The 72089-nt window shown below is 36.3% G+C and overlaps 4 protein-coding genes, 1 long non-coding RNA gene and 1 pseudogene across 6 annotated transcripts; 4 read left to right on the top strand and 2 right to left on the bottom strand.

Annotated features, from left to right (window-relative positions):
• Nucleotides 1-5133: 5133 nt before the first annotated feature.
• LOC146905572 (uncharacterized) lies at nt 5134-5828 on the bottom strand. The gene is made up of 2 exons (XR_015019423.1): nt 5561-5828; nt 5134-5461 (listed from the first exon to the last, which is right to left on the bottom strand). It is a non-coding gene; the product is annotated as an uncharacterized LOC146905572 (long non-coding RNA).
• Nucleotides 5829-34236: 28408 nt separating this feature from the next.
• LOC146905571 (putative membrane protein At3g27390) lies at nt 34237-43002 on the top strand (annotated as a pseudogene). The gene is made up of 10 exons (XR_015020551.1): nt 34237-34662; nt 35512-35620; nt 35715-35910; nt 36000-36136; nt 37609-37897; nt 40450-40556; nt 40641-40782; nt 40881-41076; nt 41498-41738; nt 42441-43002. The product of XR_015020551.1 is annotated as a putative membrane protein At3g27390 (transcript).
• A 3927-nt stretch (nt 43003-46929) lies between these two features.
• Nucleotides 46930-48135, top strand: LOC146905570 (uncharacterized). The gene has a single exon (XM_085728576.1). The coding sequence runs from the start codon at nt 46930-46932 to the stop codon at nt 48133-48135; it is 1206 nt and encodes a 401-aa protein (XP_085584702.1).
• Nucleotides 48136-50796: 2661 nt separating this feature from the next.
• Nucleotides 50797-53512, bottom strand: LOC146905569 (uncharacterized). Its single transcript, XM_085724238.1, has one exon. The coding sequence runs from the start codon at nt 53405-53407 to the stop codon at nt 51296-51298; it is 2112 nt and encodes a 703-aa protein (XP_085580364.1). The 5' UTR covers nt 53408-53512; the 3' UTR covers nt 50797-51295.
• Nucleotides 53513-57160: 3648 nt separating this feature from the next.
• LOC146905568 (uncharacterized) lies at nt 57161-61498 on the top strand. Its single transcript, XM_085728575.1, has 5 exons — nt 57161-58888; nt 58979-59117; nt 59358-59519; nt 59970-60774; nt 60892-61498. Exons 1-5 carry the CDS (start codon nt 57161-57163, stop codon nt 61496-61498), a joined length of 3441 nt encoding a protein of 1146 aa, XP_085584701.1.
• A 1114-nt stretch (nt 61499-62612) lies between these two features.
• LOC146905567 (uncharacterized) lies at nt 62613-65117 on the top strand. The gene has a single exon (XM_085728574.1). The coding sequence runs from the start codon at nt 62613-62615 to the stop codon at nt 65115-65117; it is 2505 nt and encodes an 834-aa protein (XP_085584700.1).
• The last annotated feature ends 6972 nt before the right edge of the window (nt 65118-72089 follow it).

Below are 72089 nucleotides of genomic sequence, written 5' to 3'. Positions count from 1 at the left end.
GCTTATTGTTTGATTATTCTACCTAATCCGGACATAACTAATCCGGAGGTGGTGGAAAATTTGCTTTATGTTGGTACTAACCCACAGGTACATAATGATCGTGATGATGGTGGTAATGAAGAGGAGGTAGGTGCAAACTTGCACCATGAACAAGAAGCCGGTGGAAGCTATAATGATGAACGGCGGGCATAGATGCAAACCAAAGTTCAAAGAATAAGCACCGAGAAACAAGGACAAGGTGTTGAAAGGAACAATGTCCAAAGGAGCAATTGAATAAATGAAGAAAATAATCACATGCTCCGAAACATGACGCAACACCTTCACCCTCCAAAGTCCACCTTATGGACCTCAATGTACAATTGTGAGCTTTCCTCTTCCTATCTTCCCTTATCTCTTCTCTCCTTCTCCTACTCTCTCTCTTCTACTCTTCTTTCCTCTTCTTCTACTTCTTCTCTTTTAATTTCTTTTTCTTTGAATCATTGAGGACAATGCTTCCCCTAAGTGTGGGGGGGCCTAATAAAGTGTCTAGAGTCGTAGTGTTCCCAAACTCCCTTGAACTTTATTCTTTTGTTTTGTTTTTATAGCAAGAGGCATGATTAGTAGCTTGTTTTTAATGTAAAATATGGCATAAAAATTTTTGTTTTGTCTCTTCTTTAAAGGTTGTTTCTTGTACATAAAAGTAGTTTCTTGTGTTTCTTATGTTCTTGCTATACCCATATCTTGTTTTAATGTGAAAATTCTCCAATGAGAAAAGCACCCGGTTGCAATCCTTGAGTAAATGTATGAATAGGTATTTTAAGGAACACGTTCTATCTTTAGTGTTAACTTAGACCCTTTAAAGTCTTAAGAGTAAAAGTAGTATAAGTTTGTGTGGGAAAATTGATCAAATTGTTCTTAATTGTTATATTCTTATTAATTTGTTAAATGTTAAATGGGGCGGGAGAATGGCACCAACATGTGGGGGAAAGGACAATTACATCCTAACTTCCTAATTGTGGTGGTGACTCCTTAATTTGAACTTAAATGAAACAAAATTCATCAATGCTAGGGGAAAGGACAATTACATCCAAAAAGACTTCCTACGCGGAGATGAAACAAATAAATAATTTTGCAGCACTGCTTAGGGTGATTTTGAATCTAGGGGGAAAGGACAATTACATCCGAGAAGACTTCCTACGAGGATAGATAGCCCCTAAGCTTCTGCAGCCCCTTGTGCTTAATTGTTAAATTAATTTAATCTTAACTTTAATTCCCATCACTCTTATATGAAATGAAGAAAGGACTTTTCTCGGTTACTTTAGCACTAAGGATAGAACCTATTCCTCATAATATCTGTCTTATACAGGAGCAAGAAAAGGGTTGGACTGCACACACACACACTCACTTGAAACTTGATGTTGGGTAGAATAGGTTCATGAGAAGTATTTGAAATTGTAATTAGTGTACTTGAAGCAAAGCCTTTCTTTTGAGACATTTGTTCTTAATATTGCCATAATCAAATCTTTTGTTGCTGCTATGTTTGCTGCCTTTTGCTTGAGGACAAGCAAAGATTCAAGTGTGGGGGAGTTTGATGAGTCATAGAGTAGTCTATTTTATTGCATTATTTAGTATCGTTTTATTTAGATTTGGTTTTATTTTATTTTAATATTATTTCCTTTTTGAATCTTTTACTTCAAATTGCATTTTATTATATTTTAGGAACGAATATATGGTGGAAGGTGTCTTGGAGCAAAAGAAAGAGGACTGGAGCAAATACAATACAAGAATACGAAGATACGAGACAAAAATATGTCTCTACCAAGTCAGAAGCTTGGCACGGCCCGTGCCAACTTGTGGCACGGCCGTGCCACCCTCCAGGACCACTTTTGCTGCTTTTCTTCAAGCCCAAGTTACTCCGTTGCAGCTTTACTGTTTTGCCCTTATAGTAGCTTAGTTTCTAAGTCAATTGTAAAGCTATAAATAGAGTAGCACTCCATCATAAACATTCATCTTTTGTTCTTGGAATAAAAGTTCACTTTTATATTACTGTTCTTTTACTGCTTTCTCTCTTCTTCCCCTATGTCTACAATGAACGTTAGTGAGTAGACACTTCTTTGTCTTGGGATTGTTGGTAAGTCTAATGACATAATCCTAAACAAACCAAGCTTAAACCCTAATTTCTATGTAACCCTAATTTCTAATCTAGATTCACCGTCTTAACGTGGATTAACAATTATCAAACTGTGGAGCGAAAGCGGAGGGTTTGATAATCGTTAATCCATCATCCCAAACATCAATTCATAAAGCGAGAGCAGAGCTTTGATGTTGGAACAAGTGAATCTAGACAATAATTGCAAAACAGTGAAATAGTCTTTGCAATTATTGAGACAAAGAGTAGTTTCAATCCTCTATGCATCTTCTAGTAATCATGTCAGCGAAATAGGCTTGGTTGCTAGAAGTAAACTCTCACCGGACCTTCATCGGAAAGGTGAGGGGCTAAGGGAAACAGGTCTTTAGAAATTAGTGTGTAAACCATGAAATTAGATGTTTAGGTCTTGTCTAGTGAAGGATTTGTTATTATGGCAAACCAATAATCCCAAGGCATCTTTATTATTATTGTTATTTACTTTCAGCAATCAACCCCCTATTTTATAATCTTTCTTCTCTTCTAATCATTCTCTAAAGGTTAATTGAATTCACAACTCCCTAGCGGAACGATACTCTTCTTACTACTATTACTTCGATAGGCCGTGCACTTGCGGTTTGACTCTATCACCTGGACCATATATGTGTTATTTTGTGTATGTGTAAATATGATATGTTGAGTGAATGTGTTTGTTTATTGGGGATTTATATGTTATCTGTTGATGTGCTTTGTTTTCATATGATTTATGAGTAAATATATGATATGTCTGCGGAATTGTGAAATGCTGCTCATATCGTTGTTAAAAATATATGTATGATGAAGCATGTTGTGTTGTTTGCATATGTTGGATTGATATGTAAGTTATTGGAAATTTATAAGAAATATGCATTATGCATTCACATATATTGAAGATTCAATAGTATGCCATTGCATATCATAGTTACGTGGTAGACTCGAATAGGAGGCACGAGGTACAGTAGCCTCAAATAGGGATCGACCTTATTCCTACGGAAATTTTGAGTCAGTGATATCCTCGAATAAGGATCACTAGTGATGGCCTCGTATAGGGATCATAGTGTTGCTTCCATGATGAACATTATTTTCGTACGCGTTGACCTACGACCCTCTGTGGAGTGGATTATATTCCTGAATCATTTGCATGTGTCAGCCTTGGAAAGGGGTCACAATGAGGCCTCATATAGTAGTCACACTCATGTAGAGTTTGCATTTCTAGGTTAATTGTTCATCATTTTATTTTGTATGCAGGATGTTTATCTTGATTCCACTTTCCATGCTAGTATGATATGTCTGCTGTATTTTTGTAATTATGTTATTTTTAGATCGTGACCCTCTACTTTAATTCGTGGATCAGACTTTGCCCCGCATCCAAATAGGAAGTTTGTTAAGCGGGTATGGCTAAAGAATTGGAGGAGTAACAGTGTCGCAGTCAGACTCAATGTCTTTGGTAGGTTGTGTACCTGCATCCCAATTTAAGTTCATGATCAGCTTAGAGTTTTGGATAGAGTTGTATATGTTTTATTTCTTTACTTTATAATTGTACCGTTGTAAATGTTATTGACACAAAAAATAAATACTCATACACTATTTTAATTTATCCTATGGTAACTAGAACAACACTACAAAAATATAATAATCTATTACAATAATTGTGTAAATCATTATTTTTGTTTGCCTCCTTACATTTAGAAGATGTATCAATGACTCTATGAACTAAACTTCGTTTTCCTTGTGGTATAGAGTCATGTATGTTTAATATATTTTTCAATTTCGAATAAAAAAAAAGTAGCTCTTCCAGTCAAAGAGACGACAAAAAGCCTTAACTTGTTATGATCTTCAATGATTCCATCGATACAGGAAAACTAATTAGGGTGAATTATTGTGAATTATTAAAGACTCTATGATCTATGAAAAATATTTACCCTAATTTTATATTAAAGACGATTGTGAATTATTTTAGTGTAAGACTTATTAGTTGTGTTTTTTTTTATTTTAAAAAGTGCACCTTCACTATTTACAAATTGGGCCATTAAAATAGTAGCTACTTAGCATAGTTTCCACATTGTTTGGCTCCATAAAACAAAATAATCTTTTTTACAAAGGATTTTGTGAGTCTACACATTGGTTGATTAATTTATCCTTGTTGTAATTGTATCGTTTCCAATGGTCATGCGTACTTGTCATAAAGTTTTTCAAAACCACGTTTTCTCACAAAGTTTCTTGAGAGAACCTATTCACCCCCTATTGATTTGCAACGTTATCGTCATATAGACCACCATAATAACCACGGGTATATAACTAATGGGTTCCAGCCAATGTAGTCCCTAGAGAATTTCGAGAGATTCGATATGATGGAGGTGTATGAGACTTGTTAGTTTTCCTGTATCGATGGAATCATTGAAGATCATAACAAGTTAAGGCTTTTTGTCGTCTCTTTGACCGGAAGAGCTACTTTTTTTTTCTTCGAAATTAAAAAATATATTAACACACATTAATCTATACCACAAGGAAAACGAATCTTAGTTCATAGAGTCGTAGATACATCTTCTAAATGTAAGGAGGCAAACAAAAATAATGACCTACACAATTATTGTAGTAGATTATTATATTTTTGTAGTGTTGTTCTAGTTATCATATATTTTTAAAGACAACAAAGCATTTTTGTTTGTTGAATAAATTAAAATGAAAGAGAAATATATATTGAAGTGTAATAAAAAAAACATATAAATTATATGATATCATATAAGTCTAACAATATTATGATTTAACTATTGAGGTGGTAATATATAAGTGTAATAAAGTTGTTGTTGAACAAAACATTTATAGTGAAGTGTAATGAAAAACATATAAGTGTGACAATATTATGACTTAAATATAAAATTATACACGTATAAGTAAAATAAAACTATTTTCTAACTTAACTATTCAAGATATTTTGAAGGCCACGAATTGAAGGACATAGCGATTTATCCAAAATTAAAAGAGAAAAATACAATCTAAACAATATTCTTTGCTTGCTTATTTTAATTCGTTACAATCATCTTGGAGTATATAGCCACAAGGATAAGGTCGTGAAAATGGAATAAAAATAATATCTTGTACCAAAAAAAATATCAAATTATTGGGTACCAACATAATTACTTAACAATTGCTCATAAAATTTTGCAGCACAATCTTATGGTCACATCTCTCAAATGCACTCACATACGCCTACCTTTCTTGCAATATTTAATATTTCAAATGTCGAACACCATGACTTCTTAGGTGGATAGCACATATCTTCTCGACAATCAGAGTCGTGAATACATGTAGTAACGGCTGCAATAATAAAGTAATAGAAGGATGTTACTAAAAGGAAATAAAATATTATATATAAATTAATTGAGAAAATTGAGAATGATAAAAAAAATGGAGTACTTTCATTGTGCATTGAAAAAACACATAGGGAAAGAAAGATAATCATAACACAAACAAACTTGACAATAGCAGTCATATTTTCTCTCTTTTGCATGTAAGAAATAGAATATGGTGTTATCGCTTTATAATTTATAGTGCTCTTCATCTTCTTAAATACATTAAAAACTTTTTAGCACTGACAGATATATAAAAAGAAACTTCATTAAATTATAATCATTATTCAATGTCTCTTAAGTACATCAAAGTGTTTTGTTTGTCTTTTTAGCCTATTTAGTAATGTTGTGTTTGTCTTTTTAACCTACTTAGTAAAGATCTTGCATAAAAAAAATTATTATTTAATGTGTTTTAAGTTCAACAAAGTATTGTGTTTGTCTTTTTAACACACTTAATAAATAGGTCACATAAATTACTTATTAATAATAATAATTCATTTTTTATTTATCATGTTTCCATTACTCTATAACCTTTTATGACATAACAGAAAAATGATAAAAGAGGAATAATTTTCAGATTTCATGTGAGCTATAGACTATAGCATAAAATAAACAAAATATGTTGATTATTTTTAAAGAATTTGTTTTAAATTTCTTTTATGAAATTAAAACTACGTAGAGAAATGGTTTTTCGCTAGAAGCAGATATGTTCGCAAGAAGCAGATAGACAGTAAAAAGGGTTTTATAAGCAAGCTCTATGATCGTACCTAATCAGCTACTATAGCCTTTGATATGTTCGCAAGAAGCAGATATACAGTAAAAAGGTTTCGTGCTCGCAAGGAACGTTAGATGGTCGTAGAGGTACTAGCTCGTTTGTGGGTGTCTTTGTCTGTTTAGAAAGACACTGGAGATGAGCCTAATGATAAATGCTCATATTACTTTTACCTTTGCTCATTGATTTGGTTCGCTAGTAATGTGATTGTTTAATTCCCTCTCGTCACAGTTATTAGTGTCGGTCCTTTCAACATTTAAAGCGAGTGTCTCGAGGATGAGATCGAGGGAACATGACCCTTGGTTTCTGAATGCTGCATGTAAATGCTAGTAAAATGATTGAGTATTTAAACCCTTGAGGGTTTATTTCAGCGTTGCTTTTCGAGGTTCTATCGTAGCCATTAATCTGATCATAACATTTGAGTGTTTGTTGGATCATTTCCAAAACCGTTGGATGGTTCAAGAATTTAATTAGGACCATCGCTTTGCGTAGTTCGAATTAGGTTCCTTGTTGAACATTGTATGGGATGGAAATATATTAGGCTCTGAAACATTTTGAGGAGAGTATAAAAAGGTTGAGAGTGACTTTTTACTCCCCTTCAAACTTTTCCCTCTCTGCATTCAAGTATAAGAGTTCATATGTTTCTCAAGCTTCACCGGAGTTTACCAACTTTCTCCTTTCAAGCTTTTTGTAAAGTGCATTTTCTTCATTTTCTTGTTTTTACTTTTACAAAGTTGGTGTTTTTCCTCTTTCATTACTTCATTTTTTATGTTTCCAATATTTGTACTGAAATGCATGAAGTTTTAGGATAGAAGGCAGAAGTAGGGTAATATGTAGCTGATAGAGGTGGTGGTTTGTGGTGGTTTTTTAGCATTTCTTGCGTAGAACGACAGTATGGCCACCACGAAACTTCCTTTTGGTTTGTCAACTGATGTTTAATAGACTATATACCACTAGGGTTTTAACTAATAACCACCGTGAGTTGCGTGGCGCCTCCATGAGTGGTGGTACCTTTTTTAGAAATGCAAACTTTTGATTTTATTTTTATATTGATTTGTGAGGACAATCTGACTCTTACTCACTGAAATCGAACTAATTGGAGAAGGAAGGGTTGATTCAAATGTCGAATCCACTTTTTTGCCTCTCCCTTTCAGGTTTGATATGGCTAACAAACATAATTAGATACTCCCCATGGAATTGGATGGCTCCTAGATAGGGGATGAACCCTTAGATACTACGAGTGTATACACTTATCAGGAGAACGTCGAGCTGCGCTTCGCCGATGTCGAATCCAACAGTGGGGAGAATTGGAAGATGTACCTGCCCATGAGGAATATTAGGATCTGTTCTCACTACCTGGAGAACATGATCTCCATGTATGCGGTCGTCTTTAAGGAATGGGCCCTCGTCATCCCTTTTAGGATTTTCAGAGGTATTCAAATGGCTCAAATTATCCCCTTCCCAATTGCATCCTAACTCATTTTCCTTCATTCACGCCTTTAAGCTGATGTACAAGTATCTAGAGATAACTCCGATCGTCACTTTCTTTTTCTCCATCTTTGTGCTGCAACGAGTGATAGAGAAAGGTGGGGGAAAAAGTTAGGTATCCCTAAGGTAATGGAAAAATTTATTCAGCATTTTCGTGATTCCATTTGGAGCATCAAGGACAGATACCACCTTGTTAGGCCAAAGAACGAGGGCACCTCGAACAACATTTTGAAGGCGGAGAGTCACATTCAGGAGGATGGCACTCTAGTCCCTAAACAAGTTCTCTCTTGCCCTCTGTACTGGTGCAAAGACCACTTTAGACTACTGTTGACAAGAATGGGAATGTGATGCAGAAGGTAACTTCTGTACCCAAGAGCGTCACATTAATACCCATGTTCTTGTGAAGTTATCAGATTTAAAGGGTCAGTTAGGTTATTTTTTTTGTACTTTTATGTCTTCACTTGACTGTTAGTGGCTTACTAATTCCTTTCGAATTTTTTGCTCTCAGGTTCCATGGTAGATTTACAAGAAACTATCAGGAGGTTGAGCAAGAATGGATCCCAAGATCGTGCTAGGATCAAGAAGAGGGACCCTTAAAGTCTCAACACCCTGCTCTCAGGTGCTATGGGTTCGTCTTCCCCTATGGTATCCCTGACCAACACATCAATGTTATACCCTAATTTTGGACCTAAAAATACTTGTTCAAATTTTTCTTTCATCTTTGATACATGTCTATTATTCTTGAACATTTACCAATTTGCTATTGTTTACACTGACATTTTACTCTGCTTTATCTCTCAATTTGGCTTTAAAAAATCTTTTCAATTGTGTATTTGTCCATGTTTTCTTGCATTTCAAGTCATCCAAAAATACTTTTCTTGCATTTTTAAGTCATTTGAATTTGTCTCTGATCAATTGCATCTTTCTCTGCATGTTATTTCAATATTGTTTGCAAAATTCATGAAAAAGGGCATTTTAGTCATTTCCTATGTTAAAATTTCTTTCAATCTTTGAAAAATTGTTTGAGTCTTTTCAACTGGTTTGAATAAGTCCTTATTTCAATTCTATGTAAAAATCCATTTCAAAAATTGCATTTGAAGTCATTTTGAGTCAGTTTAGCTCTTAGGGGCATTTTAGTCTTTTCATGTGTTAAAATTCTGTTTAAATTCTAAAATTTGCTTTTAATTTGCTGATATAAAGCTCTTGCTTTAATTCCCTGTTGAGAATCCATTTTAAAATTGCATCTGAATCATTTTTGAGTCGTTTTAGTCCCTAGGGGCATTTTGGTCATTTCACACGAAATTTTGGCAGAGAGAGGTTACTTTAAAGTACCTCATTTAAGTAATTGGTTCGTTTTAGTCTGTTTTATCATTTTTTAACCGTTTCACTTTACGTCATTTTCCGTTTACCAATTTTAATTCATTTTATTTTAATTTTTATTTTAAGTCCTAAAAATTCCTAAAATTGCATTTTAGTCCTTTTAGTCTTGTCATTTGCATTTGGGTCCTTTTGTTTGTTCATTTTGCAGATTTTTTGTCCAAGAGTTAGTTATGCCACGTGGCAGTGTCTTATTGGTCCAGATTGCACAAGTGGCAGCCTATAAAAGGCCACTTCATCAGTCAAAGTCACTACCACTATTCACTTTCTTACAACTCAGCAGAAACAAGTCCCTTTTTCTCTCTCCACATTTTTTCAGATCAAAGAACCAAGAAGCTCAAGAACAAGATGAATATCGCATGAATCTGCATGAATATTCATCTTCAACCGCAATAAAATTCCAGAAATCACAATCACCAAAACCAATTCCAACCCTGTTCCTCATTGATTCATCATCACCAGTTCAGATTCACCGCTGAACCGATTCAAAATTCATCACAATTCCTTCGAAAACCTAATATTCCAGGTCCGAATCCAGCTCAACGAACAACAACACTCAATCACAAATTCGTAACCGAATTCGTGAACAAGAGAAAGAAGGCGTTGCAAACTCAACTAGATCGAGACCGATTCAAAAACGTGGAAAAGGAACAATCATCAAGTGTTCAAGGTCTGTAACAACAACAACAAAGCAAGCGCGTCTGAGTTTAGATCCGAAGCAACGGAAGAAGAAGGAAAATCAAAGAGGTAACACTTTATCTCCCCCTTCTTTTCCGATCTGTTCATATGTGTTCATGATAGAGTTAGTTTAGATGTAGATCTGGTGTGTTTGGAGTGTTTTCGACGAAAAATATTGGTGGATCCGAGAAGAGGAGAAGAAGAAGAGTGATTTACGTAAAAAAAAATTTAAAAAAATTAGGTTAAGCCTTCCGACGCGGTGGCGCCGCCGCCGGAAACCGGCCGGCCGCCGCGTCGGAAACTTCTGTCTTCTTCTTCTCCGTCCAAGTAGTCCTAGAGAGAGGGGAGAGAGTTTGCAGACTTTTAGAGAGAGAAAGAGAGGTTTGGAATGAGGGTTGAACCGGTTTTCTTGCTTATATACACTCTTGAACCGGTTCAACCCATGGATCAACCCATGCCTACCCCACCAACCCGATCCAGTGGCCACCTGAGGCCCAACTGCCTTGCCTGCATGGCTTTCTGCTGTGCACACCCCCTTTTCCTTGTGTATTCTTTATTTTTTTGCTGTTTACACCCCCTGTTTGGTCAATTTTTGTACAAAAATGTTCTAAAAATTTGCAAGGCTTTTCTTGTTAATTCTAATTGTTTTTTGTATTAGTGCATGATTAATTTGGATTCTAAAAATATGTGAAAAAATATTTGTTTGTTGTTAATTCATTTCTTTCCAATTCTTGATAAAATCTTGTTAAAAACTTGTGAAAATTTTAGTGAGTCCTTATTGTGATTGTATTGATGATTTAGTTTTGTCTAATGTGAATTTTGTATGCTAAAAAATGGATAGAGAAATGCATGAATAATTGTTTGTGATTTGTGTTGTTTTGGTGCAATTTTGAAGAACTTTTGGTGTATGGTTTGTTTCCAATTCTTTTACTTATGATAGTGGTTAGTTGTTGAGTATTTTGGAGACCTTGTTTAGTGTTTAAATTGAAGTATGTGGTGCTGTTTTTGGATGTGTGATAATTGGTTGCTTAGTTAGCAAGTTACTTGTTATGTTAATGTGTGATTTAGTGCAAAATTGGCTTAGTAGTATACTATGATTCCTTGACACATAATTTCCTTGTAACACTCACATTGGGGCTGAACCTAAAAATCCTTGAAAAGTGTCAAAATGTGAGAGTTATAGGACTTGCATTTGCCTTGGAATTTTGGTGTTTTATTAAGTGCATTTTTGCCACTTTTTGTTTTTTTACCATGTTGATATGCTTTATTTTCTTGCCACTTTTTTCTACTATTCAATGCCTATTATTACTAACCCTTTGTTCATTGTTTCGTAAGCATCTCACATCATATTTTCATCTTTTATTTCTTGCACTTCAATTTCTTGCATATTAATTTTTCCCAAGGCTTAGGATGTAAAGACTTAGGAATTTTGTACTATTTTTCTTATGCTTTTACTTTCTTGCAAGACCATAGAATGTATCTAGGCCAATGATGTAATATGGACTATGGACTCTAATGATGTACACCGACACAAGCACCGACACATGCACACACATCACATAGATAGCTTTAGATGTATGCTTAGGATATGCATGTTAGATGTATGTTTAGAATTGCATGTTTAGATGAATGCTTAGGATTTATACTTAGAAAAATTCTTTTTTTCAAAAAAACTTAAACAATATCACTCAAATCATTTTTCACAATAAACCTTGGGATCAAAATCCCATTGTATTTTTCCTTTCATTTTCTTAATCAAAATTTCAATGAATCTTAATCATACTTTGACTTTCTTTTGCAAAATAACTAATTCAACCTCACAATTTCACAATCTTATGCCCTTGAGGCCTCTCCCTCTCATTCTTAAAATTCCAATTTTCAAACTTAAAATCAACCAACAAAAACAAAAACATTTTTGGAAGAGAACTACGGTGGATTTGATCCCTTAAATGGGTACGTAGGCAAGGAACAAAATTCCTTCAATTCAAGTAAAATAAAAATTCAAACACATTCTTCTCCCTCCAATTCTTCACTTAGAAACTCTTAGGTTTAAATAAACACTTTCAAATAACATTTAAAAATAAAGCGCGCACGTAGAAATTAAAGACAGTTCCTATAGGATACTATAGTCGTTATGGGTGCCTAACACCTTCCCGTAGCGAAAACAACTCCTGGACCTCGATTCTCAAGGGTTTTGCTTATTTTTTCCCTTCCCAAGAAAAAATGAGATATCACCGGTTAAATAGGTTCAAACGTAATCAATGTTTGACACCTGAAAACCAAGATAAAACAGCTGGCGACTCCGCTGGGGGCATTCGAGAGTTACGCCTAGTCTTTATTTCCACGCTTGCGCTTCGTTTTTACTTGCTTCTTTTACTTGCTTCCTTATGTGAATAAATGTTTAATTTCTTGCAAACGTGTGGGGTGAGAATATCAAAAGTCCTTCACCCGGGCTGAGTAAACTTAGGATTTAGGGGGGATATAATCGACAATTCATTCCGAGGGTTGCCTCGTGTATTGGATTATGCGATCAATCCCACATAGCTGAGGCATTTTGGGGGTGATGTTGTCGACGCGTGTTGTCGCGTTTAGGCACTTTACTTCTAATTGTTCTATGACGCTATGAACCGTATATAACCAAACCCATCCATGGCCATTTTCTAGGACGTAGTGCGGAGGCTAAACCGAGTGTTGTCTCGAGTCTTAGTCGTCACGTGATACTACACTCAAGTTAGACCTTCTTACGCATAATCATGGAGCGAGTGTTGTCTCGTGACACCGTGATATACGTCGGAGAGGTTGCAACTTGGGAACCTTTTTAGAACCCGGTTACTATTATCCTAAAGCCTTAGTTTCACCGGACACCGTGTCCACCCACGACTTCTCAACTTTGAACTTCAACCCACCATGTTTTCTCCGAACTTGAACATAATCATGCATTCATGCATACATGCATACATGCATAAACTTTTTCCATGCATTGTTATCGAAGGGCTTAGACAAATTGAATTTGTAAACGTTGTAGGAATGGGGAAGACTAAATCCTACAAGTTCAAGGAAGTGGATTTGGCTAGTTTGAGAGATTTGGCACTCAAGATTGAGGATCCGACTGGTTTCCGACATCGTTACGGGGCTTTAATTACTATTCTCCAGAGTAATGTGGATGAGAAGCTTGTGCACACTCTAGTGCAATTCTATGATCGGGAGTATCGGTGCTTTACTTTTCCCGACTTTCAGTTGGTGCCTACTCTAGAGGCTTATTCTTGCTTGATGGGTCTATCTATTGCTAAGGGGGTACCTTTCTCAGGACCTAAAAATCCTCCTACTCCATTGGTTATTGCTAAGGATCTCTATCTCAAGACCACCGATGTCTCCAAGAATCTTGTCACTAAGGCTCGTATCCGAGGGTTCACTTCGAAGTATCTACTTGAGAAAGCTAACCTCAAGACCACTTGTCAGGACACTCTTGAAGCTATTCTTGCACTCCTCATCTATGGGCTTATTCTCTTTCCAAATCTTGATGACTTCGTGGATATGAATGCTATTATGATCTTCCACTCCAAGAATCCGGTTCCTACTTTGCTAGCTGACACATACCATGCTATTCACGATCGTTCCGGCAAGGGTCGAGGATACATTCTTTGTTGTGTGCCTCTCCTCTATAGGTGGTTTATTTCGCACCTTCCGAAGTCTTTCCACGACAATCCGGAGAATTGGTCTATTTCACAGAGGATTATGGCCCTCACTCCTAATGAAGTGGTTTGGCTCACTCCAGCTTCTAAAGTCAAGGAAATCATCTTCGGTGGTGGGAAGTTTCTTAATGTACCTCTTCTTGGTACCCGAGGTGGAATCAACTATAACCCAGAGCTCGCCTTGCGACAATTTGGTTTCCCGATGAAAGAAAAGCCCATCAATCTTGCCACATCTCCCTACTTCTTCCACTATTCCAATGCTCCCACAGGAATAAGAGAAGATTTCATGGAAGCTTGGTCCAAGCTTCGGAAGAAAGAGGTGAAGCATATGGGTGCAAGGTCCGGTGTTGCTCATGAGGCCTATACACAGTGGGTGATAAACCAAGCTGAGGAGATTGGTATGCCCTGCCCCTCTATGAGATATGTGTCTGCATCTGTTCCTACCATGCCTTTGCCTCTACTACCACCTACTCAGGAGATGTATCAGGAGCATCTAGCTATGGAGAGTCGAGAGAAGCATCAGTGGAGGACTAGATACTATGAGGCTGAGAATTTGATCATGACTTTGGATGGAAAGGATGAGCAAAAGACTCATGAGGTCTTGACATTGAAGAAAGAGTTGGCTAAAGCTAGGAAGGAGATTGAAGAAAAAGATAGATTGCTTATGAGGGATTCCAAGAGGGCTAGGGGTGCCCGTAACTTCTATGCCCGATACTGCATTTATGAGTCTGAGTCTGAGGATGATGCTTCCACTTCTTATGCTTGAGGATTCCTTTTTCCTGTTGATTGTTTCCATTTGTTTATGTTGTTTTACATTTCAAAGTCTATCCCTTGGCTTAGCATTTCAGAGGGAATCGTCTTGTAAAACTATATGTTGGTTTCCTGTTTATGTTAGTTGTTGTTTAGTAATGTTTACAAGAGCTCCAATTTGTCTAAAACCCTTCGATAACATAAAAAGAATCTTTTTGCATATGCATTTACACATTTCATGCATCATATGCATTCATTGGTCACAAAAGACTTCTCTCGTGCTCATTGCCTCCTGGTTTTGTCCGCCGCAGTCTGAAAAGTGGCTCGTGCTCGCAAAGTTTACCAACCAGATAGAATTCATCAAACAAGATTTTACAAGAGAAGAATCATGGCTAACTTTGAAGAAGAAAATGCTCAGCTTCGTGCCGAATTGGCTGCTATGAAAGAAGACTTGGCTAAGGCTCATGACGCTATGTCCACTATGATGGCTGCACAAGAACAACCAGCCACATCTGTTCCAGTTTCTACTGAAGTGATTCCATCTATCCCACTGTCTACTGTGATGTCTGATGCTCGGTTTGTTATGCCCAATGGACGTCCCTATGGGCTCTCAGCTTTCTATTCTCCTAATACTGCTGCTGGTGTCTCTGGTTTTGCTGGTCAAGGACAGATTCCTATGACAACTTTTGCTGGTGCAAGTACTTCTATGCCTCAAGTGACTACTGTTGTTACCGACCCTGTTGTACACACTGTGCAACAGGTAATTGATGTTGATACTCCGCGTGGACAAGACCCTGTAATGGAGGCTATGAGACAACAGTTAAGAGAGTTAGCTGGAGAACTCCGTGAGGTGAAAGCTAACCGCGGGAACGGTGTTTCTGCTATGGCTCGTGATCTATGCCTGGTATCCCGATTTGAGGTTCCTAAGAAATTCAAAGTGCCAGATTTTGACAAATACAATGGGACTTCTTGTCCACATAGCCACGTCATTCGGTACGTTCGAAAGATGGCGAACTATGCAGATAATGACGCACTGATGATCCACTGCTTCCATGATAGCTTGATGGAAGATGCGGCAGATTGGTACACTGGCTTGAGCAAAGACAACATCCATACTTTTGAAGAACTTGCAGCTGCTTTTGAGAGTCATTATGAGTTTAATACCCGCTTGAAGCCGAATAGGGATTCTCTTAAGTCTTTGTCTCAGAAGTCAGATGAAACATTCCGTGAATATGCCCAGAGATGGAGAGGGGCAGCTGCCCGCGTTTCTCCTCGGCTTGATGAGGAAGAATTAACACAGACGTTCCTGAAGACTTTGAAGAAGGAATATGTTGAAAGAATGATAGTCTCTGCTCCAAATAATTTCTCCGACATGGTTACTATGGGAACTCGTCTAGAGGAAGCTGTCAGAGAGGGTATTATTGTTCTTGAGAAGGGTGAATCCTCAACTAGCGCACCTAAGAAGTATGGTAATGGCCACCATAAGAAGAAAGAATCCGAAGTAGGGATGGTATCTGGTAATCAGTCTACACCTGCTAATGCTACTCAATTACCTTTACCCTACCAATACATGCAGTACTCTCAACATCCCTTCTTTGCGCCATTCTACCAACAATATCCTCTGCCATCGGGTCAACCACCAGTGCCCGTTAATGCCATTGCTCAACAAGTACAACAACAGCCTCCCGCTCAACAGCAGCAGCAGCAACAGGGTCCTCGGCCCAGGACTTATTTTCCACCTATACCAATGCGGTATGATGATCTGCTCCCAACTCTACTTGCTAAGGGACATTGTGTCACCAGACCAGGCAGGCCTCCGCCTAATCCTTTGCCTCCTAGGTTCCGACAGGATCTTACATGTGAATTCCATCAGGGCGCTCAAGGCCATGATGTTGAAGGTTGTTATGCTTTGAAATATGTTGTGAAGGATCTGATAGACAGAGGAAGGCTGACCTTTGAGAATAGTGTTCCTCATGTTCTTGACAATCCACTTCCAAACCATGCTGCGGTTAACATGATCGAGGCTTTCGAAAGAATTCATGTTCCTCAAGAGGATCCCATGTTGGATGTCCGCAATGTTGCTACCCCCTTGGTGCCGCTACATGTCAAACTTTGTCAGGCTTCTTTGTTCAATCACGATCATACTTCTTGTTCAGAATGTCTTCAAAATCCTATGGGTTGTGGTGTGGTGCAAGATGATATCCAGAGCCTGATGGATGACAAGCACTTGATTGCCAGTGATGTATGTGTAATTGTGCCGGTATTTCATGATTCTCCGGCTGAAAGAACACCTCCGACAAAGAATGTTGGACCTTTGGTGATCAGGTTACCTGGTCCAGTATCTTATGCCTCTACAAAAGCAATCCCTTACAAGTACAATGCAACCATGATTGAGAATGGGGTGGAAATGCCTCTGGTATCTCCAGCTACGGTTGATAACGTTGCTGGTGAAATTACAGCTCTGAGAAGCGGAAAAGTCCGTCCACCCTTGTTCCAAAAGAAGGTGGTTACACCTATCGCTACGATAACTCCACCAGTTGCTCCTTCTGTTGACAAGAACCCCGGCCCATCAGGCCAATCTATTGAAGAGTCTAATCTGGACGAAATTCTGAGGCTTATTAAAAAGAGTGACTATAAGATTGTTGACCAGCTGCTGCAAACTCCGTCAAAGATATCCATCTTGTCTCTACTCTTGAGCTCAGAAGCTCACAAGAAAGTGTTAATGAAGGTACTTGAACAGGCCTATGTTGATCATGAAGTCTCTGTGGATCAGTTTGATGGAATAGTGGGTAACATTACTGCTTGCAATAACTTGGGGTTTGGTGACGATGAACTCCCCGAAGCAGGGAAACATCACAACTTGGCTCTGCATATCTCAGTGCACTGCAAGTCTGACATGATATCCAATGTGTTGGTGGACACTGGATCATCCTTAAATGTAATGCCTGAATCTACACTGAGACAGTTAAGTCATCATGGAATTTCTCTGAGGGGAAGCAGCTATTTGGTTAAAGCTTTCGACGGATCTCGCAAGGATGTTCTTGGGGAAGTAGACTTGCCAATTACCATTGGTCCTGAGACATTTCAGATTACTTTCCAGGTCATGGACATCAATGCTTCTTACAGTTGTCTCCTCAGAAGACCGTGGATTCACGACGCTGGAGCAGTAACTTCTACTTTGCATCAGAAACTCAAGTTTATGAGGAATGGTAAGCTTGTCACTGTGCATGGTGAAGAAGCATATCTGGTTAGCCAAGTGTCATCTTTCTCTTGTGTTGAAGCAGGCTCCGCTGAAGGGACGTCATTTCAAGGCTTGACTGTTGAAGGTGCAGAACCCCGGAGAGCTGGTACTGCTATGGCCTCATTGAAAGACGCCCAGAAAGTTGTTCAAGAAGGGCAAGCTGCCGGCTGGGGCAAAGTGATTCAGATTTTGGAGAACAAGCGTAAAGAGGGCCTTGGATTCTCCCCGACCTCAAGCGTTTCAACAGGAACTTTCTACAGTGCTGGGTTTACCAATGCTATTGCTGAAGATGTTACAGAGAGTAGTTATGTGCCTACATTTGTTGTACCAGGAGGTACTGTGAGAAATTGGGAGGATATTGATGTTCCTTTAGTCATGCATGCTTCCATGTAATGTGTCTTGTTGCTCATGTTTTTGTTTTCAAAAATAACAATCCTTTCGCTCTGCCCAAGGCGAAAGTGATATCATTGTAAGGGCATGTTTGTTTCGGCATTGCCGTTATCAATAAAAGTTGTCGTCTTTCTCACGACTCTTTGTTTTTACTTTTTAGTGCCTTTTTCTTGGAAATAATGGTAATGCCAGAAAAAACCAAAACATCTGTATTTTCTTATTAATTTCAAAAATCTGCATGAAAAACTTTTTCTAAAATCATCCCAACCATATTATGCAGACTGAACCATAACAAACCCATTGAACACAGTGACCCTATGGTTCCTCCAAATTTTGAATTCCCTGTATATGAAGCTGAAGATGAGGAGGATGATGAAGAGATACCGTATGAGATCACTCGACTGCTTGAACAAGAAAGAAAAGCCATTCTGCCTCACCAGGAAGAGATTGAGCTTATCAACCTAGGTACTGAAGAGAACAAGCGAGAGATCAAGATTGGTGCTGCACTCGAGCCAGAAGTAAAAAAGAAGATTACTCAGCTTCTCCATGATTATCCAGATGTCTTTGCATGGTCCTATGAAGATATGTCGGGTCTAGACCCCAAGATTGTTGAACATCGGATACCGACAAGACCTGAATGTCCTCCTGTCAAACAGAAATTGAGAAGCTCTCGTCCAGACATGCTCTTAAGATCAAGGCTGAAGTACAAAAGCAAATTGATGCGGGTTTCCTCATGACAGCTGAATATCCTGAGTGGATTGCCAACATTGTACCAGTACCAAAGAAAGATGGGAAAGTTCGAATGTGTGTTGATTACAGAGATTTGAATAAAGCCAGTCCAAAAGATAACTTCCCATTGCCTCATATTGATGTGCTTGTTGACAGTACTGCTCAATCTAAAGTGTTCTCTTTTATGGATGGTTTCTCTGGCTATAACCAGATACGAATGTCACCTGAAGATAGAGAAAAGACGTCCTTCATCACTCCGTGGGGAACATTCTGTTATAAAGTGATGTCGTTCGGCTTGATAAACGCTGGTGCAACCTATCAAAGAGGAATGACCACTCTGTTTCATGATATGATTCACAAAGAAATTGAAGTATATGTTGATGATATGATTGTGAAATCAAGTGATGAGGAGCAGCATGTCGTGTATTTGAAAAAAATGTTTGAAAGATTAAGAAAGTACAAGCTGCGTTTGAATCCTAATAAGTGTACATTTGGTGTAAGATCTGGAAAGTTGCTAGGCTTCATTGTCAGCCAAAGAGGCATTGAAGTTGATCCTGACAAAGTCCGAGCCATCAGAGAGATGCCGGCCCCTCAAATTGAAAAGCAAGTCAGAGGTTTCCTCGGACGCCTGAATTATATTTCAAGATTCATATCTCACATGACTACTACTTGCGGGCCAATTTTCAAATTACTCAGAAAGAATCAGCCTGTTGTATGGAATGATGAATGTCAGGAAGCTTTTGATAGCATTAAAGAATACTTGTTGGAACCACCTATCCTTGTCCCGCCAGTGGAAGGAAGGTCCTTGATTATGTATCTGTCAGTGTTAGATGATTCAGTGGGTTGTGTTCTCGGTCAACAAGACGAGACTGGAAAGAAAGAACATGCTATCTACTATCTGAGCAAGAAGTTCACCGACTGTGAGACTCGGTATACGGTGCTTGAAAAGACTTGTTGTGCTTTAGCTTGGGCTGCCAAACGCCTGCATCATTATATGGTGAATCATACAACTTGGCTGATATCCCGAATGGATCCAATCAAGTACATCTTTGAGAAGCCTGCTGTTACTGGAAAGATCGCACGTTGGCAAATGTTGTTGTCTGAATATGATATTGTGTACAAAGCTCAGAAAGCAATCAAAGGAAGTATCCTTGCTGAGCATCTTGCTTGTCAGCCTCTTGATGATTACCAGCCGATTAAGTTTGATTTCCCTGATGAAGAGATTATGTATCTGAAAGCAAAAGACTGTGAAGAACCATTGATTAATGAAGGGCCAGATCCCAATAGCAAATGGGGATTGGTAACGCTTATGGTAAAGGAATTGGCGCCATTATTGTAACTCCACAAGGGCACCACATTCCTTTCACTGCTCGAATAACTTTTGAATGCACGAACAACATAGCTGAATATGAAGCATGCATCTTGGGCATTGAAGAAGCCATTGACCTGAGAATTAAGCACCTTGACATCTATGGAGATTCTGCGCTTGTTATTAATCAGATAAAGGGTGAATGGGAGACTCATCATGAGAAGCTGATCCCTTACCGTGACTATGCAAGACGTCTGTTGACATACTTTACCAAGGTTGAGTTGCACCATATCCCTCGGGATGAAAATCAGATGGCTGACGCTCTTGCTACTCTGTCTTCCATGTTTCGTGTAAATCACTGGAATGACGTGCCCGTAATCAAGGTGCAGCGTCTTGATAGACCCGCTCATGTGTTTACTATTGAAAATATGCCAGATCAAGCTGATAAAGATGTGAATGATGGAAAGCCTTGGTATCATAACATCAAGCAATTTTTGCAGAATCATGAATATCCACCTGGTGCTTCCAACAGGGATAAAAAGACCTTGAGAAGATGGGCTAGCAGATTCCTTCTGGACGGAGAAATCCTATACAAGAGGAACTATGACATGGTCCTATTGAGGTGTGTTGACAAACAGGAAGAAGAGAAATTGATGCATGATGTACATGACGGTACTTTGGGACCCATGCTTCGGGCCACACCATGTCAAGGAAACTATTGAGAGCTGGCTATTACTGGATAACCATGGAGCATGACTGTCACAAACATGCTAAGAGATGCCACAAGTGTCAAATTTATGCTGACAAGATTCATGTGCCTCCACATGCCCTCAATGTTATCTCTTCCCCATGGCCTTTCTCCATGTGGGGCATTGACATGATCGGAAGAATCGAACCAAAAGCTTCCAACGGACATCGTTTCATTCTAGTGGCTATTGACTATTTCACCAAGTGGGTTGAAGCTGTTTCCTATGCAAATGTGACCAAGCAAGTGGTTGTCAAGTTTATCAAGAATAACATCATCTGTCGATACGGTGTTCCCAACAAGATCATCACTGATAATGGTTCCAATCTGAACAATAGCATGATGCAAGCTTTATGTGAAGAATTCAAGATTGAACATCACAACTCTTCTCCTTATAGACCCCAGATGAACGGTGCAGTTGAGGCCGCTAACAAGAACATCAAGAAGATTGTTCAGAAGATGGTCACTACTTACAAAGACTAGCATGAGATGCTACCTTTTGCCCTGCATGGTTACCGTACTACGGTACGCAGTTCAACCGGGGCAACTCCTTTCTCTCTGGTATATGGTATGGAAGCAGTTCTCCCTCTGGAAGTGGAGATTCCATCTCTTCGAGTGATCATGGAAGCAAAATTAACTGAGGCTGAATGGTGTCAAAGTCGGTACGATCAATTGAATCTGATTGAAGAGAAACGTATGGATGCTATGGCTCATGGACAGTTGTATCAAGTGCGAATGAAGAATGCTTTTGACAAGAAAGTCCGACCTCGAGAATTCAAGGAGGGCGAACTTGTATTGAAAATAAGGATAAGCCAACAACCCGACCCAAGGGGCAAGTGGACACCTAACTACGAAGGTCCTTATGTTGTCAAGAAAGCTTTCTCTGGTGGTGCTTTGATCCTTACACACATGGATGGTGTTGAACTTCCGAATCCTGTTAATGCCGATATAGTCAAGAAATACTTTGTCTAGAAAGAAAAGAACAGCGTGGTAGGTCGAAAACCCCAAAGGGCGGCCTAGGCAAAAATGCGCTTCCCGGTGGATCGAAAACCCGAAAGGGTGATCCAGGCAAAAGTTAGGGACAAAAAAAATGAATATGAAAGAGCTGGCTGAGATTGTACGCAACTCAGGCAAGAATGAGCGCCTCGATGAGCCGAAAACCCGAAAGGGCGGATCATGCAAAAATGAGGTTGATAATAAAAAACAAGTAACTATATCTGGCAAACCACCATCACTCTTTGGGGCATTTGCAGCTGTCAATGATCGTCTTCATCAGAGGCTTCCGTACTTGTGAATTCAAAATTTCTATGAAATGTAGCGGTCATCGTGTTCAATGTACCACCAACCAATAAAATTACCATTTTCCAAGCTTTGTAAATCCGTGGGGTTATGCCTTTGGCTAATTTTCACTCTTCTACATCAATTTGAGCATGTGCTGTTGTTTGAAACTCGACTTTTTCTTTCTACTTTCAATGCTATATACAAAATATTTCCTTTCTATTTGATAATGCCAATGTCTGAAACAAATATCTTTTAAAATTGAAAAATCTTTTCCTGTCTATTTTGAAAGCAAACCTGAGCAACAGGGTACATTTCAATGAAACATGCATGAATAAATAAGTGTCAATGTCTATTTCAATACATGTTACGAGCAGGTTACTCCTCAGGATGATCTGTGGTCAATGGCAAGAATGAAAAATGAAAAAATGAAAATAAAAAGCTCGTTAAGTTGAAAACCCGAAAGGGCGGCTTAGGCAAAAAAAAAAAAGAGCACCCCGCTGATTGACAACCTGTGAAGGCAATTCAGGCAAAAATGGGGCAATAAAAAGAATTTATACCCGGTGAATCGAAAACCCGAAAGGGTGGTTCAGGCGAAAAATGGGATTGAAAAATGAAGAATAAAAGAACGAAAGAATGAAAAGCATTGACCACAGATGCGAACATCCAATGTTTACCCAGCACTGACACGCCTAACAACGGCGACCTGTATCAAAGAATCTTCCAAGGTTCCCTCCTCTACAAGTTTATTGCCCTCAACCATGGTTTCGATACGTCTCTCAATGACGGTCTCTCCAAAGAGGATTCCTATGTGAATATGTTATAGCACGAGCCACTACGTGCCCAACCTTCCAATGTTTTGTCTGTCTCTGTGAAACTTCTCTGTCAAACTACAAACCAATCATGCATTTCAAGTATTCATACATGCATAATCACGCATTTTATGTGCTCATACATTCAATAATCTTGTTATACCATACATACATGTTGCATTCCCGATTTCAATTTCCAACTCAACTCAATCTTCACTTTCAAACTCAACTCAGTCTCCAATTTCGATCCAATCTCAATTTCAATTCAATTCAATTTCAAATGTCAAATTCAAACTCAATCTCAACTTTCAATCCAATTTCAATGTCAATTTAACTCAATTTAATTCCAATTTCCAATTCAATTCAATTTCAACTCTCCAATTCAATGTCTATGTCTATGTCTCTGATTAATTTCAATTTTCAATCTCTCTTTCAATCTCAAACTTTCAATTCAATGTCTTTATCAATGTCAATTCACTCTCAATTTGCTTTTGGGCCAACAATAATGGTCATGTCTATTTTCAAATCAGGTCAATGTCAATTTACCCTCAATTTGTATCTTGTTAAATCAAACTTCCAATTTGTATCTTGTTATGGGTCAAGTGGCTAGTTCGATCCAAAGAACAGCTTGTACCTGCTTATATTCCTATGTTTCCGCTCAAACGGCAAGTTCGATCCAATGAACAGTTTGTACCCTTGCTTATGTTTTGTTATCGGTCAAACGGCAAGTTCGATCCAAAGAACAGTTTGCACCTACTTATATGTCGTGGTATTGATCAAGCGGCAAGTTCGATCCAAAGAATAGCTTGAATCTACCCTTTGTCTATATCTCCGATCAAGTGGCAAGTTCGATCCAAAGAACAGCTTGTATCTGCCTATATGGCTATGTTTTTAATCAAGTGGCAAGTTCGATCCAAAGAACAGCTTGTACCCATCTCTTGTTTGTATTTTTTGGTCAAGTGGCAAGTTCGATCCAAAGAACAGCTTGTACCCATCTCTTATTTGTATCTCTCGGTCAAGTGGCAGGTTCGATCCAAAGAACAGCTTGTACCTCTCTTTTGTCCCCTGGTTTGTCTACCCTGTCAATGTCTACCTAAATCCCCAGTGATATGACATACTCTGTAGACTCCAGTTTGTTCGTCTTGCATTCATAATCAAAATGTTGCATGGCATTCATATTTTTGAAAATCTGAAAGCGTATTTTTATGTCCAAAAACAGTGCAAATATTAATATTTAAGTATCTTCGTCCCGTCAAATCAAAGACTTCGTCTCTTGACCCTCCGGACAAAGAAACTTAAATAGGGGCAGCTGTTATACCCTAATTTTGGACCTAAAAATACTTGTTTAAATTTTTCTTTCATCTTTGATATATGTCTATTATTCTTGAACATTTACCAATTTGCTATTGTTTACACTGACATTTTACTCTGCTTTATCTCTCAATTTGGCTTTAAAAAATCTTTTCAATTGTGTATTTGTCCATGTTTTCTTGCATTTCAAGTCATCCAAAAATACTTTTTTTGTATTTTTAAGTCATTTGAATTTGTCTCTGATCAATTGCATCTTTCTCTGCATGTTATTTCAATATTGTTTGCAAAATTCATGAAAAAGGGCATTTTAGTCATTTCCTATGTTAAAATTTCTTTCAATCTTTGAAAAATTGTTTGAGTCTTTTCAACTGGTTTGAATAAGTCCTTATTTCAATTCTATGTCAAAATCCATTTCAAAAATTGCATTTGAAGTCATTTTGAGTCAGTTTAGCTCTTAGGGGCATTTTAGTCTTTTCATGTGTTAAAATTCTGTTTAAATTCTAAAATTTGTCTCTGAGTCTTTTAATTTGCTTATATAAAGCTCTTGCTTTAATTCCCTGTTGAGAATCCATTTTAAAATTGCATCTGAATCATTTTTGAATCGTTTTAGTCCCTAGGGGCATTTTGGTCATTTCACACGAAATTTTGGCAGAGAGAGGTTACTTTAAAGTACCTCATTTAAGTAATTGGTTCGTTTTAGTCCGTTTTGTCATTTTTTAACCGTTTCACTTTACGTCATTTTCCGTTTACCAATTTTAATTCATTTTATTTTAATTTTCATTTTAAGTCCTAAAAATTCCTAAAATTGCATTTTAGTCCTTTTAGTCTTGTCATTTGCATTTGGGTCCTTTTGTTTGTTCATTTTGCAGATTTTTTGTCCAAGAGTTAGTTATGCCACGTGGCAGTGTCTTATTGGTCCAGATTGCACAAGTGGCAGCCTATAAAAGGCCACTTCATCAGTCAAAGTCACTACCACTATTCACTTTCTTACAACTCAGCAGAAACAAGTCCCTTTTTCTCTCTCCACATTTTTTCAGATCAAAGAACCAAGAAGCTCAAGAACAAGATGAATATCGCATGAATCTGCATGAATATTCATCTTCAACCGCAATAAAATTCCAGAAATCACAATCACCATAACCAATTCCAACCCTGTTCCTCATAGATTCATCATCACCAGTTCAGATTCACCACTGAACCGATTCAAAATTCATCACAATTCCTTCGAAAACCTAATATTCCAGGTCCGAATCCAGCTCAACGAACAACAACACTCAATCATAAATTCGTAACCGAATTCGTGAACAAGAGAAAGAAGGCGTTGCAAACTCAACTAGATCGAGACCGATTCAAAAACGTGGAAAAGGAACAATCATCAAGTGTTCAAGGTCTGTAACAACAACAACAAAGCAAGCGCGTCTGAGTTTAGATCCGAAGCAACGGAAGAAGAAGGAAAATCAAAGAGGTAACACTTTATCTCCCCCTTGTTTTCCGATCTGTTCATATGTGTTCATGATAGAGTTAGTTTAGATGTAGATCTGGTGTGTTTGGAGTGTTTTCGACGAAAAATATTGGTGGATCCGAGAAGAGGAGAAGAAGAAGAGTGATTTACGTAAAAAAAAATTTTAAAAAAATTAGGTTAAGCCTTCCGACGCGGTGGTGCCGCTGCCGGAAACCGGCCGGCCGCCGCATCGGAAACTTCTGTCTTCTTCTTCTCCGTCCAAGTAGTCCTAGAGAGAGGGGAGAGAGTTTGCAGACTTTTAGAGAGAGAAAGAGAGGTTTGGAATGAGGGTTGAACCGGTTTTCTTGCTTATATACACTCTTGAACCGGTTCAACCCATGGATCAACCCATGCCTACCCCACCAACCCGATCCAGTGGCCACCTGAGGCCCAACTGCCTTGCCTGCATGGCTTTCTGCTGTGCACACCCCCTTTTCCTTGTGTATTCTTGATTTTTTTGCTGTTTACACCCCCTGTTTGGTCAATTTTTGTACAAAAATGTTCTAAAAATTTGCAAGGCTTTTCTTGTTAATTCTAATTGTTTTTTGTATTAGTGCATGATTAATTTGGATTCTAAAAATATGTGAAAAAATATTTGTTTGTTGTTAATTCATTTCTTTCCAATTCTTGATAAAATCTTGTTAAAAACTTGTGAAAATTTTATTGAGTCCTTATTGTGATTATATTGATGATTTAGTTTTGTCTTATGTGAATTTTGTATGCTAAAAATGGATAGAGAAATGCATGAATAATTGTTTGTGATTTGTGTTGTTTTGGTGCAATTTTGAAGAACTTTTGGTGTATGGTTTGTTTCCAATTCTTTTACTTATGATAATGGTTAGTTGTTGAGTATTTTGGAGACCTTGTTTAGTGTTTAAATTGAAGTATGTGGTGCTGTTTTTGGATGTGTGATAATTGGTTGCTTAGTTAGCAAGTTACTTGTTATGTTAATGTGTGATTTAGTGCAAAATTGGCTTAGTAGTATACTATGATTCCTTGACACATAATTTCCTTGTAACACTCACATTGGGGCTGAACCTAAAAATCCTTGAAAAGTGTCAAAATGTGAGAGTTATAGGACTTGCATTTGCCTTGGAATTTTGGTGTTTTATTAAGTGCATTTTTGCCACTTTTTGTTTTTTTACCATGTTGATATGCTTTATTTTCTTGCCACTTTTTTCTACTATTCAATGCCTATTATTACTAACCCTTTGTTCATTGTTTCGTAAGCATCTCACATCATATTTTCATCTTTTATTTCTTGCACTTCAATTTCTTGCATATTAATTTTTCCCAAGGCTTAGGATGTAAAGACTTAGGAATTTTGTACTATTTTTCTTATGCTTTTACTTTCTTGCAAGACCATAGAATGTATCTAGGCCAATGATGTAATATAGACTATGGACTCTAATGATGTACACCGACACAAGCACCGACACATGCACACACATCACATAGATAGCTTTAGATGTATGCTTAGGATATGCATGTTAGATGTATGTTTAGAATTGCATGTTTAGATGAATGCTTATGATTTATACTTAGAAAAATTCTTTTTTTCAAAAAAACTTAAACAATATCACTCAAATCATTTTTCACAATAAACCTTGGGATCAAAATCCCATTGTATTTTTCCTTTCATTTTCTTAATCAAAATTTCAATGAATCTTAATCATACTTTGACTTTCTTTTGCAAAATAACTAATTCAACCTCACAATTTCACAATCTTATGCCCTTGAGGCCTCTCCCTCTCATTCTTAAAATTCCAATTTTCAAACTTAAAATCAACCAACAAAAACAAAAACATTTTTGGAACAGAACTACGGTGGATTTGATCCCTTAAACGGGTACGTAGGCAAGGAACAAAATTCCTTCAATTCAAGTAAAATAAAAATTCAAACACATTCTTCTCCCTCCAATTCTTCACTTAGAAACTCTTAGGTTTAAATAAACACTTTCAAATAACATTTAAAAATAAAGCGCGCGCGTAGAAATTAAAGACGGTTCCTATAGGATACTATAGTCGTTATGGATGCCTAACACCTTCCCGTAGCGAAAACAACTCCCGGACCTCGATTCTCAAGGGTTTTGCTTATTTTTTCCCTTCCCAAGAAAAAATGAGATATCACCAGTTAAAAAGGTTCAAACGTAATCAATGTTTGACACCCGAAAACCAAGATAAAACAATCAACACAGGCTGAACAACTAGTTTACTTGCAGCAGACGATAATTGATATGAATGATCACCCTTCTAAGGGGATACAGGTGGAGAACACGTCAAAAGGAAAAAGGCGGAGGAATAAAGGTGTGATCGACACTTCTCATGGCCTAGTTCAGACCCTGCCCAACCTCTAGTCCAATCCGAATAAGTTTGGATTCCTAAACCACCATACGTTAGAATGATTCCGACCTGGGACAAGCTGGAAGGAGCCATGTATGATAGAGGGGATAATAGGGGCGGTGAAGGCATTGAGTGTGTCCATTGCCTTAAACAATGTCGAGAATTAGGACAAGGATCGTGCTTGTGGTCTGCTCAAGGAAAAGACTAGGTAGGTTGGCAAGGTGGCCAAGCTGGAAAATGACTTTACCAACTACAAGGACAAGTATCAGATTCAAGTAGGTTTGGTGATAGAAAATGATGAGAAGGACATGAAAATCGATTCCTTGAAGAATAAAGCTTAGGAAGACCTTCAAACAATCGATGACCTACGAAACAAGCAGAAGGCCCTTTATGGCGAGAAGAAAAGTTTGGAGGACGCTTTGAAGGTGGCTAATGCTCGGGGTGAGAATGAGCCGGAAAAGCTTGCTGACTTGGACTATGCAGGACTTATAACCAAGGTCAAGCAACTGGAAAAGTTTTTGTTGGAGGGTGCTCACCATGGTTTTAACAATGGTGTGGCCCAAGTAAAGGCGATTATCTACTGCAGGGGTCCACTTTTTGAAGGAAAGTATTGATGGAATGTTGTTATCAAATAGATCAAGGATGAAGGTGAGGGATAAGATGACCATGCCAGCCCTAGATGGCCATGTAATTTTTTTTTCTCTGGGATTTGTAATATTTGATGTAATCGACCGTAATGCTCATAACATTGTGTTGCCCTTCGTAGCTTACACCTATTTTTGTACAATCTAAATTTCTTGTTCTTTTACGTTCCATTTGCTTTGTATTTATAGTACTTTAAAGCGCTATAAAATCCGCCACTATTGCAAGTGTACCCATTTTAATAGTGTTTTCTTCAAAGGGCTATTGTAGTATACATTTTGGGGCTTTCAAAAAGGTATTTTAAACAGGATCTAGACCAGTGTTTAATATCGTTTCCTTTAAAAGTGCTATAATAAGATGTATTTTTTCATAGTGTTTTCTCTACAAAGTGATGGTTGGATTAGGAAAGTGTAGCAAATCATTTACCAAGTAATAAAGTGATAAGTAGAGTATCGTATCCACAGGGATTGTCATTTCGTCTAAAAATTCGTGTTACTTATTTTTGAACAATAAAATAATAAAAGATTGAGAGGAGGTAATTGGAAAAAAAAAGACTGAGAAGTGTTTAGAGGGTTGTATGATAGATAAAGTTTTCACCATCACTGTTGATAATGCTAGTTCAAATGATCTATGTAACACCCCGTTTTCCCAACATAAAAATTTCTTAATAAAATCAGAGTAATTCATCGTAAACGGAATATCACACTTCTTGAAAATCATAAATGAATAAATAATAATTTATCCTTCGAAAATTCAATCAACAAAGTACTTAATATCTTGTAGCGGAATTATTCAACATCCAAAAATAGTCTTTGGCACATAAGGCCTCATCATAAAAGTCTCATAAATAGTCTAAAACATCGTGATCAGTTCAATCCAACAACTTCATTAAAAATCTCATAAAACAATACGTAAGGAATAGAAAACAATGTCAAAACTCCCATCTCGTTACGTATCAGAGCACCTAAAGACACACTTGTGAGGAGTCCACTCACGACCACACCTAATCTTGATTACCTGCAAGTTACCCATACGAAGAGCAACATTTTCAAGCAGAAGGGGTGAGATTCACAAAACAATAATATTAAGCATATAATTCAACAATTATATCTAACATCTTAAACTTCATTAACTAGTATCATTACTCTCCCTACATTAGTCATAAACATCATCACATGTCAACAATAATATCACAAACATCATCACATATCATCGACATAATAATCATGAACATCTTCATATATCATCAAACATTAGTCATAAGTATCATCATATATCATCATCATAATAATCATAAACATCACATATCATCTTAATCATAAACATAAACATCATATATCATCATAATCATAACATCATATATCATCGTATATCATAACCTCATATATCATCGTATATCATAACATCGTATATCATCTTAATCATAATTCATCATTAGATACTTCATCAAACATCACAACTTAACGACTTGACTCGACTATGCAACTCTTTCGTCTTAAATCATCTTGACTCGACTATGCAACTCTTTCATCTTAAATCATCTTGACTCGACTATGCAACTCTTTCATCTTAAAACGTCTTGACAATGCAAATGCATGTGGTACCATTCTAGGGCATAAGCCCTCGTCGCTATTGAGCATAAATAGGCTCCCAGGGCTTGAGCCCTTGTCACTTTTCAGCACAAGGCTCCAGGGCTTAAGCCCTCGTCGCTTTTGAGCAAATGCTCTAGGGCTTGAGCCCTGGTCGCTTTAAATGAGTATGAATGGACTCAACATCTTACATCTTAGAAACATCATGAACATCTTATAACTTCTTAACATCTTAACATCTTGACAACATAACGTCTTAACAACTTGAAGACTTCATAACGACTTGACGACTTAACAACTTCAACGACATTGACAAACAACTTACAACTTTGAAGACATTGACGACAACTGTGGTAACGACAACGGCAACGACTTCACATCATAATTTCATATTCATCAATCAAAAACAACGTCATATAACATCGTGCTTAAACATCAACAATTCATCATATAACATCGTATTCAAACATCAACAATTCATCATATAACATCGTATTTAAACATCAACAATTCATCATATAACATCGTATTTAAACATCAACAATTCATCATGCATCTTTGTAAAAACATAATAAATTATCCACAATATATTTTCATGTCAAACCAAAGCTACTGGAAAGATATCACAATTATCAACAACTTTCATGTTTATACCAAAGACTAATTCAGAACAGAAACATGTGAAACAGACGCAAAAACATGAAACAGAGAATGATGTCACTGTACAATTTCGCTAAGATCTCCTTGGAGTATTTTCATCATAACTCAGAAATTAAAAGTCATTTTCACGTCAAACCAAAGCCACTGGAAAGCTAACAAAATTATCTAAAACTTTCATGTTTACACCAAATGCCAATTCTATACCGATCAATACCAGTTTTCGTTTTAAATTAGGAAAAGTTGTGCAGAAAGTCCATAAAAATTCACTGTGACATACCTACGTGCAGTAATTTGACCATAACTCAAGTTCTATAAATCATTTTGACACCATACCAACGACATTAGAAAACTAACATCCATACCTACAACTTTCGTGTTCACACCTAAACCCAGTTCGGAACTTAAACTTGTCAAACTGAGACAATAAAAATGCGCTTTGCACACTGACAGCAAAATCGCAGTTCAGCTGCGATTTCGCCTTGGGGAAATCTTTTCGACTCCGTTTTTGATCCAATACTCTCGAAACTTGACCCTAATCATTACCCTATGATTACCCTATCATTAGAACACTAATTATTCATCAACCTACTGTATGCAAATTCAAAGGGTTCTCAAATCTATTAACAACCTATTACAATTCTTAAACCTAATTCTTAAACTCACCGACATCTCATCCAATTCCATGGTTCTAACCTCAAAACTACATCCAATAATCATCCTATGGATTATCTAAGGTCTGTACACAGTTTCTACATCAATCTAACAACTTTTCATCGGTTAATCCTCAATTCTTCACTTAAAACCCTAATTCCTCAATCCTCACAAACTCTTCCTACAACTCGTTAAATCTAATCATTATAATCATACACATAATAGTATTGAATGCTAGTCTCACCCTTACCTTAACAATTGATGCAGCCTCTTCTCTCTTCTCTTTGTCTTCTCTTCTCTTCTCTCCTTGTTCTCCTCTTTTCCAAAAAGCGGTTTAACGTAAAAACTCTTTCTAACCTAAGCTTCCTTATTTATAACACTAAATACTCTTCCTAAATCTGTTTAGGCTCAATAACTCTTTCTTCTTTCTATTCTAACCCTCAAATCTACTTACTCTAATAATTCGCATATTCTAATAAATAATAGAATAAATCCACTTAATAAAATACCAACACCTCACATATTTAAAATAAATCACATAAATAGAGTCTAACTTAATAAAAATAATTAAATATCAAAGTGGGCGTTACAATCTAGCCATCTCTTACCTGAAAAATAGAATGGAGGATTGGAATTCACATCCAATAAAAGTGGAGCATTTACATGTTAGGTGTTGTGCCCACATTCTTAACCTTGTTGTAGGTGATGGGTTGAAGTTAAAGGACATGCATTCTTCAATTTCTAAAATTAGGAGTGTGAATCGATATGTTCGTGGGTCACCTAGTCGTTTGGATAGGTTTAAGATATCTATTAAAGAAGCAGGGATACAAGACAAGTTATAGTGCAATATGATTGTCCGATTAGGTGGAACTCCACCTACCTTATGCTTGAGAGTGCATTGAATTTCCAAAAGGCATTTAAGAGATTAGATGAGAAGTATGTTGAGTATGCGATGTTGGAAAATGGTGTTCCAAATAATGATGATTGGGATGATGCTAAATGTTTTGTGAAATTTCTGAAGTTATTTTTTGAAATCACTAAGAAGGTGTCATGTTCAACTTTTGTTACATATTGTACATATTTCATGGAACATTGTAAGATATTGGATGGATTCAATACTTGGATGGGATGTCACAAAGATGACCCAATACTTGCAAAGATGGCTATCAATATAAAAGCAAAATATAGTAAGTATTGAGGGGACGTCGCAAAGATGAATGAATATGTTGGTCGTCGTAAGTTCCAGTTTATTAATTGGGGATTGAATAATTATTATGATAAGACAGTTGTTGATTCTTTGTGTGATAAGGTAAGGGAAGCTTTAAACAATATGTTTGAAAGCTATAATCCTCGTCCTAATTTTGACATCTTGAACTGGTGGAAGGTGAATTCCACCAAATACCCTACTCTTGGTCTAATAGCTAGAGATATATTGGCTATGCCAACATCAACTGTTGCTTTGGAGTCTGCTTTTAGCACTGGGAGTAGAGTTCTTAGTTGTTATAGGATCTCTCTTACATCACACATTGTTGAAGCTTTAATTTGTGCACAAAATTGGTTAAGAATCACCTTTGTCAGTTGATATTGAGGAGCATTTGGAAGACTAAGAGAAGTTTGAAGAAGGTATATATGTATATTGTATACTTTGTTTTTAATAATGATTCTATTTTATTCAATTTCAAATATTTATTATGTCTATCTTTTATTATATTTGATATATTCTTAGAATTGGCTTTGATCCCACAATTGAATGAGGGACTTTTTGATGTTGAGTCTGATTAATAGACGTGCTTAAAAAAATAAATAAAGAAATGGTTATGTTCGATTTTTCATTCTTTCTAAATCTTTTTATTTGTTTTTAAATCAATTGATCTGACCAACAAATTGTTCAATTGTGATATGTAGATGGAGTCATAGACATGGAGACGACATGTTTAATTTTGGAGTCATGATGATCTGTTACTTTTGAACTTCAAGTTGTGTTCTTAAATGTTATTTTGGTATTATAATGTTATTTTGGATAAACCAATTTTGTTGTTACTGTCATTTTATTTTGGAACTTCAAGTTCTTTTTATGGATATTTAAAATTGTTTGGTACCGACAATATTTAAATTTGTTTGGTTATGGATTGTTATTTTTGGATGATGGAGTTAACCATATAACTTGTGTGGTAAGTACTGCTAGTTTAAGACAGGTGATACGTGACTATGTTAAAGGCAGATATATGCAAATCATGTATGGGTATATTGGATCAAAACGGCAAAATAATGTTTAGAGTCAAAAGCAATGTAATATTTTTTATCTCGCGGTAAACCGCATCAACCGAACCAATCCAAACTGCATTGGTTTGGTTTGAATGACTTTTTAAAAATCAATCGAACTATATTGGTTTGGTTTAGATGCCTTTTTAAAAATCAATCGACTAAACCAAATCGCATGTTTTTTTATCTCGCGGTTTGGATGATTTTTATGTTCAAAACCGAACTAAACCGCACCGCGAATATCCCTTCTAAATATGAATAATTTGTTTATATTTAATAGCTAGAAGCTTGTTGGATGTTAGTGGAAAACGATGTTGCGATCATATAATTAAACTATTTATTTTATATTGCTTTAGCTTTCGGTATAAGCATAAATAAAAGAATAAAAAAATCTCCAAACAAACAACATGTGAAAGAAATAGAAATGAATGAATTCGAAATATGAGACTCTGGCTATGGCTATGAATTAAATGATTCTGATTCTTTTTCTATATTAATAATAAAATAATAAAAAATTAAACCCCAACCATTCAGATTCTTCTTATTTTTCAGTCTCAATAATTTGTCTCAACTGTCTCAGAAAAATCCACAACAACCCATTATACCCTCTCCACTAAAAAAATCAATTTTTAAAATAAAATCAATTATTTTGCAGAAACAAAATAAATAAAATAAATTAAATTAAATTTTTCTGTTTTTATTTCTTGCAAGTTTATCTTAAAGTGGTTACAGAAAACTGTTTTTTCAGTTTCTGCTATTTTTTTTTTTTGGTTTCAAACCATTTTTTTTGTAATGTTTTCTATGAAAGCGTGTTGGTGAGTTTGAAGTGTTTTTTTTGTTGCTTAGATCTGAAAGAATGGAACCTCCTTCTGGAATTTTGGCTTCATTGTGGAGCTTTATTCTTTTTCTTCCTTTCTTCATTGGTCTTCTTCTTCTTGGAATCATCAAAGGTTAGAGTTAATTACTTGAATTTTCTTTGTTTGCTTTACTAGGAACTTGTACAAGTTGAAGTTGTTGCAATTCTAATGGAACTTTTTGACTTCATTGATTTTGCTTTGAATTTTGTTTGACTTGCTTAAATAGATTTTCAGTTATGATTTATTTTCGTGTTTTGTTTTGATTAATCTTTGAGTATGTATCACTGACACTTTACATTGAAGGCGTGTCTGGTATCTGACATGTGTCTGTGTGTATTGAAGGCGTGTCAGGTGTGTCTGGTATCTGACATGTGTCTGTGTGTCAGATACTAACACATGAGGTTACATACTTACATTCAAATATTTCATTTTCTCAAATTATTATTTGGTGTCGGCGTGTAAATATCAAGGTTGTGTCTGGTGTTTGTGTCGGTGCGTCGTAAATGTTAGAGATTGGTTGATGGATGCAATATTATAGAAACAAAGAATTATGGTATTGCAAAAACAAAAAAGGAACTTATATGTATCACAAAAATGTAGTGTTGACATGTTTGTTTTAAGGGAAAACCATGGAATTTGAACAACTTGTATATGCTTGTTTCGTTTTCCACAACAGATTATGCGATAGACAGATTCTCATGTGCCATGCTTACAAATTACAATACCTGAATAAAATTACATGTTGGATTTTGGTTGAGAGTTATGATTGTGACCAGTGAATCACTGACACGGATAATAATTTCAGAAAATGAAAGTAATTGAACGTAATCATATGTGTCGGTGTTAGACACCAGGCACATCTTTAATTTGAAGTGTAAGGGCTACATAGATTTTGACCCCTTACTAAGTACTTACCATTGCTTGAACTTTTGATCACTACAGGTGTCATAATCTGCCCATTGGCATGCTTAATAATATCAATTGGGAACTTTGGTATCATAATTGGACTTTGGCCAGTACATGCCATATGGAGTTATTACTGTGTTTTAAGGTGTTTTCCTTCACTGCCACTCTTTTAAGCTATTTTGTCGATCGATGCGGTTATCAAACATGTAATTACTAATAGTGATTCCTCTTACACACAGAGCTAAACAATTAGGACCTTCTCTGAAGAGTGTTATCTGCATATTTGTACTGCCAGTGCTGTTGACTATGTGGCCAATTCTCGGTATTTTTGGAAGTATTGTGGGTGGAGGGGTTTATGGATTGCTTCAACCAATATTTTCGACTATTCAAGCTGTGGATGAAGGAAAAGAGGACAAACTTCGTCACTGTTTTACTGTATGTTTTATTGTTATGTCATTAAAACGCTTGTTATTTCTGTTTATTTTTGTTGTCATTTGTTATTGAAATTGCATACTACTTCTCAGGATGGTACTAGGAGCACTCTAGAAAGGAGCTACATGATTGTTCAGGACTTAAAAGATGTTTGCTTCGTTTCTTACTTTTCGGTTATGGATGACCTGCGAAACAACGGACCTCCTGATAGTAAATACTACGAAATAAGGTGTTGTCATTTGGAAGCCTCTGTCATTATGTTATCATGTTTTTTAAACATTCTGTTAGAACTGGTATAACAGATTGAATTAAATCACCGAATAAGGAATTTTTTATTGATGGATTACACGGAACATTACGAGAAAGCAGAGTTGTGAATAAAACATTAAAACAGAGAGTCGTTTGTTTCAGGAAAGAAAGGAAAACTAGAATGGAAGTTACAACTGATTTTTACAACACAATGGAAATAACAAACAAAGAAAAGAGATAGTCTAATGTTACAAATCAATTCTTATCCAAGAGTTCGAGAGCTTGGTCTCTCCCTCCAACAACCACTCAATAACTATCCCATAACCATTTTCTCCTTTCCTTTCTATATTTCTAAAACAGAAACATGCATAACCTGCGTTATAGTCTGACACATTACTTGGAGTTTTTGTATTTGTTTCCGTCCAAAATTTTATCCTGCATGATTAATTGCTGGTAGTATTTTTCGCATACTTTGGTCTGTGTGATGAATATGGATCGGTTATCCTAGTTGTGTTTTGTGTTTGTAAAGATGTTGTGGATTGAATGGGTTACTTAACATATAAAATCATGTCAATCATTTCTAGCTGAGGATTATAGTTGAGTACTTTCTTTTGGTTCAAAGCTCTACTGTTTTTCCTTGCTTCATTCTTGAAGGGAGATTGTTTGTATGTCAGATTCTACACCTAGTTTTTCAAATTTTCACAGAAGATGATACCAACTTCACTAGTTTGCTAATTTGGGATATTGAAAATTGTGTCTTTTAAATTGAAACCAATAAAAAGAATAATTTCTGGCTCAAGTCTGAAAAGGATAAATGGTTTCACAAACTATAAATCAGTTTGATTTTTTTTTTTTTTTTTTTTTTTGCAAATAATCCTTTGAAAATCTAACCATTAAAATCCAAAAGAGGGCCCTACTGTTCTCTCTGTTTCATACTTTATCTGAGTTGGTCTGGGGATTTTAATCATGTATTATTTCCTGCCAAACTTAATAATAGCAATGCTGCTTGAGCAGATTTTAATGGAACATGTTGACACAAGGCATCGGTACCGGATAGAATCTTTAAGAATGACACATTTCTTTTGATGTAGAAATTTAAGTGTGAAGACTTTTATAACATATTGATTCTCTATCATGAAAACGATCTAGTCTCTGCCAAATTTACTTATTTTTAAACCAACATGGAGGAACCACGTGATAGTAATTTTTTAACTACTTTTCTTAGTTATGCTTTTTGTGTTCATTGCATCTTTGGTGTATGATAGATTTAACATGAGATTATCCAACTGTACATCTTCGAAAGAAAAATAAATAATTTGTGACGATGGTTATTAGTAACTTAAATGGCCATGCCAATATGTTGCTATGAAAAATAAATATTTTGTCGTCTAAACTTAGATGACTTATACTGTATGATCTTTTTTGTAATTGTAATGATTTTTCTTTATGCAGGCTGCTGTATCTTCCTGTTGCTTTGCTAGCAGCACTTATTGGAATAATAATTGATGTGCCAGTAATATCAACTGTTGCTTTATTTAAATGCCCTTACATGCTTTTCAAAGGGTGGCACCGATTGTTGCATGACCTCATTGGTCGTGAAGGACCTTTCTTGGAGACAATATGTGTACCTTTTGCAGGTCTTGCTATCCTTCTGTGGCCACTGGCTGTTGGTGGGGCATTTTTGGCGTCCATGTTATCAAGTTATCTTTTCGGTGCTTATGCAGGGGTTGTTGCTTATCAGGTAAGTTCTCATATATTTCCACCTTCTACTCGTACTACTGGTCATTATATCCAGTTATTGTGTTGTGGTTTTAAGTAGCAGTTATAGCGACACCAATAACGGTCATATATTAGGCGTAAGTGGCCGCTACAGTCTTGGTTATCAAAAGTTCCAGATTGCAGTGAGTTCTTTGCGGATCAATAGTATGACCGAAATTGAGGGGATCTGATACAAACTGACACCAATTAATATTGTTAAAGAGTCCCACATCAGATAAGAGATGGCCTGACAATGTGTTTATAAGTGGGGGCAATCCTCACATCATAAGCCGGTTTTGAGGTTGTGTTAGGCCCAACCACGATTTATAAGATGCTATTAGAGCCTCCTCCAAGATTGGCCCATCTGCTATTGTGCCACCCACCACTTATACCCACACTCCAAATGTTTAGTCCTCGGCACTAGGGGGGTGTTAAAGAGTCTCACATAGAAAGATTGACACACTGTTGTAGTTATAGAAAGGAATTTATAAGATGCTATTAGAGCCTCCTCCAAGATTGGCCCATCTGCTATTGTGCCACCCACCACTTATACCCACACTCCAAATGTTTAGTCCTCGGCACTAGGGGGGTGTTAAAGAGTCTCACATAGAAAGATTGACACACTGTTGTAGTTATAAGGGGGGTGTTAAAGAGTCTCACATAGAAAGATTGGCACACTGTTGTAGTTATAAAAAGGAATTTAAGGAAATATTACACAGAGACTGGGAATAGCGAGGTCACGGCTTCCTACCAAGCATTTGAGAACTTGGTCCTCACCCAAATAACAACTAATAACTCCTTGATAACCAACTATGCCTTGCCCCTTGCCTATTTATTCTTACTAACATCACACAATTGACAAACATAATTCAATAATAAAAAACATAACTGCAATATAAAAACATAACTGCCACAAAACTGTAAGTGGTCCTTAACAGATTGATTCATGTAGAGATGTTAAATGCTAGGGATGGCAATGGACCCCCAATTGGTAGGGTACTATAATGCCCGTCCCCATGCCCGCATTTGTAAAAATGTCTTTACCCGAGCCCATACCCTCATGGGGATCAACTTTATTGTCCGTCCCCATGCCCTATGGGCATCTAAGTGCCAATACCTGTGCCCATTACCCTCACTTTAACAATGAAAAGACAACAAAAAAACAACAAAATAAAACGTAATAATTAACAAATAATTTAGAAATGATTCAACAATTTGTATTTGAAACCATATGTATCCATAGTTGTCTAACGATAAAAACAAAACAACAAAAAATGGATGCACAAAAGAAGAGATGTCAATCAGTAGCATAAGAGAAAGAAGCAACAACAATGATCTTTTAGGTTTAGAATTTTTTTTTATTACAATTTAGTATTAGATTTAAATAATAATAAAAAATGTTTGCAATTAATCAACTTTAATGGTATATAAATTTAAATTATATATAATATTATATATGTGCGGGCTACGGGTGGGCTGGGCATTAGAGTGCCCATACCCGCACCCATACCCATTCAAATTTATGGGTAATTGCCCGAGCCCAGGCCCAGACCCATAAATGCGGCTATTTACCCTGCCCATTTTAGGTATTTTTGCGGGTGCCCAATGAGCTTGGGTCCAATTGCCATCCCTGCTAAAAACATAACTGCCACAAAACTTTAAATGGACTTTTACAGATTGATTCATGTAGGATGTTAAATGGACTGTGTTGTTGAATGCCACAACTGTGATGTCAATGTTTTGTGCAATATGAAGCCATTAAACATGCAAAGTGGATCTAGTGTGCTAGAACTGTGATGTTGATGTTTTGTTCATGTTGGATACACAGAATGATTTTTTTATTACATTTACCTGTTGCATTTTGGGTTGTTCAAAGAATATTGAACACTTTTCATTTTAGGCATCTGGTAGAAATAACTTCAATGTTGTACACTTGTTCAATTGTTGTCGCAGACTACCATGTGAACGATGCAAGTTTATGTACACTTGTTGCATTTTGGGTTGTCCAAGTTACATACGAGTTATCTGATTTTGGTTAAATGGAGTTAACTCAAGATTTTGACTACCATGTGTATGATGCAAGTTTATGTACAGATAGACCGACCTAAGATAACTACCTAGCTGACTAACAATAACAGAATCATAACTATAGTGACTAGGCATGGATATTCAGCATGGACTAGACTATGAACCCATCACAGTTAAATTTAAAAGGTTTCCTGTTGAATATTTACACTTTGTTATTTTGGTTTGCTTTAGAACCAAGTTTTAGTGTTGAATAATTTACTATGCACATAGCATTAAATTGTGTTTAGATGGTACAATGGATATTTCAAACATTATTTTTGTTTTAAATAAACAATTTTGACTCTGCGAGTCTAGTAGGTGGAGATTTCATGACTTCAATAAATAATAAAGCTCTCAAGTTGACAAACCTTGCAGGAGCTATTATCGTCGAAAATAATTAAAAAAAATTCACCTTAGGCAAGGGACTCTTTGTAGTATAGTACTGAACTGATTCTTTTTGAAATGTAGGAATCTTCTTTCTCTTTTGGCATAAATTATGCTATTGCAGCTTTGTCCATTTACGATGAATACGTTAATGATATTCTCGACATGCCAGAAGGAACCTGCTTCCCTAGGTTTGGTTCTACTTCCCTATATTTATCACTAAAACTTGCAGTGATTCTTTTGTTTAACGTTTTTACACATTTGATATTTGATAGGCCTCAATACCGAAGAAATGTAGATTCAGGACTCAGAACTTCTGAATCAGCTTCTGTTTCAAGGCCTAGCTCCTTCCGAAAGGCACCTTCTCGCTCATCTTCAATAAAAAATACTAATATTGTCGAGTTGAAATCACTTGAGGTATTCTTCGTAATATTGTGTCTAGTGATGCATGACTCAGATATCACCTTTGTTCCTTTGGATCCGTACTAATCAATATTGTTCATGATATTGTGTAGCTGTTGGATGGATTATTCAAGGAATGTTGTATTGTCGGGGAAAAAATGATTTCTGAAGGTCTGATTACAGGCAAAGACATAGAAGAAGCAAAATCCAGTAAAGGGAGTAATGTTATTACTATCGGTTTGCCTGCATATTGCCTACTCCAGGGACTGTTGCGCTCTGCAAAAGTAAATTCCGAGGGTATATTGATTAGTAAGTGAATCTTTTGACCCCTTGCGCAGTTCTTGTTTTCTTTCCTTTCCCCTCTCCCTCTCAAACATTTGAGGGTTAAATATATTTTGGTCCGTGTAAAATTGGCAAAGTTTGTTTTTCAATTCCCACACAAGTTTCATTCGTTTTTAGTCTCTAAATAACACAAACTTTATGCTTTTAGCCCCTGAGAAGAGACAAATGAAGGATTGCACACTATTTTCTGTTAAATGTAAGAACTGAAAACAGAAATTTTTTAGAGGGACTACAATCAATTGATTTTGTAAGGATAAAAAAATATTTGACCCTTTTATACTATTTTATATTCTTTCTTCTATCTCGTTCCCTTGTCCTTTTTTCTTTTCTTTTTCTCATTATTTTCTTTTAACCTTCTTGAACCCTTTTTATTACTTGTTCAATGTAGATGATGATACTGAACTAACTCCCTCGAACAGACCAAGGGAGAAATTTTTTGAATGGTTCCTCAATCCTCTTTTGATCATTAAAGATCAAATTAAAGCTGAAAATCTATCTGCCTCAGAAGAAGACTACCTCTGCAAATTAGTTCTCTTGAGGGGTGATGCAGAGAGAATAAAAAATTCATGTATTGGCCCGGGCCCAGAATCTGAGGTCAAGCGTGCCGAACTCGATGCTCTGGCTAGAAGGTACTTTTTAAATCAAATGCTTGTTAATTACTTTTATCCATTTTTATCTCCATCTTTTATTAAAAAGAAAAAAGGTGCTTTTAGTCCCTTCGCATTGACAGGCCTGTTTGGATCGACTTATCTACTGTCATAAGCACTTTTGAGAATGTTTAGGAAAAAAATATAGAAACAACTTATGACATGTCCATAAGTTGTCAGCTTATTTCCATAAACCATCCAAGATAGCTTATGAAAACAACAAATAGTTTATATGAAAACGGTTTGATTTTATTTTATCTTTTGTTGTAGAATCAACTTATACATAAGCACTTATATGCTAGAAGCATCTTGTTTTTGTAAAATGTGAGGACTAAAATGAATGGATAACATCTTAAAAAAAACTACTCTAAGAAAAATAGATATTTTAGGGACTAAAATCATGGTTTTAACGCTACTTTTAAGGTCCTCAGGAATTAGGGGCAATATACTAGTCTGATCTATATGCAAACATCCCACTCCAGTTCCTTAGAAGAACTACAAATAATTGTTGCATTGTTCGTGAAGACAAGTATGTCCAATGTTTAACCCCGCAGCCAATCTTTTTTCAAATCTAGATGAATCTCAGAGTTTGCTCGTACTTTTATAACTACAAGTTTTTGTGGTGATGAGTGATGAGCCATTTTAAGGTTTCTGTCCAATTTTGATTTCATTTCTGTTACATAGGCTGCAAGGAATCACCAGATCCATGTCAAGGTTCCCAACATTCAAGCGCCGTTTTGATGAACTTGTAAAGACGCTATATGATGATCATGTTGAGAAGCATGGATCATCATCACCAACAATGAATAGATCACAGAGTGCCTTTGGTCGGTTAATAAGTTTCAAATCTGTCGGGGGCAAGAACTAATGGATCTGGTCAAGGGTCAGAACATATTGTACGAGACGAAGAAAAATCTTGATACAGCAAGTCTATTTTTAAGCCGAAGATACTAAATTTCTCGAAATACCATTACCTATCTCTGTCCCTACTTAGTGGGATAAGACATGATTGTTGATGTTGTTGATGTAGTATACAAAATATCATGTCATAGGTGATTTGTTCATTCTATTTTGGTAAGTGTATTTGATGATAACTCTAATATCTTACCATGTTTTTTCCTACATGCCAATTAATGAGACTGCAATGTAAACATATTTGAGCAACATTCACATCTAGTTCATGTCTTCCTATGCACTTTTGAGATTAATGAGTATATATTGAGAAGAGAAGCCTACCAAAAATAAACTGTTACCTTTTGCAAACAGTTAAGTTGGCATTTTCCACTTTCTTTTTTGTACGTGTTCTGAATTGTTTTAGAAAAGAGCAATGCTATTTATCTAGATAAATTTTGTCCTGAACGGCTAGTGAAAATTAATTGTCCAGTAAAATTGTTTCCTGGCCACAAATCAAGGGGGTGGTGGGGCATAATTTATGGAAAATTCAGAGGGCTTGTTATCTTGTGAAACAATCGGGATAAAAAACCGTGTGATACATAGCAATTTCCTTTAGAAAAATGAGACCTGGATCAAGTATCTTTTAAGGAATTTTGATGTTGTTATTCGTATCAAATTGGTGAACTGTCATTAGCAACTAAATTTGGGTGAACCTTTTTCTATTTTTTTTATTAATTAAAGTAACACTAAAGATCATTCTAGAATTGTTTCTGGGATATATTTCTACAATTTTTTTTATTAATTAACCTTTTTCTAGACAACCTTACTTTAAACTTATTCCATTTTATAAACTTTTTTATTTTACTATATTTAAACATAATTATGCTAACAACACACATTCTTTAATTGATTGAAATTGGTCTTACTAAATTAATATGAGGTCAACATAATTTAGTTGACTCAATTGAATTTCAATAGTGAACTGAAAAAAAGTATAGTGTGTATTGAAATCAACCTCTATTCTTATATTCAAAATTTCAAATTCCTTCACAAAAAAAAAAAATCAAATATTTTTGTTTCTAGAGAGTCACATTTTGTCATTGCATAAACAACATAAATTTGATGGTTGACATCAAAATTTTCTGCATATATAGATGTGAAAAACAATTTTTACGACGAGTCTTATGTCAATTTGTATTCGTTTAGGCTTAAAATAGAGCATGGTGGTCCTATAATCTATCTTGATATTGATAATAAGAGATTTTGCCCTTAAAAAAAAAAAGATAGTAAGAGGTTTTGCAAATTTAATTGGGAAAAAAAGTCCCCGTGAAATGGACAATGCATAATATATGCAAGATCTGAGGTTCAAACCCGGCCACCACCAAAAAACAAAACATGCATGAAAGAAAACTATGTCATTGAAAAGGACACTGTTATTGCATCACCAAACAAGAACAAACTAGCTAGAGATTTTTAAAACAAAAACTCCATCACAATTGAAGCACATCTTTATATGAACATCTGCACTAGAATTATCCTTTTGATGGAGACCTTAATTTTGTTCCTCATCTCCTTCTCCATGCGTCGTAAATACATTTAGCCAAAAGGAAAAAGCTATATAGAATTACCACGACTCCACCAAATGTAATCTAAAATTGGCTTTGTGGTGGCTTGTTAAAAAAAAAAATTGGCTTTATCCAAAGGTGATGGACCATGATAGAAAGGAGTTCGGGTATGCTCCATTTACTCCATTTAGCTTATAGATGCATGTCATGTGGCAAAATAATAATTAAGGGCTGAGATTAAAAATTAACAAATAAAGAAATCAAATGAAGATTAAACACTCCAGAGAGACAAGACCCATCTTGATGAAATTCACGTGCATCCTGATGATTTGCCATTTGAATCATGCTCTTTACCCAAATGATTTCGCTAATTCCCAAAGTAAAAGACCAAATTATCCCTACGCAACTTAACATGCGCTACGTGACTTAACATGCGCAGCGTGACTTAAGTCACATAGCGTGAGTTAAGTCACGCAAAGTGACGTTTTTAGTTCAAAACTCAGCATGCAAGCCCAAAACACCATTTTTCTTTCCCTCCACCTCCAAAAACCCTAAAAGTGCGAATTTTTGGGTCATAATCTCAACTCCAAATCATTGCAAATCGTCAGAAAACAAGTTTCTACGCTCATCAAGCATCAAAGAATAGGTAATGTATCCCCAAAACTCATCCTATTTTCCTGGTTTTTGTGCCTGTCACGTCATGTTTTTCAGTAGGGGGTAGGGCTCAGCGTGAGTTAACTCACGCTAGTTGTAAGTGTTGTGCAAGTTAACTTGCGTAGGAAGATAACACTAGCGTGAGTTAACTCACGCTAGTGTGTTGCCCATATTTTGAAATTTTTCACCTCATAATTTTTCTTGCTTTGCTTGCCGCACAAGTCATTTATTTATTTTTTCTTTGTTTTTTTTTATTGAGTAGACATTGAGTGGCATAGTTGAAAATGTGGTGGAGGATGGCATCGAGCCAAAACCGGGCAAAAACAAAGCTTCCGGTGAAGGTTCCGGCGTAGGCAAACCAACCAATGAAGTGAAGTTTAAAGTGAAAATTCCTTTTCAAGTTGAAGCTCACATACTTCACAATCAAGCAACACCGGTTCCTACCGGTAACTTTGAAGAGAAGCCTAAACCGGTACCTACCGGTATTCGTGTTATTCAAGTAAACACCGGTTCATTTTTTACAACAAACGAGAGATGGAAAGATTGAGAAGAATTGCTTGGTTGGGTTCGTCGACAAGCGGCTAGGGCGGGATTTACTATTTCTATAGATAAATCTAGTACAATAGCGCCATACATGACGATGCAATGTGAGAGGAGTGGTGAATACAAGCCACCTAAGACGAGGAAGAAACCGAAGCTTGAAGGCACGGGATCAAGAAAGTGCAATTGTCCGTTTAGGTTGAAATGCTTCTTTGAAAAAAAAAACACAAGAATGGTGGATTGCAATGCTTTGTGGAGTTCACAACCATGAGTTGGTGCCAAAGTTATCCGGCCACCTTCTTGCGGGTCGACTAAAAGGGGAGGAGAAGCAAAGAGTTATCGACATGATAAAGAGCTTGGCAAAGCCTAGGAATATTCTCACGGATTTGAAGGAAAGAAACAAAGAAAGTTTGACAGTCATCAAGCAAGTAATTATGCACGAACTAGATGGCGCAAGGGGCAAAGAGAGGACAAGACCGAGTTGCAATACTTGATTACAAAGTTGGAGAAGCATCGGTATGTCTATTTCACAAGAGCAAATAGCGAGGAAACCACTCTTGAAGATTTATTCTTTGCTCATCCAGATTCAATTGATATGCTCAACACTTTTCCCACCGTTTTGGTCATGGACTCCACCTACAAAACCAATACATACCGAATGCCATTATTTGAGATTGTTGGTGTCACCTCTACCAAAATGACCTATTCGGTTGCGTTTGCCTTTCTTTCCTTTAAAAGAGAGAATAACTTCATACGGACACTTGAGATGTTGGTTGGTTTTTTGACCTCAAAACACAACATGCCTAAGGTGATTTTAACCGATAGGGACCCCGCTTTGATCAAAGCCGTTGCCGAAGTTCTCCCTAAAACAGACCATGTACTTTGCTATTTTCATATTGAGAAGAATGTAAGATCTAGGTGCATCACGGATAGTAAAGTCAATGCCAACCCTTCGAAAGGAAAAGGAAAAGTTGTTGCCAAAGAAGCAAATCAAGCGGATGATGACAAGCAATGTGAGCTTGTTAAGAAAATAGTGAGTGCTTGGACAGATGTGGTTAACTCTCCTATGGAGGATTCATTTGCAATTGCATGGTTGACATTCAAAGATGAGGTATGCGGACCGTTTCCATTGTATGTTAAATATGTTGAGGAAACCGTTTTGCCCCTTAAGAAGCATTTTGTGAGGGCATGGACGCATACATACTTGCATCTAGGGTGTAGGAGCACCAACATTGTTGAATCGGCTCATGCACAATTGAAAAGATACTTGAGGAGTAGTGTGGGAGATTTGGCAACATGTTGGGATGAAATAGACAAAATGTTGAAAAACCAATTCGGTGAGATACATGGGAGTTTTGGGAGGAGCAAAACCGTCATTGTGCACAAATACAAAAAAAAAAAACAAGTTATTCTCCGAGTTGGAGGGGTATGTCTCTAAGGCCGCTTTGGGTTTCATCGATGAAGAATATGAACGCTCTAGGAGATTCGGCTTTGCTAAAAAAGATTGTGGTTGTGTGCAAATGGCAACGTTCGGGTTGCCTTGTGCTTGTATTCTTGCTGAGAAGAGAAAGCAAAAATTGCCTATTCTTTTGGAAGAAATACACCCTCATTGGCGAAGGTTAAGTGTAATTGGAGAAGAGGTTGATGCCAATTTTTACGTTACGGAGAAATGGGACGCCATTCAAGAACGTATCAAGAGGTCCCCTTACAAGATGAAACTCTTCATCAAATACAAGTTGCGTGAACTAGGATTTCCGGAGGAAACAATGTTGAAGCCACCTCCGAGAAAAGTGGCCACCAAGGGGGCACCTAAAAGGGTGAAGTCTACACTGAAAACGAGGTCCACCGGTCGAATCCCCTCTAGGTGGGAGACTTTTGATGCTCAAAATCCCGATAGTCAATGCACACATGGCAAGAGTAAGTCTCATAAAACTAAAGGTTCTCGTCTTGGCACTTGCTCCCACTCACAAACTTCAACTCCTACTTCAAAAAAACAACCTTATTTGCAAATACCATACATTTCACAAATTCCAAATCTCATGAGACCTTACGTTGAAGACATTGTGAATGTTAGAGGGGATGGTAATTATGGTTTCTGGGTCGTAGCTAGGCACATGGGATTTCATGAGGATGATCATGTTTTGGTTCGTCATGCACTTATTAATGAGTTGAAAACTCACAAGAGTGACTACTTGCCAATATATGCTACCGAGAGCCGTTACAAACTTATCTTGGATGGTTTACACCCTCCAACAAGTAAAAGTGGTATTGCACCTCCAGAGAAGTGGTTGACCACTCCGGATATGGGTCACATTATTGCTAGTTGCTACAATAGAGCGGTTGTTCTATTGACTTTGCCCGAATTGGGTGGTTCATGTGAGACATATTTTCCAATCCGGAGTGCTCCACCACTTAATGCACATTCCAACATAATGTGCCTTTGCTTGATTCCCGACCACTTTCTTCATGTGAAGTTGAAAGAAAATTTTCCGCTACCACCTCCTCCTAAGGAGTGGATGACTCACAAGATTGGTGATGCGGAGCAATGGCTTTTTCAGTTTTTGGATAGAAACGCCGCCTTCGATGAGCTCATGTCTAAGGAGCCAAAGCCGCCAAAGAAACCAACAAATGAGCACAATCCTATTACTTTGGACACCCCGGAAAAGCCAAAGCAAGAGAACGAAGTCATGGATGAAGATGGAGATTATGCACTATCACTAGTCTAGTTAGATAGGTTATGACACTTTTGGGTCGGTGGGTGTTCGTCCTATTTTTTGGTGGTATTACACCCCGACATATTTTTTGGTGGCCTATTGTGTAATTTTGATATTTATGGCCAATATGTAACTAATATTATATAAATATATGAAATGAATTATTTTGGATCGTTTACGTGTCATTAAGTGTGTTTAAATTATTACGGATCATTACCGGCGAATTTATGAAATTTGGACCGTTTGGATCGTTTATATGTGATTACGTGATTGTGATAAAAACGATGTTTTTAAGTAATTTTGATCAATTATGTAGTATTATCCAATAAACTTCTTAAACTGGCATAATTTGGTTAAGTTATGAATGTGGCGTGATTACGGGTCTTTCTAGACTTATCACAAGTCTGTTCTGTTACTGCATGCATTTAATGCAGTTTCTGTTTCTGCTATGAACGTGAGTTAACTCACGCCAGTGCAAATGGCAACGTGAGTTAACTCACGCACTGCATTACACTAACGCATGTTAACATGCGTGTTTTTTTTTACAAATAACTCAAACGCATGTTAACATGCGCAATGTCTTTCAACAAATAACACTAACGCATGTTAACATATGTAACGTAACTTAACATACGTTAATAATTGTACTAGCGTAACTTAACATGCGTAGAGGCAGTTTGGTATTTTACTTTGGGAGTGAGCAAACCTGTTTGGGTAAAGAGCAGGATTCTTGCCATTTACCCTCCTATTTCTTCTAATTCAAAGAGAGAAGATTTGTTGACATGCCCGAAGCTGAAAACTTAATTATTTTGTCTTCATTGTTTATTACTAGTAGAAAAATTACGTAAATAAACAGAAGGGTGGTGCAGGGCGGCGTTTGGTGGCAGTGGAAGGAAAAGAGATCGTGAATTGCAAAGGGGGTGCCGCTGGATTCTTTTATAATTAAAAAACCCTTAATTTTCAACTTTTAAACTCAACCCTTGATTATTATTTTTCCACATGTCATGCATCTGTATGCTAAATGGAGTAAATGGAGCATTGGCTAAATGGAGCATATCCTAACTCGATAGAAAACATAACCAATGAGAGACATTATTATGCGTAAAGCCATTATGTCACTAAAAACGATGAACCTGTGACGGTTTGTGTTTGTATTTGTGACTTAGGATAGAAGTCTTGCAGTTTATAGAGTTAAATTGAATTGGAAAACATATTTTTGAATTATATTTTTAAATAAAGAATAAATCTTAAAAATAATTTAAACATAATTTTAAATTGAAATTGGAAATCATATCCTAATGATATATTATCTTAAATAATGAATTTGGAAAATATATTTTGAGTCACATCTTTAAAATAAAGAATATATTTTAAAAATATTTTTAACGTAATTTTAAATTCAAATTGGAAATCATATTTTTTAATCTAAATCTTGAACTAATATATCTAAAAAATTGATGATTATTGAGCCCTAACAAATGTGTTATTTATAGATTTTGACTAAATAATGTTTATATTGTTAGCAGCAGGACAGATCATGAGTGTCACTAAAAAAATATATATTTTTTATTATATATATATATATATATATATATATATATATATATATATATATATTACACACATGTATTAAAAATACCTATGACATTAAATGGAAAAAAGTTATTAGAAAATTAAAATAAAATTTTAACAAACCAGATTAATTAAACATTATTAAATAAAAGTTCTATTACATCAATAAATTTATACTTTAACTTACGAATTTTCATACACTTCAAAAAATAATTAATATAAAAATCCTTTTATGTTCCCTAAAAAAGAAATCGTTTTATATTATTTTGTTTTCATCAACTAATTATACCAGTAATTTTACCAAACAATGCAACTAACCGAATACCAATCCGAAATAAAACATAAATAAAAAATAGTTGAAAAGTTGATGAATGCGGTATACATTTTGACCATATGCATCAATATTTCAATATAAGATAGCCTATCCACTGCACTGCACTAGTGCATCTGTCCATATTGAACACTTAACTGTATTCTCAATTAAACAGTAGCTATGGATATAGCGGCGCTATAGCGCTATAACATAACAATTTGAACAAACCGCTATTGTTCAACAATACGCGATTTAGTTCAAAGTATTGTCAAATAACAGCTATAAACTTCGTAGTATTTGACTATACAGTTGTGTAAGAAAACAGTCAAACCAACTAAAAAGTAAATATCTTTTGTTCTTTTCGTTCAGAGAATCTTTCATACACTCTTAGCATTTTCCACTAATTAACTGTTTTGATTTTCATAGCCAAATTAAGAGAAAATGCAAGGGGAATAACAACAACAAAAATCTTCAAAGGAATAAACATCCATGTCTATCCAAGTATGTGAGTCATAATTTCAGTAGTAACTCAACAGAAAGTGTTACATCTCTACTTTTCTTACGAAAAATGAAGTAAACATGAGTGTGATTCTTTTACCTTCTCGGCTAAGGATACAAAAAAGCTCAAGCTGCAACATATGATGTACAGAGGCTACAAAAAGTAAATATCTTTTGTTCTTTTCGTTCAGAGAATCTTTCATACACTCTTAGCATTTTCCACTAATTAACTGTTTTGATTTTCATAGCCAAATTAAGAGAAAATGCAAGGGGAATAACAACAACAAAAATCTTCAAAGGAATAAACATCCATGTCTATCCAAGTATGTGAGTCATAATTTCAGTAGTAACTCAACAGAAAGTGTTACATCTCTACTTTTCTTACGAAAAATGAAGTAAACATGAGTGTGATTCTTTTACCTTCTCGGCTAAGGATACAAAAAAGCTCAAGCTGCAACATATGATGTACAGAGGCTACAAAATATTTGACTATGCTAATTTTAGTGTACTAGATTACTTGTGAACTTTGTCGTAACTGTGTGATGCGGTTCAGATCCGGATTCCTTGCTGTAAAGGAAGCACACATAACCAATCTTGGCCGCCAATTTGATATCGAACGGGCCAGATTATACAACAATAAAAGCGGTTTTAAACAATCTTTGTCGTTGATTTAGATCAAACGATCGGTATTAAAAACTGCAGGCAATTGCTGCAGCAAATCCATCTCCAATAAAGTTCCTTTCTATCAATTGATTTACTTCTCCTGGGAGCATCAGCCAGATTGTAAATTCAGTCGATATTTTTTCTAACTTTCACTTTAGTCTTTTTATCTGCGGGAGGAGGTCCTAAAAAACCTATATCGATAGTGGCACCATGAACCTTAGAGGATTGCAAAACTGCATCATAAGCTTTTAAAGATAGACCGAGGCCTTCATTCTGAGCTCTCAAATATAACTCATACGCAAGCCTTGGCTTTCCATCGTTCGCAAGGGCCTCAATCAGCATTTCATAAGTTACCTCATTTGGAGTGATGTTCTGAACTTTCATTCTGTGAAACCATTCATACGCTGCACTACTCATACCGTTTCGTGCAGAACCACTGATTATTGCATTGTATGTCACTACTGTTACCTCAATTCCTAATGTTACCATCTCTTGAATTATGGCGTCGACTCTACTAAAATTTCCCTGTGCAGTGTAAATTGAAGCCATGATTGTGTAGATATACACATTTGGTTTAACACCAAGCTTGAGCATATGGTCCCACACGCGGAAAGCTTCATCGTAGAGCTTTCCCTTTTCAAGAGCACTCAGTAAAGCCCCATACGAAATTATAGTCGGTTTTTCGCCATTTTCCACCATTCTTCTAAATATTTGAACAGCTGCGGAAGTTTCTGAAGCCTTGGAACAGGCAATAAGAACTGCATTCCATTCATAACTTCCAGGTTTTAATCCTTTCTCCTCCATCTTGTTTACCAACTTGACACCCCATTTCCAAATACCCTTTTTCTTGGCTGCACTAAGAAGAAATCTGAAATGAGACATTATCAGTTCATGTGACAAGTTATTCGGCTTTGGCCCTTTGTCCAATAAATTTTCGTATACCTCCAAAGCTGCCCACCATTTCTTGGTTTTCCCCATCAACCAAATTGTATGGTTGCAGACCGACAAGCTGATCTTATCGTACCGTTCTCGTATCCGAATGTACAGCTCTTTCACAACAATGTAGTGATCTTCACGAGTACAAGCCCACACAAGTCGTTCAAGTTCAGCACGCGTCAGTGGAATCTCAGCTTTATCCATACAAATAAGAAACCTCAACACATCGCTGCTCTTGTTTTCAGAACTAACAAGCCAACATCGCAATATCTGATAGCAAACACGGACCGTAAACCTCTCGAGCTTTTTGAATTCTCTCTCCCAATCTTCACCATCGTCGTCTTTCCCTATTTCACCTTTGCGATATTTTTCTCTAAACTCGACAAAGAAACTCAGAGCTCCATTGCCATCTTCCATTATCCGATACGCCTGCAAGGCCTGAGAATAAGATACCGGAGACGGAGTAAGGCCATTTCTACGGATTTCCTCAAACATATCAAGAGCTTTTTCACCTTCTCCTTTCTCAATATAAATCGCCATCAAGGTATTATAAGTCACAACATTATAGCCGATACCATCTTTAGCCATTTCATTCAAAATCACTTCCATTTCTGCAAATTTCTCACTCTGCTTAACTACACCTAATAGACAATTATATATAAAAAGATTAGGACAAAAAGATCCATTACTCTCTATCTTCCTCTTCTTCATCCAATCAAAAAGAATCATCGCGGATTTCACTCTCTTCTCTTTACCAAACCAACGAATTATAGTCGAAAAAATTTGAAGTGGCATATCACCTTTGTCCTTAAGAACCTCCTCCACATCCTTCACATTCTTAGCACTCTGCAAACTACTAGCAAGCTCTCTAACATCAACCTTACCATCATACTCTTCCTTTTCACCTTCCTCGCCATCACCATCATCGTCGCCAAGCACTTTCTGTTCATCGTAACTCTCCTCGACTCGATCCAAATCCGAACTCAAAGTGTTTAAACCCTCAACAGAAGTACCATCACTCTCAACAGCTAACTCATCCAATTTCCACCCTAAAGGTGGAGCTAAATCACCAACATGACTCTTATTTGGTTTCAAAATTACATGATATTTGAAATTAGGGTAACCCAACAAAAACCCACTTCTAAAATCTAATTTTAAGTGTCTAGAAAACACTAAACTCCCATAATAAGAATTTCTTGTACATTGAAAAACAGAAAAACTTGTTCTATTAAAATCAGTAACACATGAAGAGGTTAAAGGAAGAGAAACTTTAGAGGATAAAGTGTGTGAAGAGTGAATCATTGAGGAAGAAGAACAGATAAAAGGGTTTTTAGTTGTTTCTTACCTTTCTATAATTGAGGAGGTTCGTCAATATCGGTGGAACTTTTGGCAAAAACGTTTGTTCATAGCCATTCGTTTTTTCAACTTAACCAAATAGATAAGGCAAATATAAAAATAAAAATATTAATACGTGTTTAGGTACCCACCGTCATCTTGACAAGAAAAGATATGCCAACCGAGATTAGAGTTCCGACTTTAGACTGTATTTTTGAGCAACTTTTATAAATTTTAATTTTTTTGGGTAAATTTGGAAATTGAATTTAGGGATTAATTTGTACATTTTGAAAATTTTAGGGGTAAATTTATAATTTCCAAAAAAGTTAGGGTTTATTTGCAATTTTGTGGAAATTTATTGGGGTCAATTTAAAAATTTTGAAAAATATAAGGATCAAAATGTTAAATTTGAAAAATTATAAAAATGAAAGTTTTTAAAATTCTTAGCTTTTAGGTTCATAAAACAAATAGAAACAATGACAGAAAAAAAAAGAGAGAGAGAATTCTAACTTCAGAGATCAATTTGAATTCGAACAAAACTACTTATGATGCTAAAATAGTAGAATTACAAAACAAATATTTTGCAAATCTTATAAAGAAGAAATGTTCGATCAATACGTAATTCCTATTTTTTTATCAATTTTTTCATAGAGGGGTATACATAGATGTCCTTTTATGTCTCAGTAGTATTACTAGGATCCATAGACAACGTTTTCTTTATTTTCTTGAATCAACAAACAAAATTGAAGAAAGAGTTAAAAATCAAAGTATAATTCCATTTATGTTGATTATAGACAAATCTTGGCATATTATGAATATGAATTCACATAATTCTTGGGATGTATCTTCTTTGCCACAAACGTTATGACAATATAATACACCTAAAAGTATTTAAATGTCTTCAAAACATTACATTACCTCAAAACATTTCTCAATCCAAACACACTCTATAGTGTAATTATTATGTATGTTTAATTGAAAAGAAATAATAAACAAGAAATAAAATTAATATAATATAAAATAGAAATAAACACAAAGTTACCGTGATGCTTTCAACATCTTTCTCGAAATTCGTCTTTATTTTTTATCTTTATCTTTATAATATACATTTGTCTTGCTTCAAATCAAAAGTATATGTGCCATCTTCATATTCTCCATCTTATTTCATGTTTTCTTATCATGACACATTTATGTTCTTTAAAAGAAAACCAATAAAAAAAGGATTGTGACTCATTTGTTTTTCATGGGCCAATCAAAATGAATCATGACTCATTTGTAAATTAATACGTGATATTTTTTCCCTACATATAGACAATCATTTTTCATCATTTTCATCTTTCTCCTATAAAAAATGTATTGTGTGTTTTTATTTATTGATGATGGATTACGGGGTTGATTTTCTTTTTTTATTTGTATCTAATTGTTAATGCAACTTTTTGAGGGTTTCATTGGAGAGCATATGGCTGCAGATTCAGAAAATTGATTCAATTTCTTATATCAATCCACTATATATTTTATATCTTCATGTATGTTGTTCAAATACGCAAGTTCACCCTATGATACTCAAGTTCTAACGACTTATCGCATAGATCTAATCAAGTATCCTGAAGAATGTTTATGGACCAAGAGAAAAATTGAGAATGTTTATTTGATAAATCTATTGTTGGTGTTTTTTTTATATCTAAAATGATTGTAATGACTAATTCTATATTCTATTGGAGTTTTTTTTTTTTTTTAGATTTTTGTTCATTTCTCTTTGCATTTATCTAAAAATCGTTGGTGTCGTGGCTGTGGCTGTTGAGGCAAAATCCCAAATTAATTTTAAAGATAATAAACTTTAAATGATTAAAGGATTAAATGGACTTTGATTAATTCCTTGGTATTTAACTTGTGCTCTTGAGTGTTTTTACTAAGACAGGAACAGGTTTAAAACATACCAAATCAAAGGACATTTGAAATCATGAACTAACTCTGAGTTCAGAAAGTTAGTTCAGAAGGTTATTCAGAATGTTGATCAGTGAGTTGATCAGAACGTTCTGATAAGAGTTCAGAAAGCTGAACGTTCTGATGGAAACCCAGAAAGTGTTCATAAGCAAACACAGGATCATCAAGAACATGAAGAACATGCTAGTACATTTGACATAAATGAAAGGTCCAGAAAAGTACATTTGCATGGGTCTATCAACAAATAAAGGCATGAACAAGGAATCATATGTAAAAGATCTTTAATGTTCATCCAAGACTATGAACATTAAAGTACTAGGAATATTCCAATGTGAATTTAATCCTAGATGTTGCATTCACTGCACTTCAGTAGTGTCCTTACTATTAGGATTGATTACATTAAAAGCTAGTCTTACAAATCATCCTAAAGTAAGCACAAATGGAACATTCTGATGGTCAGAATGTTCATGTCTGCGCATGCTTCAACCAATGAACAGTGTAGTTGGTGAAAAGTTGGCAAGCAAAGCAAAAGAGATCTTGCATCAGAGATAACCTGACCTCTGAGCTGTAAACAAGCAGATTTCTTTGAAGCATGGGCCTGAAGTTGCAGATCCACTGCTCTCTCTCTCCTGCACAAAGTCCAAGACAGATTTGGTGTACTTTATCCCACCTTTTCCAGCAAAACTGGATGCTTATGGAAAGGCTACTTTTTGGAGGATAAAACTCAAACAAATCTCACATCACGTGCTGAGCAAGCCCAGAAATTCATCCAACATTCATCCATGATGAACCCAGATGAAGAACATCATGAATTTCCAACATTCTGATGAAGAACACAGCAACATTCTGATGTTCATCCTGGGAACTCAACAACATTCTGATGGTCAGAATGTTCACCCAGATTTTCAAGTAAAAGCTTGTGGGGCCCAGGACACGTGGCATAACACCATTGGTCACCTTACAACGGCTATATGAGCCCAAAAACTCTATAAATAGAGATCAAAGGCTCAGCATTACTTGCACCATTGCAAAGCATACAAGAAAACAACTTAATTTGTTTGAAGCTCTTGCAATTCAATTGATCATCACTGAAGGCTTTCTTCTTACCTTCTTTATAGTGTAAATCAATTTTCTTTCTCCCTCTCTGTTATCTTATTCACAGATAACTTCTTCCTTCCTCTCTTCTTCTGTTTGTCTGATTCACAGTCAAACTTTCACACAAATTGTAACAAAGTCTCATCTAGCTTTAGGGGTTCTAAAGTGTTAGCTTGAGCAAGAATTGTAAAAGTCTAAGTAGGTAACATAGCAACAAGGTGCAAGCCTGCTGAGGCTTAGAGAATACAGGTTGTAAGTGTTCAGGTGAACACAGTTTGTAAGGTGCAGGAGTTGAGAAGTTATCTCAAGCATCATAGTGGAAAACTCTCACAAGATTGTGAGGAGAGGACTAGCCCACATTGGGTGAACCTCTATAAATCTCTGTGTGTTCTTTCTTTCTTCCTTATACTCTTTAATTTCAGTATACACAACACACACCAACACATTTACTTCATTAATCAGTTTCTGTGTATGAACTTCAGAACGTTCTGAGTTCAGAAAGTTAACTTAACCATTCCAAGAATTTTCTTGAGAATTATTTTTAAGTTACAGGTTATTTTTAAAGGGTCACAATTCAAACCCCCCTTTCTTGTGACTATTTTATCTACTTCAATTGGCACCAGAGCCTGGTTCTAAGGGTTTGAACACATAAACAAGTGTTAGAGAAAAGATTCAGGAAGTATGTCTAAAGTCAAGTACATAGCTGAAGGAGGATCATCAAACAGACCACCTCTTTTTGATGGCTCAAACTACTACTTCTGGAAAGGTAAAATGGAGCTCTTTCTCAGATCTCAAGACAATGATATGTGGCAAGTCATCACAGATGGAGACTTTGTTCCAACAACCAAAGAAGGAGCTGTCAAAGAAAAGAGTTCATGGTCAACAGATGAAAAGGCTCAGGTATTGTTAAACTCTAAAGCTAGACTCTTTTTATCATGTGCACTAACTATGGAAGAAAGTGAAAGAGTTGATGAATGTAAGAATGCTAAAGAGGTATGGGATACTCTGAGAATACATCATGAAGGTACATCTCATGTCAAAGAAACTAGAATTGACATTGGTGTCAGAAAGTTTGAAGTCTTTGAAATGAGTGAAAATGAAACCATTGATGAGATGTATGCTAGATTTACTACAATAGTAAATGAAATGAGATCTCTTGGAAAGGCATATTCCACTCATGATAGGATCAGAAAAATCCTAAGATGTCTTCCTAGTGTGTGGAGACCTATGGTCACTGCAATCACTCAGGCCAAGGATTTAAAAACCATGAACCTAGAAGATCTCATTGGTTCACTGAGGGCTCATGAAGTTGTACTTCAAGGAGACAAACCAGTAAAGAAGGTAAAGACACTTGCCTTGAAAGCATCTCAGCAAACTCCATCAGTAGCTGATGATGATGTACAAGAACCACAAGAATTAGAAGAAGTTCATGAAGAGGAAGCTGAAGATGAACTTGCTCTAATCTCCAAAAGAATTCAAAGGATGATGTTAAGAAGAAATCAAATCAAAAAGAAGTTTCCAAACACCAACAACAGCACAAGAACTGAAGCTGACAAAAGCCAAGTCACTTGTTATGGCTGCAACAAAACTGGACACTACAAGAGTGAATGTCCTGACATCAAGAAAGTGCAAAGGAAACCTCCCTTCAAGAAAAAGGCAATGATCACTTGGGATGACTTGGAAGAATCAGAACCTCAAGAAGATGAAGAAGCCAACATGGGATTGATGGCTCAGTCAGATGATGAAGAAGAGGTAATTATCTATAAAACTGATTCTTTTTACAAAGATCTTGAAAGTAAAATAGATAGTCTTTTATATGACTCAAACTTCTTAACTAATAGATGTCATTCTTTAATCAAAGAACTTTCTGAGATAAAGGCAGAAAAAGAAACACTTCAAAACAAGTATGATGAATCTAGAAAAACCATACAAGTTTTGCAAGATTCCCATTTTGAGATGTCAGAAAGACAAAAAGAATTAAACAAGAAACAAAAAGGCATTTTATCTATACCTTCTGAAATGCAAAAGGAAAATAAACTTTTGAAAAAGGAAGTTGAAAGATTAAAAAATGATCTTACATGTTTTATAAAATCTACAGAAACATTTCAAAACATTCTGGGATCTCAAAGTAACATTGCTGAAAAATCTGGTTTAGGTTTTAAAAATCCTAGCAAAATCATTGAAAGTTTTGTACCTAAGAAAACTGAGATTAAAATGAAATGTTCTTACTGTAATAAGCCAGGACATAATGAATCAGTATGTCATGCTAAGAGGAAATTTATCAGAAAAAATATGATTAATCTTAGTTCAGAACGTTCTCATCTCAATAGATCAGAAGGTTCACAAAAGGCTGAGAAGGCTAAGAAGATATGTTCCTACTGTAACAAATCTGACCCTACAAGACAGAATGTTACAATAAGGAAAGATCTCTTAGAAGAACTAACCCTCAAGGACCCAACATTACATGGGTACCTAAAGTTTTTATCTTGTCAAATGTAGGTCCTGCCTCAGGGTGCTAGAACAAAGCCATGGTACCTGGATAGTGGTTGTTCTAGGCACATGACAGGTGACAGGAACTGTTTTCTGACCTTTGAAAAGAAGGATGGAGGACTGGTAACATTTGGAAATAATGACAAAGGTAAGATCAGAGGTAAAGGTACTATAGGTAAGCCTAACTCTGCTAAAATAGAAAATGTTCAGTATGTAGAAGGTTTAAAACACAATCTACTTAGCATAAGTCAATTATGTGATAGTGGATTTGAAGTGATCTTTAAACCTAACATATGTGAAATAAGACAGATCTCCTCTAACAAGTTGTTTTTCACTGGATCAAGAAGAAAAAATTTGTATGTTTTAGAACTAAATGATATGCCTGCAGAATCCTGTTTTATGTCTCTTGAAAAGGACAAATGGATTTGGCACAAAAGGGCTGGTCATATAAGCATGAAAACCATTGCTAAACTTTCTCAACTTGATCTAGTTAGAGGTTTGCCTAAGATCAGTTTTGACAAGGACAAGATCTGTGAAGCTTGTGTTAAAGGTAAACAAGTAAAAAGTAGTTTTAAAACCATTGAGTTTATTTCAACTCAGAAATCTTTAGAACTACTTCACATAGATCTTTTTGGTCCAGTTCAAACTGCAAGTCTAACTGGCAAAAGATATGGTTTTGTTATTGTTGATGATTTTTCCAGATTTACATGGGTTCTATTTTTAAAACACAAGGATGAATCTTTTGAAGCATTTCAAAACTTTTGTAAAAGAGTTCAAAATGAAAAAGGTTCTAATATCATTACAGTAAGGAGTGATCATGGAGGAGAATTTGAAAATGCATCCTTCAAAACATTCTTTGATGAAAATGGTATTAAACATAATTTTTCCTGTGCAAGAACTCCACAACAAAATGGAGTTGTTGAAAGAAAAAATAGAACTTTGCAAGAAATGACTAGAACAATGTTAAATGAATCAAATGTTGAAGATTATTTTTGGGCAGAAGCCATTAACACATCTTGCTACATTTTGAATAGAGTTTCAATAAGAAAGGTTCTTAATAAAACCCCATATGAACTCTGGAAAAACATTAAACCTAGCATATCTTATTTTCACATATTTGGCTGCTATTGCTACATTCTGAACAACAAAGAAAAATTGGGTAAGTTTGATCCTAAATCAGATAAAGCTATCTTTTTAGGATACTCTACAACTTCTAAAGGTTATAGAGTGTACAATCTAAAAACCCAGACAGTTGAAATTAGTATGCATGTCATATTTGATGAATATGATGAACATTCTCAACCAAAAGAAAGTGAAGACACAGAAGTGCCAGCACTTCAGAATGTTCCCAGTCAGAACACTGAAACTTCAGCAGAGAAAGAAGATGATCAGAATGTTCAAGACCAAACCTTCCAAAGTCCACCCAGAAGTTGGAGAATGGTAGGAGATCATCCTGTAGATCAAATCATTGGAAGCACAACTGATGGTGTAAGAACCAGATTGTCCTTTCAAGATGCCAACATGGCAATGATCTCTCAAATGGAACCCAAGTCAATCAATGAAGCTATTATTGATGACTCTTGGATTGAGGCCATGAAGGAAGAACTTTCTCAGTTTGAAAGAAACAAAGTTTGGAACCTAGTTCCAAATGATCAAGAGAAAACCATCATTGGAACAAGATGGGTTTTCAGAAACAAGCTTGATGAAAATGGTAAGGTTGTCAGAAACAAAGCAAGGTTAGTTGCTCAAGGTTACAACCAACAAGAAGGTATTGACTATGATGAGACCTTTGCATCAGTGGCAAGGTTAGAAGCCATCAGAATTCTTCTTGCATATGCTGCACATAAAAGCATTAAACTTTTTCAAATGGATGTTAAAAGTGCATTTTTAAATGGATTTTTAAATGAGGAAGTTTATGTAAGCCAACCTCCTGGCTTCATAAATGAAGAAAAACCAAATCATGTTTTCAAACTCACTAAAGCACTCTATGGTCTTAAACAAGCTCCTAGAGCTTGGTATGACAGACTTAGCACATTTTCGATTGAAAATGGTTTTTCAAGAGGAAAAATTGATACCACACTTTTTAGAAAAACACATAAATCTGATTTACTAATTGTTCAAGTTTATGTGGATGATATTATTTTTGGTGCTACCAAAGAAAAAATGTGTGAAGAGTTTTCCAACCTTATGCAAAGTGAATTTGAGATGAGCATGATGGGTGAACTTGGTTTCTTCCTTGGTTTACAAATCAAACAACATCCAAATGGAATTTTCATTAGTCAAGAAAAGTATGTCAAAGACATTCTTAAAAAATATAAAATGAATGAGGCAAAAATCATGGTCACCCCTATGCATCCATCTTCAAGTTTAGATAAGGATGAGAGTGGAAAATCTATTTCTGAAAAAGAATATAGAGGCATGATAGGTTCATTATTATATTTGACTGCTAGCAGACCTGACATAGTGTTTGCAGTAGGATTGTGTGCTAGATTTCAAACATGTGCAAAAGAATCTCATTTAACTGATTAAGAGGATTTTTAGATATCTAGTAGGTACTACTGATCTTGGCCTTTGGTATAGAAAAGGTTCTAGTTTTGATCTTGTAGCATATTGTGATGCTGACTATGCTGGAGACAAAGTTGAGAGGAAGAGTACAAGTGGCTCCTGTCAATTCTTGGGAGAAGCTTTGATTGGATGGTCTTGCAGAAAGCAAAACACCATTGCACTCTCCACAACTGAAGCTGAGTATGTATCTGCAGCTAGTTGTTGCTCTCAAATGTTATGGGTAAGAAATCAGTTGGAAGATTACTCATTAAGGTACACAAATGTTCCTATTTTTTGTGATAATACAAATGCAATTAATCTGTCTAAAAATCCTATTCAGCATTCTAGGTCTAAGCATATTGAAATTAAGCATCATTTCATTAGAGACCATGTTCAGAAAAAGAATATTGCATTAAGCTTTGTTGATACAGAAAATCAACTAGCTGACATTTTCACAAAACCCCTTGTTGAGGATAGATTTAATTTTCTTAAAGAGAAATTACAAATCATTAAAAATCCCAATAAAGATTGATCATTAAATCACTAAGGGCCTAAAACTTACCCCCTTGATGTTATCTGATCTTAAATCAGTAAGATCAATCTTAATCTGAACATTCATCAGAATGTTCAAGAGTTCAGAATGTTCATCAGAATGTTCATACAATCAGAATGTTCATCAGAATGTTCATCTGATAGTTCAGGTCAGAATGTTCATAAGGCTCAGAATAGTCAGTCTTAGATTCTGGGTAAAAATCCTGTACGCAGGAAATCATGGGATTTAATCCAGTAATCTTCTCAAAATCTCTAGCATTTAATGCTTGATTAAGGGTTGTTGTGCTAAAGCTATGTCCATTAGACAAAAGCTTAAAAATTATTTCAACCACTCTCCTTCCATCTTGTCAAACGGCTAGTTCTTTCTCTCTCCCATAACTTTTCAGTTTTCATCTTTCCCAATAAAACTGCCAACACTCCTTCATTTCCTCTTTCCACTCTTACACGTTGGTCTATAAATCATTAAACCAACTCCAAACCTTTCATCACATCTTCAAACATTCTTTTTTCTCTCAAAAATTCTCAACACTCTGTTTTTCAAACAAAAATGGCGAGAACCAAAACCACCTCACGCTCTCACTCCCAATCACCACCACACGCTGCTGATCAACGCTCTGATCATTCTCCACTCAACGAAACTGCGGTTCATACCATTCTTCCTGATGAGATCATTCCTCTATTTGACTCTCCTAAACCTAAATCTTCTAAAAAATCTGCCAAACCAAAACCTAAGGCTACTAGAAGATCAACAAGAATGAAAAGAGGATCTCCATCAACACCAACCACTTCTCACATGGACCTAGTCTCTGATGATGAGAAGAAAGAAAAGGAAACAGCTTCTGAGGAAGGAACACACTCTGAAAAGGACGAATCTGACAAAACAGAGAAAGTTGAGGCAGAACTTTCTGATAAGGGAAAAGAAATTGCTCAAGAGGAAGCAAACTCTGAAGAAACTGGTGAAACTCTTCTTCAAATGGCTAAAACTGCTAAGAAGGTTTACCAAAGGAGGAAGAAAATTGCTGCTGATGCTCTGCCTCTAAAGAAAACTGCTTCTCCATCTCTGGAAAATGAAGAAGTTGGAAAAGAAGAGAATGTTGAGGAAGAAGCCCCTTCCTTGAGAAGAGGAAAAGGCAAGGACATTGCCATTCTTGCCTCTGCTTTGAAGGTTCAGAACTTGGAGAAAATGGCAGCTAGGCCTTTAAGCAGAGCAAAGTTCTTTGATTTTGAAAGTCTCAAAACAAAGGGCTGGAACTTGGAAGTTTTCACAGATCCTCAAGGATGGTCAGGATTTGTCTCTACACAAGAACCAACCTTTGAGGACTTGGTGAAAGAGTTTTATGCATCTATGAGAGTCAAGGAAGAAAAAGGAGAAAAATTCCTAGAGTCCACAGTCAAAGGAGTAAAGTTCCAAGTCACTCAAGACTCTCTCTCAAACATTCTAAACATTCCCAATCAAGGTAAACAACTCTTTAACACTTGGTTTTCTTGCTCAGATGTGACACGTGAGCAACTCATCCTAGAGTATACCAAACCAAACCTTGATTTCACCTCCACAAACCTCAAAGATGCTCCCAAAATCCTTCATAATATGATTAGGCACACCATCTTACCTAGATGTGGAACCTTTGATGCAATCACAGACCTAGACCTTTGCATCCTTTATCATCTTATGAACAAGACTCCCCTAAATCTCTGCTATATCATGATTCAATACATGATTGACCAATGCTTCTCCTTCAAGCAAAAAGTTGCTGGTTTGCCATATGGGATGCATCTGACACCCATCTTCAAAGCTGTTGGTGTGTCTCTGGATGGAGAAGAAAGTCTGGATACTTTCATGAAGTTCACAGCTAAAACCATAAGTCAACTACGTCTCACTTCCTCCAACATGGCCATTCCTCAAAAGAATGAATCAGTAAAAAGAATTGCTGATCAGAATCTTCAAGAAGTCAGGAAGAAACAAAGGTCTGACAAGCATACCAAGAAGGTCATTGGATCAAGTTCTCACAATAATGAGAAAGGAAAACCAACTCCAGCTCAAGAAGTATTTGCTCATATTGCTGAACATGCAAGAGAGCTGGTTGAAGCAAGCACTCAACAGTTTGAAGCCATGCTTGCTAGGAAAGCTGTTGAGAATGTTGGAGAATCTGCTGAAGGTCAGCAGAAAGTTGAAGCACCTTCTGGAGATTTAAGAGTTGAAGAAAATACTGAGCAAGATGCTCAGAATGTTGATAATGATACACAAGAAGTTGCTACAATCCTGGCATCAAACACTCTTGGAAGTGAGAATCAACAAATGGAAGTTGATGATGAAGTTCAAGTGAATGTTGGAACACATTCTGACTTTGATCTCAACATTGAAGATACTACAAATGATCTCTATAATGAGATCTTTCAAGATGCTCAAGAAGAAGACATTCAGCCAAATGATCAGAATGTTCAAAACAATACTGATCAGAATGTTCAGGAAGCTGGAGATCAGAATGTTCCCACTGAGCAGCTGTCAGCAGATCCAAATCCACTGGATTCAGGATCTTTGCCCTCTATGGAAGTTAAACATCTTGTTCAAACTAATCAGAATGTTCAGGTTAATCCGAATGTTCCCTCTGATCAGAACATGGAACATGCTCAGTTTGTGAACTTGTCAACATCAACTATGGGGTCTACTGCTGGGATTAGCCAATATTTGGTGTCCTCTCTACCAACACCAAACACCATTCCATCATCCACACCACCACCTCCTCAATCCAGAACCACTCAAAAGCTTCCAAACATGTCTGCCCTGTTTGACTCTTTGAACACTTTTGTCACAGCCAATAGAGAGAAATCTGAACCTTCTCATGCAGCTGAACCTGCTAAGCCTTCAAAGGCTGAGAAGTTAGTTGTTAGGGCTCTCAGGGTTTCAACAAAAACCCACAAGATTGTCTGTGCACTTGCTGATTGGACTAAGAATGTTCATGCTCCTGGTCTGGCCATTGATCCACCAATCTTTGATGATCCATCTGTCCTTGAGTCTGAACCATCCTCAGATTCTGGGGATTCAACTCCCTGAATCACTTCTGGTCCTACTCCCTATCCTTTTTGCAGATGACTAAAGGGGGAGAAGCTTTAGGATATTATGTCTTAAGTTTTCTAAGTATTAGGCCCTAAGTAGGCTAAGTGATCAATAGTTATTGAAGTCTTATAAAACTTCATTTTTGCATGATCATATGAACTTTGAATTTCTTTTTTGTTTTTGAACCATGTTCATCATATAATTGTACTTCATGAATGATAAGTAATGAATGAATATTGATGTTGGTTCAAATCTGTATATTTTATTTATGCTATGGATTATAAAAATGAGGGGGAGCTTTTATAACTTCTAAAAACTCATAATGGATTATAAAAATGAGGGGGAGCATTAAGATAAATTTTCTTTCAAGCTCTGAAATTCTTCATATATAATCAAAATCCATAATCCTAAATCATAAGTTTATCATCTTCAAAAAGGGGGAGATTGTTGAGGCAAAATCCCAAATTAATTTTAAAGATAATAAACTTTAAATGATTAAAGGATTAAATGGACTTTGATTAATTCCTTGGTATTTAACTTGTGCTCTTGAGTGTTTTTACTAAGACAGGAACAGGTTTAAAACATACCAAATCAAAGGACATTTGAAATCATGAACTAACTCTGAGTTCAGAAAGTTAGTTCAGAAGGTTATTCAGAATGTTGATCAGTGAGTTGATCAGAACGTTCTGATAAGAGTCCAGAAAGTTGAACGTTCTGATGGAAACCCAGAAAGTGTTCATAAGCAAACACAGGATCATCAAGAACATGAAGAACATGCTAGTACATTTGACATAAATGAAAGGTCCAGAAAAGTACATTTGCATGGGTCTATCAACAAATAAAGGCATGAACAAGGAATCATATGTAAAGGATCTTTAATGTTCATCCAAGACTATGAACATTAAAGTACTAGGAATATTCCAATGTGAATTTAATCCTAGATGTTGCATTCACTGCACTTCAGTAGTGTCCTTACTATTAGGATTGATTACATTAAAAGCTAGTCTTACAAATCATCCTAAAGTAAGCACAAATGGAACATTCTGATGGTCAGAATGTTCATGTCTGCGCATGCTTCAACCAATGAACAGTGTAGTTGGTGAAAAGTTGGCAAGCAAAGCAAAAGAGATCTTGCATCAGAGATAACCTGACCTCTGAGCTGTAAACAAGCAGATTTCTTTGAAGCATGGGCCTGAAGTTGCAGATCCACTGCTCTCTCTCTCCTGCACAAAGTCCAAGACAGATTTGGTGTACTTTATCCCACCTTTTCCAGCAAAACTGGATGCTTATGGAAAGGCTACTTTTTGGAGGATAAAACTCAAACAAATCTCACATCACGTGCTGGGCAAGCCCAGAAATTCATCCAACATTCATCCATGATGAACCCAGATGAAGAACATCATGAATTTCCAACATTCTGATGAAGAACACAGCAACATTCTGATGTTCATCCTGGGAACTCAACAACATTCTGATGGTCAGAATGTTCACCCAGATTTTCAAGTAAAAGCTTGTGGGGCCCAGGACACGTGGCATAACACCATTGGTCACCTTACAACGGCTATATGAGCCCAAAAACTCTATAAATAGAGATCAAAGGCTCAGCATTACTTGCACCATTGCAAAGCATACAAGAAAACAACTTAATTTGTTTGAAGCTCTTGCAATTCAATTGATCATCACTGAAGGCTTTCTTCTTACCTTCTTTATAGTGTAAATCAATTTTCTTTCTCCCTCTCTGTTATCTTATTCACAGATAACTTCTTCCTTCCTCTCTTCTTCTGTTTGTCTGATTCACAGTCAAACTTTCACACAAATTGTAACAAAGTCTCATCTAGCTTTAGGGGTTCTAAAGTGTTAGCTTGAGCAAGAATTGTAAAAGTCTAAGTAGGTAACATAGCAACAAGGTGCAAGCCTGCTGAGGCTTAGAGAATACAGGTTGTAAGTGTTCAGGTGAACACAGTTTGTAAGGTGCAGGAGTTGAGAAGTTATCTCAAGCATCATAGTGGAAAACTCTCACAAGATTGTGAGGAGAGGACTAGCCCACATTGGGTGAACCTCTATAAATCTCTGTGTGTTCTTTCTTTCTTCCTTATACTCTTTAATTTCAGTATACACAACACACACCAACACATTTACTTCATTAATCAGTTTCTGTGTATGAACTTCAGAACGTTCTGAGTTCAGAAAGTTAACTTAACCATTCCAAGAATTTTCTTGAGAATTATTTTTAAGTTACAGGTTATTTTTAAAGGGTCACAATTCAAACCCCCCTTTCTTGTGACTATTTTATCTACTTCAGTGGCACCTATGAAATCTATAGTACATGGACTTGTCCGTGCTAGAGGATTCTTTCAAAGGCGCTAGGGTCCTTACGCCAACTTCCATGAACTCCGTATTCAAGATTTTTGGAGGATTCGCTATCTAAAAGTGTTCATTGATGCGAAGTCAGATAATCGGAAGTGGTAGCCCTTGCCTTTTTTGTCATAGTTTTCACAACGTTTTCTACCAATGTTTTCTCTTCACAGCCTCCTATGCTAGTTTCTTCTCTTTGTAATTAATGTAAGGATGTGTGTGGACCAAGATATCACTCATGTCCCTTACCACTCTGAGGCCTGATTCATCTTTGAACACACAATCGTCGTAGAGGTTATTCTCGAAGATGAAACATTTCAAAGTTTCTTACGTGCCATAAACTTCCACTCCCTCGTAGGTGAACCTTTCCACATACTCCCTAAGGGTTTCTTTCTTTCATTGAATGATAACGTCTTCGGATGCTTCCGCCTAGCCGTGAAATGAAAGGTGAATTCCTCGCATAGGTACGTCCAGAATCGATGGAAGTGTCTTCGAGGCCCTTGAACCACGTCATCGTTGCGCCTTTTAGAGAGATAAAAATGAAGAGCTTTCCCTCTACGAGCCCTTTGGCCTAGTGATAGTTGACGAGGATATTGATGTGCTCAACTGTTCATCAGGATCATTTGTTCCATCACATAACTCCAACTTTGGCGGCTTTTTGAAGGTGTGAGGGGTTGAGAAATCCAAGATTCTTCCCAGCCGTGACACTGAGAAGGGCGACTGCTACTTCATTAATTAGAATCTCCAGGAGGTTCGCCTCTTCCTCGACGTGTCTTTCCTCAAACGAAAACAACATCTACTATCACCACTGAAGTACCATTTTGCTGATTTCGTTGTGTGACTTTGAGTTGCGTAGGAATTTCTGCTTGAATCTTCTCTAGATTTTCCTTCACTCTTCTTAGCCTCTATTTTGTTGTTGGATGAGGTTTTCAAGGTTAAACAATAGTTCGTTCGCGTCTTGAAGCGGTGGTGGATTATTCTTTCTAGGAATCTGAGTGCGATTTTCGCCCGAGAGGAACAACGGTGGAGCTGATGGCGGAAGCATCACCGTTGTAGGAATCACGTTGTTCACGATCATTGGTGGATCAAGAAGAAAGCTTCGATCATTGGTGAAGCTTCGATACTGCTTTCTTCTTGATCCACCAATTTGAGAACGGGAATGGAACAACCTTGAAGAGTTCTATTGGGGTGGATGTTTTGCTTTGGGTGGTGCGTCTACAAGTTCTAGCTATGATTCTCACATTGAGAGATGAAGCGGCTGAACCGTTACGATGGAGCAACTCGTAACATAGAACGGTTACGGCGGTGAAATCACGAAACTCGAAATAGTTATGGCAGAAAATCATTTGATCGATAGGGAAATAGTGAATGATTCCCTGCTTCTAGCGCCAACTAATATGTCCAATGAAGATCACAATTGAAGAATAGTTTTTTTGCGGTGCTCCAGTGCGGAGGAGGTTGAGACTTCACGATGGAGGAAGAAAGGTGCATGCAAGCAAGTTACATACTAACGTTCATGTCAGTATCTGAAAGAGGTGGTTAAATAGACGTGGAGAATGTAACACCTTAAACCCTTAAAGCGGTAAATTACACGAATAATATAAATTATACAAAGGATTTAGATGCTACTTCTTCCATAAGTCCAAAACATGTATAAATAATTTTTCAAAACATCGCAGCGGAATATAATTACACAATATCTCAACAACAAATAATAAAATCCTCCAAAGTAGCCATGTCACATAATCATACTACATTACCAAATATAAGATCTCATCTCAACATACTGAGGGATAAAAAATATCAACAAAGTCATAAAATGAAAATAGCAGACAAACACCCATAATCAGAGCCGACACACTAAGACCCTGAAAGCATAAGACGAGGTAGCTCCAAAGCTAACTTTCAGCAACTCACCAAGCAAAGCAAAACTACTCTTGCATGTAATTAATTCATCAACATAATCCATCATCATCAACAATCATCATTAACAATAATCAACTCAAGAATCAACAAAGTTTCCAAAATAACACACGTTTGGCAAAAAAGACGGACAACTATCCACATCAAGATTTTCACCATAATAGACACCCAATCTTCATTGATTCATTCTTATTCTATCATATTAACATGAATTCAAAGTCTCTTACAAGTTCTCCGACCATAAAGTATTAATTTGACAAAGTTCGTCTATGTTTACAAAAATTAGCATTTTTCGATTATTCCACCAAATCAAGGTAACCAAGTTCAAACGCCTCAACCAAATGTATACACAATTCACAAATGAGTGTAGTAGCATATACATATACGTATCATAGGCCAATTTCAATTAATTCCAAAATTCACCTAAGTTCGTATCATTTTATCATTTTCAAAAGAATTCCAATTCTCAAGGTAAAACCAAGTTAAAGTCCAAGGAAACCATCCACAACCATTTTTAAAGATCAACTTTACAGTAAACAACCTTAACCCTACCCTTTCCCCTTGAGAAAACGAGTTTTCGAAAAATCATGTGTTTTTGGACATTTTTCAAGAGTTTTGATTCGATTCACAAAATCAAGTTCAATCCAATTCATTTGATGTTTTCAAAGGTTTAGAAAGCTTGACAATAGTTAAAGACATCAAAAGAATCAGTTTGGAACAGTCCGGATCGATCCCCGAGTGCCCGGAACACCCAAAACATGGGGTTATATACTGCGCAACTCGCCACAACGAGCTACAACTCGCCTAGCGAGTTACACCAGAACAGACTGTAACAGCCCGATTTTTCGACTAGATTTATTTTTTTTATTATTTTTAATTGTGTTATATGTGCTCTTATGTGATTATTGCCTCTGTGTGTATTTTTGGTTGGGAATCGTAGAATTCAGTATTAGAGGGGTATTTTAGTCATTTTGGACTTAGGGGCATTTTGGTCATTTTGAGAGCAGGGGTAATTTTGTAATTTTTTTTGCTGGAAGTTATTTTTAGTGCTTAGTGAGAGTTATTATTTTACCAAGTTACTAGAGGGTGTAGTAATTATTTATTTACCATTAAGTGACCGTTAGTGTTATATTTTACCGTTAAGTGAGTAGTAACATTTTTGAGGTTAAAATAGAAATGAGTTAGGCCCATTAAGGTTTGTGAGATAAGCCCAATTAAGTGAGCCTGTATATAAACTAGTGTTGGCAGAGAAATAGGGTTTTCTTCACAACATTTTTCATTTGAGAAGAGAAGAGATAGAAACTAGAGGGAAGAACAAGAACAAGGGTTAGAGGCAAGAGGGATTCATCATCTAGGAGCTAAATTGAAGCTTGGGTTAGAGATTCTTGGTGCTAGAGGTAAGAGGGTTAGAAGTCAACCATAATTCATAACTTTTCATTTTTACCCATTTGTGAAATTGATGAATTGAACCTAATTGATTGTAAATTCGTGTTCATGTTTTGATGCAATGTTTGGGTATGTAAATTGAATGTTAATTGAGTGGTTGATGATGAAATTACATGCTTAAATTGTGGCTATATGTATGCTTTTCATTTTTGTCCAAAAATGGTGATATAAGATGTTGTTGTGATGAATTGATGATGAATTCATGATAGTTAGTTGCTGATGTTGTTGAGAGATGTTGTTGTTGATGTTAGAAACCTTGGGTAATCATAATCTTTGATGTTGTTATGAATTTGTGTTGTTCTTGAGGTTTTCATAAAAAAATGGGTTGATAATGAAGAAGTTTGATTTTGATGATGTTGAATGAGTTAAGAAGATTGTTAGAATCGTTAGGATGGTATGATTTTCTGTTTTAATCACTTGGTTTTGGAGAGAAATCATTTTGGGAAGAAAATGGGTTTTTGAGTAAAAATCATTTTATGAGCTTTTGCAAAATAAGTCATTTTGGGATGAGTTTGATTAAGTTGTTTTAATGTTGAAATGTCAAGTTTTCAAGTGTGGTTTGTATGGTCTAAGTGTTAGGAATGCATTGGCGAAAACGGAACTGAAATCGGATTCGAAAACAAGATTTTATGCACGAAAACGTAAAAATACATTTTGCTGTACTGGTGAGGTGACACGACCGTGTGTCTAGATGACACAACCGTGTCAAAGTCTCCTGTAAGGGGGTGACATGACCGTGTGTCTAGATGACACGACCGTGTCAGATTCTCCTGTAAGTGATGACACGACCGTGTGTCCTGAAGACGCGACCGTGTCAGTTCTGCAGAATCCCAAAACCTCATATTTTTTTTTTGTGTTTTTGTGTACTTTTAAGCATGCCAATGGATTCCAAAAACCTAACCTTATTCAATCAATTTATAATTAAACTTCTAAGAGTATCATAGCTTGGGTCTAACTTGGTTTTGTTTTGGAAATGAATTGGTTTTGCAAAATGATACCAAGAGACGAACTTTGTGATTTTTATGATTTCATCGTGTTTGGCCGGTGAAACACCAAGGTATCCTCTACTGCACTCATATGTGGCCTAGAGGTATGCTTAGTTGAGGCATTGGAGCTTGTTTACTTGGTTTTGGCTTAAAAGCTCAATTATTTCTAATGTTGTGATTTTGAGAGACGAACTTTGTTGAAAATGTTTTAAGAGCCGATTGCTTTATGAATCGTTTATGGATAGTTGATATGACTTAT

This window comes from Medicago sativa, chromosome 7, assembly GCF_051527215.1.
Source record: "Medicago sativa cultivar Bolivia chromosome 7, Bolivia_mono, whole genome shotgun sequence".
Classification (NCBI taxonomy): Eukaryota; Viridiplantae; Streptophyta; class Magnoliopsida; order Fabales; family Fabaceae; genus Medicago; species Medicago sativa.
This window is presented reverse-complemented; position numbering and strand designations above follow the sequence as displayed.

Excerpts from the sequence above, each read along its gene's own strand:
- LOC146905568 (XM_085728575.1), top strand. The coding sequence starts at position 57,161 with ATGTCTAAAGTCAAGTACATAGCTGAAGGAGGATCATCAAACAGACCA. Across the intron at positions 58,889-58,978 it reads CTGACCCTACAAGACAGAAT|GTCCTGCCTCAGGGTGCTAG; the intron begins GTTACAATAAGG and ends TGTCAAATGTAG. Across the intron at positions 59,118-59,357 it reads ATTTGGAAATAATGACAAAG|AATCCTGTTTTATGTCTCTT; the intron begins GTAAGATCAGAG and ends ATATGCCTGCAG.
- LOC146905569 (XM_085724238.1), bottom strand. The coding sequence starts at position 53,407 with ATGATTCACTCTTCACACACTTTATCCTCTAAAGTTTCTCTTCCTTTA.
- LOC146905567 (XM_085728574.1), top strand. The coding sequence starts at position 62,613 with ATGGCGAGAACCAAAACCACCTCACGCTCTCACTCCCAATCACCACCA.
- LOC146905570 (XM_085728576.1), top strand. The coding sequence starts at position 46,930 with ATGGCAACGTTCGGGTTGCCTTGTGCTTGTATTCTTGCTGAGAAGAGA.